This window comes from Notamacropus eugenii, chromosome 4 (genome assembly GCF_028372415.1).
Source record: "Notamacropus eugenii isolate mMacEug1 chromosome 4, mMacEug1.pri_v2, whole genome shotgun sequence".
NCBI lineage: Eukaryota > Metazoa > Chordata > Mammalia > Diprotodontia > Macropodidae > Notamacropus > Notamacropus eugenii.
In genome coordinates, this window is record NC_092875.1 from 246,985,794 (window position 1) to 247,057,882 (window position 72,089).

The following is a 72,089-nucleotide window of genomic DNA, read 5'->3' on the forward strand; positions in this document are numbered from 1 at the left end:
AGACAGTAAACTCTGGGATTTTCTTTCAGCTTCCAAGACTGAACAAGGTGAAAATGACCTACAACCTGAAATGGAGGTTGGAACTGGAAGATGATTTGGTTACTGCTTATTATGATACATGTATCTGATACTTCTTGATTTTACCATGCTTTTGCCAAATCTAATTAAACTATTTAAGTATGAGTTTGGGGCTGAAATGATTTGTCAGCAACATAAAGGATCTTTCAGAAGTAAGGATTTTTTCAGTGAGATGGATCATATGAGCCTATAGAGCCTGGAGTAATAGGGTCTGTACCTCCCTGCCCTGGACCCCATTGCATTTGTAGAGGGCACTTATTACCTAAAGTACAAACAACTAAGTTAATGTGTATAGATCGTTTTAAAATGATTTTAATTTTTATCACCATATGTCCCCTTTTCTACTATACCGCCTTTGTCATTCCAGAAGGGGGCTACAAATGGCTGAGAACTGTTCCATATTTTCCTTTGTTTCATGCATTGCTGCAGCCAAGGAATTCATAACCAAGTGGCTAGCTTATGGGTAATGAGCTTCTCCATTCTTAATTAGGTTGGTCCTTGGGAGGAAAAAAGGAGTCTGTTGCTAGGACAAAATCTTTCCAACATGGCAGATCCTGCCAGAGTTTATCCTTGGCTGACATAACCTTCGAGAACCCGGGGTTACATCTAAAGCATCATAGCATGTGAATAAAACTGTGGAGGAAAAAACAAACGAATAATTAAATTTAAACAATGAGCACTGCCAAGTATAACCATGTCAGAATTGAGACAAATCTGATAGACACTCTCTCAGAAATAGTCTTGAAACAAAAACCCAGAGCTGTCATTGAACCTTATTCCATGCTTCCTTCCCAAATATAGTAGCTCAAAGAAAATGCCAGTGCAGTTATGGAAAATGCTAACATTTCATTTCGTGTTTGTTAGTAAATATTTTACTATACAGTTGTCATCAGCACAATCATTTCAAGCTTTGAGACCATTTCTTAAACTCATCCTGCCACATCTAAACTGATGTTCCTAAAACACACAAAATGTTCTCATGCTGCAATTTATAACTGAGTTCTTTAGTACACTTCCATCTGCTGAGGTCATTCATTCCTGATGTGTTGATCAAATAAAAAGGCCTGATTTTTCTGGAAGATATACATCATGCCACCAGAGGTCAGGAAAGAGCTACTTTTGGAGACCCTCAGGTCTGTATGACCAATAAGATTTGGGTGAGAATAAAAATTCATTGAGAAAATGAGTTTTCGATGTAACCACTGTTGGACATAAAGGCCTGGGGAGATACAAGTATTTTGTGTCATCTGTGTGTATAACTAGTATCAAGCCCACTACCTCTTTGCCTATCTCTTCATTAATGCATATTTTCTGGTCCCTCATCCATTCAAATTCACAGCTCTGAGCCCTCACTTCCATTGACTGTACTAGATGCATCCAGCAAACACAAATTTAAGATAGCATTTAATGAAACAGTACAAGGTGAAGAGGAAGAAAGCGGATCAAGTTCTGGGGTAGGTTCTGAGGGCTATAGGAGTCTAAAGGAGAGTAATTGCTTACCCAGACTTACCATCAGAAGAGGGTTACTTCGAGGAGGAGGTCCAGCTTTAAAGGAAAAATAGTACACATGCAAAATGAGAAGAGGGATCTTATGGGCATCTCAGGCTCAACATAGGATCATATGAGCAAAAACTGAGCGCTAAAATGGACCTCGGAGATCTTTCTGGTCCAACCCCCTCATTTTATCTTCCTGAGGTCCAGCAAGGTAAGTGACTTGCCCAAGGTCACTAAAGCAATAAGTGGAAGAACCAGGACTCATGCTCTGGCTTACTTTTCTTCTGCCCTTTATAAAGCTAAAAACCTTGAAAAGGCCAACTACTATAGGTGCCTTCACTTTTTCTCCTCTCACTCTCTTTTTAACACCTTACAATTTATCATCTGATCTCATTCTCTCCTGATTCTCCTCCAACCTATCTGACTGCTCCTTTTCAAGCTCCTTTCCTGGATCTTCTTCTAGATCACTCCCTCAGGGTCCTGTCCTCTTCTCTTCCCCCTCTATACTATTTCATTTGGTGATCTCATCAGATGCTTCTATGAATTTAATCACCATCACTACCATTCTCAAATCTACTGATACTACCCCTATCTCTCATCTTCAATTGCTTTTCAGATTTCTCAAACTGAATGTCCAGTAGACATCTTAAACTAAATATGTTTGCAACAGAACTCTTTCACCCTAAATCCTTTCCCCCAACCATGACTTTCCCCATTACTGTAGAGGACAATACCATCCTCTGATTCCCTCAGACTGACAACCTTGATTCCCCACTGTCTTCCACCCCCAAAGATCTTTTTATTTCACCTCTGCAACATCTCTTATATACACCCTGTTCACTTCTCTGACACTGCCACTACTCTAGTGCAAAACGTCATCACTTCATACCTTGATTATTGCAATAGCCTGTTGGTGGATCCAACGGTCTCAAGTCTCTCCCCACTCCAATCCATCCTCTATTCAGCCACCAAAATGATTTTACTAAAGTACCCGTATGCCCATGTCACCTCCCCCTACCCAATAAACTCCAGTGACTCCCTATAGCCTCCAGGATCAAATACAAAATGATCTATTTGGCATTCAAAGCCCTTCATAACCTAACCTCTGCCTACCTTGCCAATCTTCTTATGCCTTACTCCCCAACGCATAGTCTTTAATACAGTGACACCAGCCTCCTGCCTGTCCCATGAACAAGACACTCCATCTCTCAGCTCCAGGCATTTTCTCTAGCTATCCCCCATGACTGGAATGTTTTCCCTCCTCGACTCTTTCTGGCGTCCTTAAAGGTTCAACTAAAATGTTATCTTTCACAGTGAGCCTTTCCCAATCCCTCTTCATTCTAGTTTCTTCTCCTGCAGGTAGCTTGCTTTATACATATGTTTGTTTGCATATTATCTCCTTGAGGTCACAGTCTATTTTTGGCCACTGTCTTTATCCCCACTACTTAGTACAGTGCTTGCTTAATAAATGTTTATTGATTGATTGGGACTAACTCTAACTTATTCAAGATGCCAGCATTATATGATAGTCAATAAACTGGAATTCAGCATGTGAATATTTTAACCATTCATATAAGCTAGTACAGGAGAATAGAAGTAGGTACTAGCAAAAAAAAAAATGTCTCCAGCTCCCTGAATTCTCTAATTCCAAGACTGATCCAGAGAAATTTGATTTTGGAGACTCCCTAGTACTCAAGGAATCGAAGGACTGGTTGAGGGAGTAGCTAAATAAGATGAGAAATGTGTTATCTCTGCAAAATTCACCACATGGCCACCAGAACTTTTTGAAGAAGTTGCAGAAGATTTTTGTGTCTGTAAGAAAAGATCTCAGAAACCCTCTAAAAAAATTATTCATCAATGGTAGCATCTGAGCATAGTGGTCTATACACATCACCTATAGTCGTAACACAAAAAATTAGAAAGATCCAGATATATATGGACTACTGGACTTTGAACACAAAGACAAAAAAGGGAGCAGGACACCATACTTGGGGCTGGTCTTTGTTTTTTCTCCTTCCCGCTTAGCTGTTGAGTTCAAAATGAGAGAGAAAAGGATATAATGGGAAGGACCTTAGGCCCTCCAATATATAACCCATGAATATGGGCCTTTATTCTTTTCCTCTTCCCATTTATTCTTTCTTTTTTAGGTAAAGGTGATTGGGAGGGGCTGTGACCTTGTGAGCTGTAAAAGGCCAGGGAAGCAAACCCTTAGGGTCTGGGAGCTAGAGTCCGTGCTGGGATTTCCTGGCCATATCCCAAATGACTTGCTTGACCCAGCCCAGCAGCAGCAGAGACATGGACTCATCCATTCATTGGCCATTGTACATTTTAGAAGTAAATTTGGTAGAAAGAATGCTATATTGAAATTTCAAGTGTGAACTCTCTCTCCCCCAGAACCAAGGTGCTATAAGGAAGAGTGTGTCTATGGACTTGAACCCTAAATTGGAAAGAATAGATTTGCATATCATGACACCACAGAAGGCACAACCATTCTTTCAGTCACCCTATTAGCCTCAACTCCTCTCTTTCACTCACTCCTATCCAATCAGTTGCCAAATCATGTCATTTTTATCACTATGATATATCCTGTATATATCCCCTTTCTCTACTCACACAATTACCTGAGCCATCTCCAGTCATCCTAATCAATATCTGGCCATGGGACCCACATGGCTCTGGAGGTAGAAGTGAAGCTGATGACCTTGCACAGCCCTCCCTCACTCAAATTAAAGTCAACTGCAAGTCATATCATCATTTCCCAGATGTCATGATCCTCTTCAAAAACAAAGGACAAACACAACTTATGAGTAGACAGAACTGCCTGAATGGAGAATCAGCTAGTTTGGTAACTCAAATTGTCCTCTCCCTCTCCTCTCTCTTCAAAGGAAGGTAAATTTTGATGGCCAGAAGCTACCCAGTTAACTTGGTATTTACTGGCTAGATCCTTCCTTCTTTCCTTCCTTCCTTCTTTCCTTCCTTCCTTCCTTCCTCTGTCTGTCTGTCTGTCTGTCTGTCTGTCTGTCTCTCTCTCTCTCTCTCTCTCTCTCTCTCTCTCTCTCTCTCTCTCTCTCTCTCTCTCTCTCTCTCTCTCAGCAAGCTTTAAACCCATTTCACTCTGGAGCTCACAGATTGGACTACAATAGGTCCCTGCCCAAACTCCACTTAATGGTTGTATTTTGAGCCCTCCTGGCTCAGAGTGAATGGCAATAGTAACTGTTTCTCTTTTGACCAGCAACCCTGAGGGTCTTTTCCTCAAACACAACATGCAATTACCACCCTAGTTCAGGTTCTAATCCCTTCTTTCTTGGATTATTGAAATAGTCTTACTTGGTCTCCTAATCTCAAGTCTCTGCCCACTTCAGCCCATTCTCCACAAAGCTATCAAAGTGATTTTTTTTAAAGCATAGGTCTGACCATGTCACTCCCATACTCAATAAACTCTAATGGCTTCCTACTACCTCTAGGATAAATGCAAACTCCTTTGTTTGTCTTTCAAAAGTCCATAGGTTGCTAGACTCTTCTTACACATGACTGCATTCATGTTCTCAATGGTCTAGCTTTATCATTCTATTTGCCTGATTCATTGCATGGTTCATTTTCTGTTTCCTGTGCCTCTGTATTCACTGTCCTTCATGCTTGGAATGTATTCCATCTTCATTTCCACTTCTTGTAATTTCTAGGGTATTTTTTACAATTTAGGATACAAATCAATAATAAGTTTTATTCTGCCAATAGTTACCTACCAAGGCATGTTTAAGAATCAGTTGATTCATAAAGAAGGGGAGTCCCAAAGTGGGAAGTAGGCTTCTGAATATGAGCCATTTTCCTCATGTATTTATAATATAGAGAAAACACATTCATACTAGATTCACAACCAGTGAGCCACTGACCTTGGTTGTAGTTTATTATGTTCCAGTGGAAAAGACACAAACATTCTAATCTGCTACTTTGTCATTGGCCTGAGGAGACTGAGACATGGAAGATTCTGTTTGGTTTTGTGACCGACCTTGCCAAGATCTTGATGGAAAACTAGGAATTAGATATGATTTTCTGTGTGAGATGAAGGATTATTCTAAAATGACATGGCTCATGCTAAGAAATGAAAAATACAAAATCCTGTCCCCACCCCCATCTCCATAGTAACAGTAACAGGGAAGATTGGGGAAGGGTTTGGGTAGGAATGATAATGAATTCTGTTTTGGACATGTTGATTTTGAGGTCCTTATAGGACACCCAGGTTGAAATGCTCAATTGGTAATATAACTGAAGCTCAGGGAAAATACTAGGGATGAATATATCTGGGATATACATAAATGTATGGATAGATCTGAGAACCACTTGAATAGACATGATAACTGAGTACATGAAAACTAAAGATGTCATGGAGTGAGAGAGTATAGAGAGAAGAGATGATAGGGTTCAAGACAGATAGTGGGTATAATATGGATGATGATATAGCAAAGAACACAAAAGAAACTATCATAGGGTGGGAGGAGACTCAGGAGACAGCTATATCACAAAAACCCAGAGGAGTCATGAATAGCCAGGAGTAGTGGGTAATCAATAATGCCAAATGTTACAGAGGGATCAAGGAAGAAAAGGACCAAGAATAAGCCATTAGATCTGTCCATTAAAAGTGCATTGATAACTTTGGAGAGAATTGCAGTTCACTACAAAATTCCCCTGGTTTTCCATGCTTGCTAGAAATGAGATCCTCAGTCCTTTGTCATTCTTGGTACTAGCTGTCCTGGAAAACTTCTGTAGCAAATTGCTACATCATCAATCCTGAATTGCCCTTCTCATCTTCTTAGCACCTTTTCACTTTGCCCACCTTACCCAACATCCTTTCCCATGTACTAATAAATTCTGTGCCTTCTATTTCTCAGTTGTTTTGGAGTCCTTCAACTCCTCCTTCTTTTTCTGATCTTTCTTCAGTGCCTCATTTTTATTTGTGAACGTCTTTGTTTTTTACATGTGTAAGCAACAGATTGTGGGGTTTTGTTTGCTTATGCAATCTGTCATTGTTTTTCTTTTCGTTGGGTTATTTAATCAATTCACATTTAAAGTTATGAGAATTAGGTTTATATTTTTCTCCATTTTTCTCTAATGTTTTTCCCCCAGATTAGGTTTTTTTCCTCTTTTACTCTATTAACAGAGTAGATTTATTTTTCTCCTGTTTAGAGTCTTTTTCCTACTTCAGCCTGAGGGTTTATTTTTTCCCTTCAGCTCTCGTCATCCTTTCTCTTTAGAAACTAAAGTCCTCCCAAATCCTCCTCCACAAATTAAATCTCTGGTCTTCATTATCACAATTCTGAAACCCTCCAAAATTCCTTCACACTTCCTTCTTCTTCAGCTTAATTCTTCCTATGCCTCTCCTGTTCATTTCTCCATGCAACCTTCTTCTACAGAAGCCAGAAGAAGAAGATGGCAAGATCAAAATGAATTGAGAAATTTATTGAGTTCCTACCATATACAAGGGGGTAGCTAAGAGGATAAAGTGCAAACTCTGAAGTCAGGAAGACTCATCTCCCTCAAATCTGGCCCCAGACTCTTCCTAGCTGTGTGACCCTGGGCAAGTCCCTTAACTCTGTTTGTCTCAGTTCCTCATCTGTAAAATAAGCTGGAGAAGGAAATGGCAAATCATTCTGGTTTCTCTGTCAAGACTTCATGCCCTCTATCCATGGCATCATTTAGCTGCATTTTTCCTTTTATTAGTTATTTCCCATTTATTCTATATATTATCTCCCCCATTAGATTATAAGTTCCTTGAGGTCAGGGAATGTCTTTTGTCCCCTTTTGTATCTCCAGTATTTAGCACAGTGCCAGTATATACTAGGTGCTAAATGTTTACTGATTGATTAATTATCAGAATAGTACATGAATAAGAATAGGGGGTGGGCCAGGATGTCATTAATACATAGAACTCCTCAGTGAGGAAACTGTACCAGTACAGGTTCAACACCTTCTCGACAACTTAAAGTCTTAGAGAGTTTCCTATATCATTTATGTGTTTGTCCTTCATTGCTGAAGAAGACCATGCCATCAGAGAAATGATGACATGACTTGCACTTGACTTTGTTTTGAATGAGGGAGGGCTGTGCAGGTCAATAGCCTCAATTCTCCTCCAGAGCCATCTGGATCCAGTGACCAGATATTCATCAGGATGACTAGAGATGACCCAGGATGAGGCAATTGGGGTTAAGTGACTTGCCCAAGGTCACACAGCTACTGAGTGTCAAGGGTCTGAGGTGAGATTTGAACTCAGGTCCTCCTGACTCCTGCACTGGTGCTCTGTCCACTGCACCACCTCATTGCCCCACTGAAGGACCTAGATATGTTTAACCTGGGAAAGAGAAAACTCAAGAAAAGTTGATAGTGGTCTTCAAGAAATTAAAGGGTTATCATGTTTGGTTTGGCCCCAGAAGCAGAATAAACAGCAGTGGGGGAAAGTTGTAGAATCAGATTTCAACTCACTTTCTAACCTCTAAAAATAGCCTAGAATGGAGATAATTGGGTTCCTCTCCCCACCCCCAGCCCCATGTCTTCAGACACTAAAGGACAGCTTGGCAGGGATATTATAGAGCATGCTCCTGCTGCAGAATAGGTCAGACTAAAACATCTCTTTTCCAACGTTGAGATTCTTTAGAGTGCTACAGGAGTATGGAAGAGTGAGAAGAGGATGGTTGGCCAAAGTATGCTGGAAGAGATGGGATTTGGGAGGCGCCTTAAAGGATGAGTAAAATTCAGAAAAGTAGAGAGGGGACGCCATTCCAAGTAGAGGGAGACGGCTTGAGCAAAAGACCATCTGGAGTCAAGATCAGTTATTCCACGTAACAAGACTGTGGCTGCGTGTTTGGTGTGGTTTTTGTTTTCTTCTTTGTGGTCATTAACTACATTGTTCTCTGGTTCTACTTCACTCTGTATCGGTTTATGCATATCTTCCCATGTTTCTCTGAATTTCTCAGATTTATTATTTCTTATGACATAATAATAATAGCTGGCATTTATATATAGTGTTTTAATATTTGCAGAGCACATTACCAATATTACCTTATTTTGTCCTCACAACTACCCTGGGCGATAAGTGCTATTATTACCCTCATTTTGAAGATAAGGGAACTGAGGCAGACAGAGGTTAAGTGATTTGCCCAGGGTCATTGTTGTTCAGCCATTTCAGTTGGTTTGAGATTAAGATTAAGAGGGTTTGCCATTTCCTTCTCCAACTCATTTTACAGGTGAGGAAATGGAGGCAAATGGGATTAAGTGACTTGTTCAGGGTCACACAGCAAGTACTTATCTGAGGTGAGATTTGAATTCATGAAGATGAGTCTTCCTGATTCTAAGTTCAGTGCTCTATCCACTGTGACACCCAGTTGCTCTGGATCCCTACTACCTCTAGGATAAAATATAATCTCCATAGGTCAAAGGCTAATTTTTTAGCCTTACCTCACTCAGTTCCTCTCCATCTGCCCTACATTCTAGCCAAACAAGGTAACTCGCAGACCTCATCCATCATGCCTTCTTTCACTTCCAGGCAACCATTGCCTGTGCCTAGAATACTTTCTCATGACATATTTGCCTGTTGAAATCCTTCTTTTCCTTTCAAGGTCCACCCAGTGCCATCTCTTTAAGGCAAGTTCTCTGAGTGCCCAGGTGAAAGGGATAGCCTTCTATATTTTTTTTGTCTAGTCCCCACCCCATCCCCTTTTGCCTTTATCCCACTATCTTGAGGATACTCATTTATGTACATATCTTCCCTCTCCCTGGCCCCATCTTCTAGGGAGCAGAGACATTTTTCACCTTTAGATTTTCAGATCTAAACGAGAGAGAGAGAGAGAGAGACAGAGAGAGAGAGAGGGAGAGAGAGAGAAGGAAAGAGAGAGAGAGGAGAAGAAAGAAGGAGAGAGAGAGGAGAGAGAAGGAGTGAGAGAGAGCACATGCATGTATTAAGTTCTTACTATGTGCTAGGCATTGTCCTAAGTGCTGAGAATACAAATATAAACAAAAAGCTCTTGCCCTCAAGGAGTTTACATTCTTTATTTTAAAGCACACTACTTTTTCATTTTATTCTTTTTTTAAGTTTTTAAATTTATTTTAAATTTAAATACAAAATAAGAAGAGGAAAAAAAACATTGCCATATTCATAGTAGGACATAAGAGAGAATTCAATATAAATCAATGAATTTCCATTTCAAGAAAAACTATATAATAAATACCACATATTGTTTTCAAAGCTGTCCAGCTTTTCTTTGCTTCCTTGTAGGTTTTCTTTTGTTCTCTGCTATGCACTTTTTACTTTATTTTTTTCCACTTCTCCCAAAGAAGGCTACAATTAAGTGGGTTTATATGTGTGTGTACATATATACATATATAATACACATACATAGATATCTATAAACACATACATATACATTCATATACATATATGTAAGACCATGCTATGCTTATTTCTACTTGTCATTTGTTCCTCTGACAGAAGATAGCATCTTTTTCCTAAGCCCATCCCTCCATGTTTTTCTAAATCAATCAGCTCATCATTTCCTACACCACACAATATTCCAAACAAATCCCATTCTATCTGAGAGATTGTCTAGGAAAGTTTTTTCCCCAATTTTCTGCGTTTCTTCTATTCTTAGCTGCATAGGTTTTATTTATACAAGAAAATCTTAATTTAAAATAATCAGGAGCTTACATTCTAATGGGGAAAGACAACACATACAAGGGAACTGAGAAAGAGAAGGAGGTACCTACATGGGAAAAGTCCAGAAGGAATCCCAGGAGACATGGGATAAATTAAGCTGGGAGTAAACCTAGCTGGTCCAGGTCCTTCCTCAAATGAAAGTCCAAGGGTGAACTCACCTCTCAGGGGAGCAGATTGTAGAGGTGGAGGCATTGCTCATATGAAGATGCCCATACGAAGATGGTCAATGGGTTTCCAGGAAGTTGGGCTGAATCAGGTTTAGAGGACATAGTCTTTGTGTGTGTGTTTGTGTGTGTGTGTGTGTGTGTTTGTGTGTGTGTGTGTGTTTTGATTAAGCCTGTGAGTTTATTGGTCTAAGGAATTCCAGCTGTGAAAATTCTCTACCAATGCATCTATATCAGACAACTTCTTGGCAACTTGTTGTCCTAGAGAATTGCCTGGGGGCACTGACAGATTGTGATTTGCCTAAGGTTACACAGCCAGGATATGTGAGAGGCAAGTCTTGAACCCAGACCTTCCTGAGACTGTCATTGTCAGTACCCAATAAATACTTATAGAATTAAATTTATTTGTTGAATGACTGCCCCCATTTTACAGTTAAATAAACTGAGCCTCAGGGAGGTTGTGAAGGATGCTGAGGCTAGAAAATGCTTGACTTTAAGCGATTTTTCTAAATATCATATTGCCTTTCCTATGGAAAAAATGCCAAACAGGGCAAGCTCAGGTGAGATGTCACAGTGACAACCATCAAGCACCTGAGTAAGGCACCATGGATGAGAGGAAAGAATGGAAAGGAGAGGTGAGAGGGCACTAAAGTGTACCTTTCATATTGAAAAGGCTTGGCAGTTTTAGTTCTTTTGAAGGTTTCAGTCACCAAGGGATGGGCAAAAGGTGGCATTTCCCTGGAATGAACATTCTGCACACCAGAATTGGACCTTGGCAGTACCCACCTTGATAGTGAAGTTTCAATCTAGACAGATTTGGGACTAATGCTGAAAAATGAAGCTCCTGTCACTATCCCAGGATGAGTTAAACCTTTCCTGATATTCTATCAGATAGAAGAATTACATACAAATGGATTAAGGGTGCTAAAAAAACAACCTTTTAAAACCATGAGAGTTAATGCAATCCTTTCTTTAAGGCATTTTCAGGTCCTCTGAGAAAAGATTTCTGTTAATGAAAGGCACTGGTTAAAAAAAAAAAAATAACCTGACATTTTTATTCAGCTCTAAGATTTACAAAGCACTTTACACCCATTATGTCAAATGTTCCTCAATAATCTTGTGAGGTAGGTAACACAAATCCTATTATTCTCATCACATTGATAAGAAAACTGAGACCATCAAGTCCAGCCCATTTATTTTATAGATTAAGAAACTGAGGCTGAGAAAGATAAGTTGTTACCTGAGATCACAATGTGGCTGATGGATGGCATTCAGAAGTTTTGTATTTCACAGTTTATCTAGGCTAGAACCCTACAGTTATGGTGGAAGAGGTTAAAAGACCTCCTTGGATGCTATCCAGTCACATTTTCCCAAACAGAACCTTAAAGTTTGAACTTGGGGCTTACTTAGATTTGCCTGGAAGAATGACTTATTTGGAGCCATGGTACCACTGAAGGTGGATGCTCCAGAAGCAGAGGCTCCTTTTAACCTGCAAGGATCAGGAAAGGATGAGGAGACTAAAAGATTTCTAGATGACCCAGAAGGTACAGCCTATGACTTTACACAGTCCTTGTTGAGAGGGGAAAATGAACTTTCCCTCCTCTTTCTGCCCTCCCTACCCTCCCTGAAATGCTCTATGGTGACTTCTAGCGTTTCATTTACATTGCACATTTTTGTTAGACTCATCCTCCTGAATTCAAATCCAGCCTCAAACATTTACTAGCTTTGTGACCTTGGGCAAGTCACTTTAACCCAGTTCTTCATCTGTAAAATGAGCTGGAGAAGTAAATGGCAAACTACTCCAGTATCTTTGCCAACAAAACTCCAAATGGAGCCATGAAGAGTTGGACATGCCTGAAACAACTGAACAACATCCTATATGTATCTAAGAATGGTTATTAATATAAGTTCCTAAAACTTGGATAGGCAGAAAGAGCTAGGGATATAAAATTCAAGTTAGTGTAGTGGAAAGAGGATTGAACCCTGAGGATGGAGGCCTGAATTTGAATCCCAAATCTGACAATTCCTCTCTATGAGTCATGGTTTCTTCACCCATAAAATAAGAATACTACATATTTCAAAGGGTTGTTGAGAGAAAAGTGCTTCTTAAACTTTAAAGCAGAAGTTGTTATTACTGGATATAAATTTCTATCTGGGTGAATAGACCCTCAAGGAAAAAATAAATATAAAGACCTTTACAAACCTTAAAAGGCTATATAAATATTAACTATTATTATTATAATTTCATGCAGACACCCAAGAACACAGTAAGAGTCAACAAAGATGGTGTTGTGACATTGGCCAACTAAAACAAAAAAATTTTTCTGGAAGTTTCCAAGACTCATATTTGCTTAAGGAAATGTTGGTTTTATGGTTTTAAAAAAAATTATTGACAGTTTTTGTGTTTAGATCAGCTACATTTGCCACTTCATAGTTTCTCCATCTCTTCCCAAAGAACTATCCCTTACAGTGAAAAAGAAAAAAATTTAAGAGGAAAAAATTTTAGCAACATTAGCCAACATGAACAAGATGGCAGGACCAGTGGCCAAGAAAGACATGCTGGTAAAATTAAAGGATGAGCATTTAAACAATTCCTTGAGATCTCTTGTCCAAGCAGGTGTGTACTTTTCAGGACTGAAAGTATCATTTTGTAGGCATATTAAAGGTGGAATGAGGCCAGGCAAGAAGACCCCAGCGATGCGGATTGTAAACCTGAACCCTAAGAGTTTGGGGATCAGTTTGACATCTGGGAACCTCCTCTAAATGTAGCCATTGAACTAAAATCTATATTTACAGATAATAAACTGATCAGAGATTCTTGTATGTCTGGAGAAAGAGGTGAAAAAGAATTAGCAATTCCTTATTTTTTTCATCCCAGACTAGCGATTTAGGGTGGAAATTCTTTGTGAATTCTCATCATTTAGAATATTTGTGGATGGACACCAGCATTTTGATGTTTACCATTGAATTGAAACAGTGTCTGTAATTGACATGATAAAAATCAAGGGAGACCTCCAGTTTGCTAAACTTGGCTGACCTTGGTGCCCAGCGAATCATTTCTATTCCAAATAAGAACAGATGCCACCCTCTCTTGTCTGGAAAAGCAATCCTAGTAGAATATGGAGACTTAAAACAAACAAAAAAAAGACAAACTTCCCAGTCTCTTCTCTGTGTGTAGTTTAAACCCCAAAATGAAGACTTGAACCATAGTTTAACCCTCTTGAAGAAAGCTTTTGAGTAACAGATGCTGAGCTGTTGCCCTGGAGCAAAGTAATACACTTATGCTGGGTGCTGTTGCTATCAAACTGGAATGGATTTGGAGTCATTTGTAGTTTGGGACTTGTCAGCAGTGCATTCATCTTTTTTTGCAGGAGGAGGTCTGTAAAGAAAAGTGTTAATAATAATAATGATAAACAGAAAAGTTTTCTTTTATGCAACTATTTTTCTGCACTGAAGCAGATTCATGTAGCACAACCAATAACATTTTAGTAAAGGTATTTATATAGAATGTAGGGTTTTTCTGTATCATAATATTAACACAATTTTAAAAGCTTTCTTGTGGTTTATTTACTTATACTCAATGTATGCCTTAGAAAAATAAGCGATGTTATTGAGAACAGTGAGTTGTGAAGTTTTGAATGTACAAATGACTTAGGTCTAGGGGATAAAGTAAATATTATCATTCGTGAAGCACATTAAAAAAATTAACCAACATATTAGGCAAATCTGATGTTATATGCAGTATTCTTCACACCTAGTCATCTACCTCTACAAAGAAGCAGGAGGATTTGATGTTTTATATGTCTTCTTTGGGACTAAGCTTGGTCATTGTAATTTTATAGCATTCAATTTCAATTGTTTTGTAATTGTTCTTTCCATTTATATTGCTATAATCATGGTATATTTACTTTGCTTTGCATCAGTTCATATTAGACTCTTTGTGCTTTTATTTATTCATCATTTCTTAACACCATAGTAACATTCTATTCCATTCAGAGGTGACATTTTGCTTAGGCATTCCTCAATAAAGGGGCATCTACTTTGTTTCCTGTTCTTTGATGCCACAAAAAAACAGTATAAGTTGCATAAGTAAGTGATATAAAAGCTATGAGGACTTCCTTTCACTTTTTCTTTGACCTTCTTGAGACATAAGATTATCTCTAGGTCAAAAGACATTTTCATCATTCTGTGTAATTTCAAAATGCTTTCTGGAACGTTTGGATCAATTCACAGCTCCACCAACAATACATTAATAGCTCCCTCCTTCCACAAACACTTTAACAATGACTAAACTGATTCTTCTGAAATGACATTTTCCTCATTTTTGAATACATCAAGCCAGCACCATATTCTGAACCAAAAGCTTGCAAAACTATTTTTAAATAGAAGCATGTTTTCTCCCAATGCAAAAATTTCAGATGAGTTGGATTGTTTTACAGATGCTTAAGTGACACTTGCAGCCACAGAGGAGAGGTCAGAGAAGACAGACAGTCAATCAGGGCATAAATTGAGCTTGTGGGGGGAGGGCCTAGGGGATTTTCTCCCCAATTCTCCACATTTGGAGCCTGCTAGTAGAGCAGGTCACCCAGTGATGTAGAAGCTTTGCTGCAGGGAGAATTAACAGGAATGTCAGCACTTTACTGTCTGAGCATCCAATCATTATTATCAAATTAGAGAGAGTTGTGAAGGGTTTATTACTCACTTCTGGGGAGTCAACATGGCATGGCATGGCATGGTGGAGAAACTAAAATTCCAGATTTAAGGGGTTAATAATGTCAACATCTCTCATCTGATGTCATCAGCACAGAAGGGGCCATGAAATAAGCAATAAAACTGCAAATACCATTGAATTGGGAACCCAATAGGTCACACAGCTGATAATTGCTTTAAAAAAAAAGACTATTTAAATTGGTCACTAGAGATAACGATATGTAAATCCTACATTCCCACTTTCTCCAGGTGCTTAAAATAGCAGTATAGTCCATGGTAACAGGATTTTTTAATATACTAGATGCATCCCTCAGCAGGGAAACTAACTCTGTCTGCACATCTTTTTTTTCACCAAAAGACTGACCTTGTATCTTTGGCCATTATTTGATGAACTGGTCAACAGAATTTGACTATTATAATTTCTTCCTTGAAGGGAAAGAATTATTTGTCCCTCTTTAGTACATGTATTTTATTTTCTGCTTTTGTTCTTGTTATTTACTCTTTGGCAAAGAGAAGCTGCCACTGAATTACCAAGTGGCAATATTATTTTAAATGAAAATGATCATTCATTCCATGGGGAATTGACTGAACTTGACTAATCAGAATGGATTATTTCTAGCATTTAAAAAAAATTGATTCATTTAGATCCCCGTCACATATTGTTCCACTCTGATTCTGGGTAAGAACCCCTAGTAATGGACAATGGCCAGAGAGTCCTGCTGGTCCTCCCTGCCTCTGAGAATTCCCCTCTTCACCAGTTACTGCCAATGATTCTTTACCCCTCCATCATCAATAGGACTTTGTAATCCATCCACTGAGGGTCATGCAGTAACTCATCAGCTGGGACTCTGCCAGCTGTTTGGTAAACAGACCGGATAGTGTCAACGTGAGTGAATGGTTCAGATACTGGAATGCAAGCTCTGTTTCTGTGGGTACTGCCCACATTGTACAATACCTCTTTTACTCAAAAAGGGCCAATGTGAATTACAATTGAGCACTGGAAGAAATGGATGCTTAAGATAACATTGGCTGCCCTGTTTTTGGCATTCCTAACTCTTGCCTGTTATCCAGCAACTCTCAGATCAAAGACAGGGGCATTCACAAGAAGCATAAGAAATATATGTGATATTGTAAAGATTCTGCCCTTTCCAGTGCTCTAAAGTACAGAAGAAAGGATTCTGTAAATTGTATTGCTGATTAAGCCAGTAATTAGTGCCCAATCTATTTGACTCCTCTCTCTCTCTCTTTTTCAGAAGCAGTTTAAACAAACCAGGCATTCATTATTGTAAAGACAGCCATGGGGAACATAAAGAGAGCAGGGAGATTCTGTCACATTGGATGGCCTCCTGCCATCTTTTTAGACACCCCTCCTTTCTCTCCCTTTTTTTCTCCATCAGTGAACTCAGTTACATTCTAATGTGGTGTACTTCTTATAACATTTCTTTATACACCATAATAATAATAGCTCACGTCGATGTTGCACTTTAATATTTGCAAAATGCTTTGCATACATTAACTTCATGTGATCCTCACAACAAACCTGTAAGCTATTATTATCCCCATTTTAAGGAGGAAGAAACTGAGATTGGGAGATACTAAATGACTTTCCCACGACTGTGTAATAAGTATCTGATGTGAAATTACAATCTCAGTCTTTCTGCCTTCAGATCTGTGATTCGATTCATTAAGCCTCACAGGGAAAGAATGAAAGAAAAAAAGAGAGGACAAAGGAGAGAAAGAGAAATGGGAAGGAAAAGAAAGGCACAGAATGACCCTCAGTCCTGGATAGCCTCTTTCTGCTTTCCTAATAATGGTAGCAGAAGAGCAAAAAAAATGAGACAGGAGGTATCAAGAGTCACGCAATTTTCAGATTGTGTACAAACATTCATTTAATTGCTGGTGCTCTAAATAAGTGAGATTTATCCAACAAACAAGAAGTGGCTGCAATCCATTGTACTAGGGGCATTAAATGAAATCACAAGATAAAGAAGATTCAGCTGAATGAATTTCTACCTAGAGAGGTCAATCAGTGAGGCACGCAGATGGGTCAATCCTGTACTAAAAGGCATCAAGAAACATTTGATTATCTCACCTTGGCAAAAATCGTTGCAATTATAAGAGCATCACAAAAAGACCATCATCAAGGTAATTACTGTTTATGCTATCTGTTACAGAGTAAGAAGTGGAGAACTTCCATGAAGAATTCAATATCATTCCCCACACAATGTCAACATATATTTTGTGACTTGGTGACTTCAGTGTGAATGAAATATATTAAGAGTTTAAGAAGAGGCCAGAGACATCTAAGATACCCAGGAAGCCTTTGTGACCAGTGTTACTAATGCCTGGCTTGAGTACAATGGATCACTCTTGAGGAACGAAGACAATGGATGCAGGCATCCATTTCCCCAACATCCTTCAGTATCTCTTTCCTTTGCCCTTAAAAAGACTTCCTACTGGAAATTTTAAGGTATAGGTGGTAGAAGGAAAAAGAGAGGGGATCATGCAGCACACAAAGAAAGAGAGATCCATGGCATTGCTCAGACCAACATTTTTATGCACAACTGCTGCTATAGCCATGCCCTGGGTGCTGTGATTGGGACAATATGAGTGCTGGCAACAAAAGCCAGGGACTATGTGAAATTGACAAAATTGCTCAAATGTGAAGCAGAGGAAGATTATGGGGTGACTGGACTAACAGCTTCTGGGAGCCATGTTCATTGTTAAGATGAAGAGAAGTCTCTCTCTCTCTCTCTCTCTCTCTCTCTCTGTCTCTCTCTCTCTCTCTGTCTCTCTCTCTCTGTCTCTCTCACTCTCTCTCTCTCTCTCACTCTCTCTCTCTCACTCTCTGTCTGTTTCTTTTTTCTGCCCACCCCTCTCTTCCTCAAAATGTTTCTTTGCTGAAGTTGATTGAGGTCCCAGACCTCTGAAAACAGGCCCAGACTCTGCAAAGTGTGTCATAAAAATATTTTCCAATCTCTTACCCCCTAATCAGCTTCTGAGAAGCATTAGAAAGACTTGTTATGTCTTTGGCATATTCTCTCAGCTTATGGAACTTAACACTGGTATTGGGTCCCTACAGGACAACTATTACTTTGAAAAGTACCCTGTATGTGTTTGCTCCTAAAATTCTAGGTCACAACCCCAACTGATGTATTTCCCATTAACAATCACCTAAAAGATACAATTAGCTCTTAGAAGGCATAGTAAAAACAGTAGCTATAAAATTTCCCTCTCATAAACTTGGAGGAAGGGAGATGGAACTTTTTGACAGAGACACAAGGCATCCTTGAGATGAGTGGATATAAATTTGGCATACAACAGTAGTAAGGCACATGCATAAGGGAGACGTGGCCAGGTAACTCATAATACTCAAGTATTATTGGAACTTTTCTCAGGGAATCCTCATGTAGCTCACTATTAGGAAATACATCCTTGTCAGGTAGAATGCTAAGCTGGACTCCCAGAATCTTCTCTTTACAAGTGGCTTTCAATTGCTAAGGAAAGAATAAGGAAGAAGCATTCATATAGCACCTACTGTGCACCAACCCCTATGCTCAGCGCTTTACAAATAGTACCTCATTTAATCCTCTTTGCAACCTTGTGAGGTAGGTGTTATTGAGGTAGGTCATTATCCCCATTTTACACTGGAGGAAACTGAGCCAGATAGAGGTTAAGTGATTTGCCCAGGGTTGCTTAGCTGGATTTGAGCTCAGGTCTTGTTGACTCCAGGCCTAGCTCTCTGACCCCTGGACCACCTAGCTGCCTTAAGGTTAACCTCTTTTCTTTGCAATGGTCACATCTTTCAAGTTGCTCCCAGTCCTAAGTTTCTATATCTTTATCTGCCTGGAATACAAATCTCTACTCCCTCAACTGTGCCTCAAATGGTCTTTAACTGATTGATTAGGTGTCTGTCTTCTCTAAGCAATGGGTGTTGCCTCAGACAAACTGAGATCTGGGAAAGACCTTAGGCCAGGATCGCCCACTGCATCAGGGGCCATCTCCAGTTGTCCTGACTGATATCTGGCCCCTGGACCCAGATGGCTCTGGAGAGGCTGGTGACTTTGCACAGTCCTCCTTCACTTAAATCCAATTCACTTGCAAGTCAAGACACCACCTTCTGGATACTATTGGTCGTCTGAGAAGAAAGGACAGACAAGAAGCTCTACTTCTAGAACCATAATCAGTGGAGGTATGGGAAGAAAGAAAATCACCTTCTTCCCTCTCCAGAGGTGAAGAGAAGGGTTCTTCTCTGTCTGATGGCTCCTGCCAGATGGCCTTCAACTGCTAATGGATAAATTTTGTCTCAACAAAACAGATTCAAAAGATTTTTTTAAATCCCATTAAAGTTAAGCAAAAAAACTCCACAAAATTTTGACGATGACTTTACACACATCTGAGCACTTTTTGTTATTTGCTATTTGTTAAAAATAGATTGTGCACTTTAGCAAGTTAGTAATACAGTTATCCATTGGATTGAGCTTGAATTCTGTTGCCATGTAACAGTCTTCATCTAGGTAGTTTTAGTTTGCATACTGTTCTTGTGTTCTTCCTTTGCTCTGCGTTATTTCAAATGAGTCTTTTCCTATTCCTTTGAATTCTTCATTTGTCATTCCTTAAGGATAGGAAGGAGTCTGGACCTGTGATTTTGTTGAACAAGGGAACTCCAGTATGAGGAACGTCCCTTCTCTACTGCAAATGTATAGCCGTGGAGAATTATTTAGAGACCTAAGAGGGTAAATGTCTAGCCCAGGATCCCATAACCAGGATTTGTTGGACGTGGCACTTGAGCCTAGTTCTTGCTGCATCTGAGGCACCTCCCTCTAACCCCTTCACAAATGCTGCTTCTCTTGTCAGTCTTTACTACATGTAAATTACATTGCATGACCTTCATAGGCCACCATTTGATCAAACATTCTCCTGTCATTGGGCACATACTTTGTTTCCAATTTTTACAGATACACCTAAAGCTGCTGCAGATATTTTTGTGTCCACAGGTCTTTTCTGTATGTCAAAAGCCTTTTGTTGTTGATATGCAGTCATGTCCAACCCTTCATAACCCCGTGTGGGGTTTTCTTGGCAGAGATACTGGAATGCTTTGCTATTTCCTTCTCCAGCTCATTTTACAGATGAGGAAACTGAGGCAAACAGGGTTAAGGGACTTACCCAGGGTACACAGCTAGTAAGTATCCGATGCCAGATTTGAACTTAGGAAGATGAGTCTTCCTGACTTCAGGCCCAGCTTTCTATCCAAAGTACCACGTTAGCTGCCCTAAATAATGATAATGATCATAATGAGAGCTAGCATCAACATTTCACTTTAAGGTTTGCAAAGTACTCTGCAGATTTTATTTCCTCCGATCCTCGTAACAAACCCAGGAGGTAGGCGTTGTTATTGTCTCCTTTTTTAACATGTTTTTTACAGTTAAGTGTTTTCCCCAGGGTCATACAGGCCAGATCTGAACTCAGGTCTTCCTAACTCTGACTCCAGCACTGTATTCACTGAGCTACCTAGTCTCATAACTGACATGTCATCCTTGATTCCTCACTCTCACCTCCATGTCCGATATATTGCCAGGTCTTATGAATTCTGCCTTCCCAACATCTCTTCCCAACAATCACCCTCCTTTTCCACTGTGATGCTGTCACCATCCTGATTGAGGACTGCATCACCTAATGTCTAGATGATTATAATCGCCTCCTAATTGGTATCCCTGACTAAGTCTCTCTCCACTCCAGTCCATCCACCATTCATCTGTCAAGGTGATCTTCCTTAAGTGTAGGTTTGACCATGTCACCCCTTCCCCATTCAGTAAACTCCAGTGGCTCCTTATTGCCTCCAAGATCAACCCTAAAATCTTCTGTTTAATCCCTTCGTCACCTGACCCCTTCCTATCTTCCTTCTCTTTTTACGCCTTCCTTCCTCCCCTCCACTTACTCTATGATCCAGTCATGCTGTCTTTCTAGCTCTTCCAAACACAAGACACTCTACGTTTCATGGCCAGAATTTTCACTGACTCCCTGTCCTCTGTGCTTGCTTCCCTTCCTCATCTCCATTTCCTACCTTCCCTGGCTTTCTTTAAGTCTCAGCTAAAGTCTCATTTCCTACAAGAAGCTTTTCCTAGCACTTCTAAATGCTACTACCTTCCCACCAATTTACCTGCACATACCTTAGATGGACGTAGCTGTTTGGATGCTGGTTTTCCTCTTAACACTGTGAGCTCCTTGATTGCAATGACTGTCTTTGTCTTTCTTTGCATCCCTTAGCACCATTATTGAGAGGAGTTACTTCAAAAATGCTAGTTGACTAACAGTGTACTGATCAAATCAAGTGTGTAATAAATGTTGAATTATAACTTAGTTGCCTTTTACCTTGTTCCATTATCAAGTTAGAATCATGGAATTATAGAATGGTCAGTTGGTCAGTCAGCCAGCCTTTATTTATCTAGCCTACCTGAGAGAAAACGGATGTCCAGAGAGGCTAAGTCCCTTATTCATCAAGAGCATGTGCGCGTCAGAATTCAAACTAGAACCCAGGTCTCCCAAATCAACATCCAGACCTCCTTTCCCCTAAATTACAATAGACATTGCCACTTGGGGAAACACTCATCTGACCTCAAGGAATTTAATAGCAGAGAGCGGTTGACTGGATCAAATGATTTCTCACCTTTCCTTCATTCCAAGGTGAAGCTTTAATCACTCAGAGGGGCCAAGGGCTAGAAGACAATTCTTCTTCCTTAAGACCAGAAAATTTTATTTTAGGGATGATTTTTGTTTCTCCAATAATCTCACTGAAATTGGTATTCCTTTCATGTCCCTTGTAATGGAAACTTCGGAATCACAACCCATCCTTCACATCACTGAGAGAGAGAGAAGGCAAACTGTGGGCCCCTGCTGAGTAGGGAAGAGACAGAACTTTCCATAGCTCAACTGAGGCTAACACAATTATGTACACAGTTTGTTAACCCCTATTAGAGTGACAGGAGTAGATGAAGAGTTAACATTAAGAAGGCAGAGTTTTAGCTAGAAGCCAATTCCAAATGAATTCATCTTCTAGGATCATACAGAATAGTGTGGAGAGTGGGGAGGGACCTCAGCATCTATCTAGTCCTGCCCCAAGCTCCTCAAGAGGTCTCCTACTACAACATGCGCTACAACTGGCCATCCACCATTGTTTGGAGAACCCCATTGAGGGGGAATCTATTCTCCCCTGAGACAGTTCATTCTACTTTGGGATAAAACTCCAATTATTAGGAAGTTTTTCTAGACATCTAGTCTAATTCTTTTTGTAACCTCCCTCATTCTGTCCTCTACAGTAAAATAGAACAAGTTGAATCCTTCCTTTGTATGACGACACCTCAGACACTTGAACAAAGCAGTCATGTTCCACTTCCTCATGAGGCTTGTCTTCCCCAGGCTAAAAAAAACCCAGTTTCCTCAATAAATCCTCCTGTTGCAGAGTCTCAAAGCGCTTCACTATTCTGATTTCTGGACACTTTCCAGTTTATGGTTATATGTCCTAAACTTCAGTGCCAAGAACTGAACCTAATGTTTTATTTTTTTCAGCATTCATTTTTTTTATTTTGAGTTCCAAATTCTCTTCATTCCTCAAGCCTTCTCCCACCCACCGAGAAGGCAAGAAATAATATAATATCCATTATACATGAGAAATTCTGCAAAACATATTTCCATGTTGCAGATATTTTTGTCATATTGCAAACAAAAAAGCAAGAAAATTAAAAAATATATATACTTTAATCTACACTCAGCATTCATCATGAACATAATACTTTAGATGTGGTCTGACCAGAGAAGAGTGCAAGGTGCCTATCACCTATCTATTTCTGGAAACTATGCCTCTCTAAATAAAGCTCATAATTCTTTTGGTTAGTTTTTGACTACCATATCACACAGTTGACATCATAACTAACATTAATAGAGCATTTTAAGGTTTCCAAAACGTTTCATATCTATTATGTCTATTTGATCTTTACCACAACCCTGTGAGATAAATGCTATTAATTTTATAAAAGAGAAAACAAATTAAGTGACTTGTCCAGAGTCAGACAGTTAGTCACACAGATACTTATCTGAGTAGGATTCAACCTCAGGTTTTTCTGATTCCAAGTTTAGCATTCTATCCATTACACCATGTAGCTACCCTTTTGGTCCATTAAAACCAGCAGATTTTTTTTCCATACAAATTGACTAGCCAGTCATATATATGAAGCCAATTTTGTGCATCTGAAGATAACACTTAAAATTTTTCCATTTCAAATTTTATCTTAAGAGATTCAGCTCAAGATTGTCATGATTTTTTTTATCCCAACTCTCATCCACTGTGTGTTAACTATCCTTCCCAATTCTATCCCATCTGCAGACTCAATAGAAATGCCTTGCATGACATTATGTAAGTCACAGATAAAACTGTTAAAAGTGCAGGACCAAACAGAGATCCCCTGGAGGCCTCCTTCCTCTTAGAACATTCAAGTATTTTTAAATGTATTGCATTATCATCTAGGACAGCTAGGTGGTTCAGTGGATAGTGTGCCAAGTTTGGGGTCAGAAAGACCTTCCTAAGTTAAAATCTGACCTCAATGCTTACTAGCTGTGTGACATAACCTCATTTGCCTCACTTTCTTCATCTATAAAATGAGCTGGAGAAGAAAATGGCAAACCACTCCAGTATCTTTGCCAAGAAAACCCCAAATGGCATCATGGAGAATTGGATGCAACTGAACAACAAAAATTATCATCTAGCCGACATCTCTCCATGGTTTCCATAATATTTATATGAGATGATTTATCAAAAGTTTTGTTAAAATCCAGGTGGTATTGATCTGCAAACTAGTCAAATAACCCTGTCAGAAAAGAAAATAAGGTTAGTCTGGCATGACCTGTTCTTGATGAAGCCATGGTGGTTTTTTGGGACCATCACTTCCTTTTCTGGAAGTTCACTAAACTTCTTTAATTAAGTTTTCCAGAATTTCCCCAGGAATCAAAGACAAGTTCACTGGCCTATAGTTTATAGATTCCACTGTCTCTCTCTCTCTTCTCTGTCTCTCTCTGTCTTGGAGTCTCTCTCTCTCTCTCTCTCTCTCTCTCTCTCTCTCAAAATCAGAATATATTCCCTTTTCTTTATCTGAGATGCCTCTTGAGTTCCCCACCATCTTTGAACTGACTCTGCAACAGTTCAAAATCACATCTGCCAGTTTTTTCAGTACTCAAAGATGTAGTTTCTCTGGGCCAGGTGACTTGAGTTTATCCAGGTCAGCTGGTTTCTTACTTTCTCCTTGCTTAAAGTATCAGTTTCTTAACAGCCATTGCTTGTTCTGTTTTGTTGATTAAATACCATTCTTCTTGGAAGAGAAAACAGCAAAATAAACATTAGTTTTACTTTTTCTATATTGCCATTCACTATCATTCCTTCCACTTTGAAAGATGACTGTTTTTAATTTGAGTTTTCTTTCTCCCAATATAACTGAAAAGAAAGGAAGAACCCTTCAGTCTTCATTCATTGTCCTTTGCTTTATTGACCAACCTCAGTTCTTTCCAAGTGTTTGCACTTCTGATGGTATTCTGACAATGCTTTTATATTAATCCTCTTTTACTTGCCTTGGCTTCCATCTTCTGTACATATCCATTTTAAAATAAACTGATTGGTGAGTTCCCCATGCTTCTACGTCAGTCCCTGAAAACAACTGCTATTTTTTCTCTTTCTCAAAATGGTTTCCTTTTGTATCTTTATCTTTAGCATTTCACTTTTTGACAGTTTCCTATTCCTTCTAGGCTATATAAAGAATCCCCTGTAAAATTTTAGTCTGCAGAATCCTAAATAGCCTCTTTTTGAGTCCTTTGAAATTTGCTCTCCTAAAATCTAGGATGCATATCGGATTATGTCTGAATTTCTTCTACCACATACTCTAAGAGGTGGTTGTCAATTTCTCCCAGGTTTACTATCATTTAAAAAAAAATCTTTATTAAAAATTATTGTATTTTTAAATTCCAAACAGAAACATCTAAAAGCATTTCCACATACAGTGAAACACAAAAAGATTATGTACAAAAAAGTGAATCTCCATTTCATACTGCTTGCTTTTTTAAAAAGTATTTAATTATTCCACACATAACCTTCAAATCTGTCCTATTTCTCTGTGTCTTTCTAAATTTCCTTCTGTTCCCCTCTGTAAATTAAAAAAATGTTCAGTAGTTCTTTTTTGGCCTCACTATTGCTAACTCCTCCTCCATCTTCCCAATCCCTTTGATCCAATTAAAAACCAAGAGAGAATCAGGACAACTTTGTACACAGCAACAACCACAGTGTGCGAGGATTTTTTCTGGTAGACTTAGAACCTCATTGCAATGCAAGGACTTAAAAAATTCCCAATGGTCTTTTAAGGCAAAAATGCCTTCCACATCCAGAGAAAGAACTATGGAATTCAATCACAAATTGTAGAAGATCATTTTCCTGTGTATTATGTTTTGGTTTGTTATATGATTTCTCCCATTCATTTTAATTCTTCTATACAACATGACTATGGTGAAAATGTATTTAATAGGAATGTATGTATAGAACCTACATAAAATTGTATGCCATCTTGTGGGGGGAGGGAGGAGGAGGGAAGGAAAGAAAAAATCTAGGTTGTATGGTAGTGATTGTGGAACACTGGAAATAAATGAAAAAATAAATTTTTTAAAAAATGAAAATAAAAACAAGAGAAAGGAGAAAAAATATAACATATAAGGGCAGTCTAACAAAATGAATCCATATAGCAACTGCAGACAAAAATACATGCCTATATACTGAATCCATCACCTCTCTGTCAGAAAGTGGGTAGCTTGCATCCTCATAGGTCCTCCAGAGATGTGGTTGGTCATTTGTTGCATTAATAAGAGTTTAGATAATTCATTGAAAGAGCAGTCAAATAGTAGTAGGAGAACCAAGGGAGAACAACATCATGGGACTCAAGGGAAGACAGAGTATGTAGAAGGGGGTAGCCATGCCAATTACTGCAGAATTTTCAGGGAAGATGGAAATGGAGGAAAGGTCAGTGGATTGATTAATCAAGAAAACATTGGTGACCCCTGAGAGAATAGTTCCAGTAGAGTGGGGGGGGGGGGGGGGGGTAGACCAGCTTGTAAGGGAAAGAGTGGATGGTAAAGAAGTAAAAGCAACAAGTGTAGATGAGTCTATCTAGGAGTTTAGCAATGAAGGAGAGGAGAAAAATTGGATGACATCTTAGCGGGGTAGCTAGGAGATACAATGGATAGAGAGCTGGGCCTGGAATCAGTAAGGCCTGAGTTCAAATCTGGCCTTAGACACGTTAGCTGTGTGACCCTGGGCAAGTCACTGAACTCAGTTTCCTTATCTGTAAAATGAGCCAGAGAAGGAAATGTATGTTTGCCAAGAAAACCCCAAATGGAGTCACAAAGAGTTGAACGTGACTGAAAAAAGACACAACAACCAAGCTTGTGGAATGCTGGGCCAAGGAGAATTTTTTTTTTTTTTTAGCACAGGAGCTACCTGATGGATATAAATCTTAATTGAATGAATAAAATTGAAATGAAATGCTGGGTGTAGTCTTACTAGAGATCATGAGTTTGTGATGCAAATAGACAAATCCAGCAGAGATATGTCACGTTGAAAACAAGCAAGAAGATTCTGAAATGACTTTGATTTGCCTGTTTTCTATGACTGTGTATTTCCTTCCCATTTCCTATAATCAGTCTGTTGTTATCTTCCCCACTGTTTGTTCTGAAGATAAAAGATTACCTTGCATTTGTCTACCACTGCCTTTTTTCTTTTATGAGGAGCTTAAAGTACTTTGGGGACATTTTTCTCATCAATCTTCCCAACATTTTCCATGTATATTTTACAGTAGAAGGGTTGAATCTCAGCTCACAGAGCCAGTAGACAGGGTTAGTCACCTTTTGAAGCACGTTATTGTCTAGGGGCAGAGCTGAGTGATCAGATGCTTCTTATAGAAAATACAGACTATATCAGGAAGGACTGATGCCAAGCAACAATTAACTAATTAAAGAGATGGGAACCCAAAGCACTACCTCAAGGAAGATGGGAGCAGCAGAATCTAGATTATAGGGGACAACAGTCACGCAAGACTGGGAGCTAACATGCGGACCAAAATTTAAAAACAAAATCAGAATAAATAATCTCTTCAGCAAAGTAAATTGGTCTCTTTTGGGTTTTTCTTGATGCCTTTCTCTCACCATCTTGACAAAGGGAGTGTCCAGAAGTATGTACCATGATGGCAGTCCCCCCCTTTAAGTGTCCAATGACTCTCTATGCTTATGAAAAGCTATTTTAAGAAAAGTTCTATTGGGCATTTATATTATTATGAATGACTTTCCACCAACCTACTATTTTTTCTAGATACCCCTGGTGAAGGAACTTCAGGCAGTAAACAGATGGAGTAGGTATTTTAGGGGCAGAAGGACTTTACTAGTATCCTCAAATCAAACTAGGTGTGTGTCTGATTGAGTTGGAGTTTAATTACTCCAAAAACTATGGATTGGATCCAGCAAATTTGCTTTGCCTCTTTAGCTACTGTCAAGAATTCCTGTATTTGTTGTCATTTGTCATTGACATCAGGGTGACATAGATATTGTCAGCAGACTCCCCTTCTGGGTGTGATCTTCCCCTACATTTTCTCCCACCTCCAGTTGCATCTGTCTCTGAAGCAACAGAACTACATGAGGAGAGTGATGCCAATATGTTCTCCCATGGGAATAAATACAGGTAGTCTCCATATTTCTGAAGAGGTCTGACAGGGAAGAGGAGTTATTAGTATACAAGGAAAGAAAGGAAATAGACACACTCATGTAGTTTCTTACAATTTGGCATATAAGATATTTATTATTATTTGTGTAAATAGCTCTCACCTTCTAAGAAGGGTAGGTATAGGATTTTTGTAATTTCACTGATATCCCAAGAAAAGGAAGATTGTATTTCAGGGGATTAAGACAGGTTTGGTGCCCAGAGCCCCCTTCTCAGTATGTAAAGCATAGGCAGGTAGGTCCTCTGAGATGAATTAGGGATGATTTCTTTTAAGAGGGTCCAAACAGAAAGTCATTGGACTGGAGAACTGTAGAGTGACAACTTCAGGGTTTCACAAAGAGTTTCTTCTTCTAATCAAGAAGAGGAGACTAGGCCTTGAGCCAGGTAGAAATACATAATATAATAAATATATATCATAAATAGTTATGTGGAACATAATATACTTATAACAATATATAATAATAAATAGCTTCATATGCAATATAATAAATAGTGACATATAGTCTGATAACTGGTTCTGACCTCAGGTGTTGATCTTTCCCCAGCCCGCTTTTTTAGCCAGGAGTTACCTTGCAGCATGAACAAGCTCAGGCCTTGAGGTCCCTGTCCTGAGGCGCACACCCTTCTGTCTTCCTGCCAGTGGAACATCTCACTTCCTTACTACTTGCCTCAGGGAGAGGGTGGTGGAGATACTTTTTATTTTCTCTCAGCTCAGTGCTGAAAAGTCATGATTTGGAAGAGGAACTTCTGGCTCAATTTCTGGAGTGGACACTAAATCTATAGATATGCTGGGCCCTTCTGCCCCCTGCAAAGTCAGAGAAACTGTCCACTTTGTTCCCTGGCCTGGAAGTCCCATTTTCCCATGTTGCTCTAGGTTTGGCTTGAATGATTTCATTTTTCTCCTGATTTGTGACTCTGTAAACTTTTCCAACTACAGTGTTAGAAAGGGATTTTATTTTGTGCCTCTTTGATTAGTCAGTGCCCTGAAAGCTATTGCGACTGAGGAAAAGGGTGTGGGTATGCTGTGGGTATGTATGTGTTATAAACACCTGTGTGTTTTTGCTGGCCACTCAGTATTTTCGTTCCTCTCTCCACTGTCCACCATGAAAGCTTACCCTTACTCCTGCAGTGGGTAGAATGGAAGGTCTTTCCTTGAGATGTCATTTCTTAAAACATGAGATCAGAACATTGCTGTGGTTCAGTCCTTCCTGCATCATGTTGGTAAAGTTAGGAGGATCTTGCCCTGGGAATTGGGAGATGGGTGCTTTGGTAACCACCCCAGTGGGACTCCACTGAGACATACTATCGACCTCAGTGAGGAATGGACATCATATGTTTGCAGTAGCAATTAATAAATCCTGGACTTGGGTTTGGGGCATGGACATGGGGAAGTATCCCTCCCCTAACTTACAGAAATGGCATCATAGTCACTCTTTGATGGAATGGTCTATTTAGATATATTTCTTTTTATACCAATAAGTGCACATCATTAGTGCCTGTCCAGGGTGTGAAAACATCAAGTATAGAACCAAAGGAAAAAGACTGAAAGTGTCAATGAGTTATAGCCAATTCCTGAGTTGCTATGGAATTAGAAGGAGCCACCATAGTGTTTTTGCTGAGGAGGGGAGCTGGTGGTAGTTGGAACCTACAGTGACAACTGAGGTCTGAGGTTTAGGGTGGGTGGGTAAACTGTCCTATCCTTACCTCTACTAATGTAATTCTTTGAAATTTTCTGTGAAAAGAACAGGAGAGCTATGAGATAAGTTAGAGATTATAAACCATAAGGAACCCATAAATCTCAGAGAAGTCCTAGTATCACTGAGTCTTAAGAGTTTGGCACCTCCAAAATTAGTCACACCCATACTGGATTGAGAATCCTCACTACAATATCCATGACAAGCCTCTGAGGACCTGTAGTTAGAAAGAGTCCGTTACCTTCTGAGGTACCCCCTTCTACTTTTAGACATCCCCAGTGTTAGGATGTAAATGGGTCTGCACAATCTGCCTCTTGCTTTTGGTTCCACCTCTGGGGCCAAACTGATTAAATCTAATCCTTCTTCTAATATGAGTCCTCAGATACTTGAAGTCAATTATCATGTCACTTCCACAGACTCTCATGGGGATTTTCTCCAGTCTTCTGTCCTGGGTGCCCTCTTCTGAATATGCCACATCTTTATGTCCTTAAAAAACTATTATGTCTCTTTGCCTCTGTAGAGACAGTGAGCTTAGATTGGCAAGATTTCATTCTTCCAAACCAGTTCAAACCAGTATGAGCCAGTTCAACACAGTATAAATTGGTTCAAACCAGTTGAAAACAGTATAACCTGTATAAACCAGTACAAATCATTATATACACACTGTTTCAAACCAGTAAAAACTAGTTCAAACCAGTTTAAACTGGTTCTCACCTGTTTAAGCCAGTATAAACTGGTTCAAACCAGTTCAAACCTGTTAAAAAATAGTTCAAACCAGTATAAATCCCTTAAAGCCAGTATGAACCAGTTCAAACCAGTATAATCAGTTCAAAACAGTTGAAACCAGTATAAACCATTTAAAATTATGGGAAGATAGATAAGATAGATAGATAGATAGATAGATAGATAGATAGATAGATAGATAGATAGATAGATAGACAGACAGACAGATAGATAGATGGATAGATGGATGCACATATGTCCTCCCAATAGCATCTTAGGCTGTACTCAGCAAAGCTGGGCAGACTGATACTCAAATGCTGCTGAAAACTGCAGAATGTCAGAAAAATCATGTCTCCCCTTTTAAGTAATTTTCTTTTGTGGTAAGATTAAAGTGTCAGTTACCCAAATCTCAGATCTTCATCCAAGAAACACCCTTTTCCCTGAGGGGACTAATTTTCTAGACAGACAGAAGACATGGCAATCACCTTTGGTTGTTTATGTTTTTGTTTTTCTAAATGTGACTCTGAACTTCCAGAATTTTTTCATCTCTTTAGTAAAGAATTGTGCATGTTGTTTCCTTTAAAGAATCTTTGATAGTGATAGAGCTGGGATGGGTGCCACTCAGTAAGGACCGTATGCAAATAGCAGACTTTCCAGGGTCCACTTTGTATTTAGGTTGAGACATTCCTTTTCTTTTTTGCTGGATTCTTGCATCTTACAATTCATTTGTGAGTATGCTTCCCTGCCTACATCATCAGGGATCAACTCTTCCCCACAGTAATTAAGATGTATCACGTTAGGCACCATAGACTCACTGTGCTCTGATGGGGTCACCATCAAAGGCTCAGCTTCTCTGGTTCTAACAGTTCTCCCCAGTGGTAACTGGGCTTTAAGGAGTTAATATTAACCAAACTCACAAGAGATTCTTTTAGAATTCCAAAATCCAATCTGTTTAATTGGAAATATAAATACATAACATATTAACTAGGAGTTCTCATCTGGAACTTTTAATATATTGGTGGAAATAACGATTATCAGGGGATCCAATTATCAATTCCTAGGTCATTTGGTGAGTTTAAAATCACAACAACAGAGTTGAATGTTCTTCTGTAAGGTAGTAATCTTTTAAATGGCCTTTTTCCATTCTAATGATATTCCTTCTAAATAACTGGGACTGGTTTTTAGATCAGGGTGATATCTCCTTTGGATATGCTTGAGAAACACTGACAATTTGTTACTTCCAACATCTATCTTTCTTTCTTTCTTTCCTTCCTTCCTTCCTGTCTTTCTTTTCTTTCCTTTCTTTCCTTTCTTTCCTCCTTTCCTCCTTCCTTCCTTCCTCCCTTCCTTCCTTCCTGTTAACATCTTTTTGTAAACTCTATTCAGCCTACCATCCTCTGCTTGCATTTGTCATTAATGTGTTGTAATTTCTAAGAATACAGATTACCAAAGAATCATAAATCTCTATGTTTGAAGGGGTCTTGGATTCTCCTCCCCTACCTTGCCTTCTCATCTTGTCAAATCAGCAAGCATTTACAGACACATCTCTTTTTATGGTGCTCATTTTATTCTTCTTCTTAGATATTGTGCATTTTTTACACGTTGAAGGTTTATGGTAGCCCTCTGTCAAGCAAGTCTCTTGGTGCCATTTTTCCACCAGCACGTGCTCACATCATGTGTCTGTGTCACGTTTTGGTAATTCTCTTGATATTTCAACTTTTTCATCATTATATCTGTTATAATGATCTGTGATCAGAGATCTTGGGTGTTACTGTTATGATTGTTTTGGGGCACCATGAACTGCACCTATATAATACAGCAAACTTAGTCAATAAATGCTGTATGTCTTCTGACTGGCCATTTACTTATCTCTTTCCTCAGGCCATATTTCCTGAGACACAACAGTATTGAATTAGGCTAATAATAACCTTACAATGGCTTCTAAGTGTTCAATTGAAAGGAAGAGTGAATGCATGAGGCAAACTTCATTGTTGCTTTATTTTAAGAAGTTGCCACAGCCATCCCAACCATTAGCAACCACCACCCTGATCAGCAGCCATCAATTTCAAGGCCAGCCCCTCCACCAGCAAAGATTGAGATTCTCTGAAGGTTCAGATGATGCTTAGGATTTTTTTTTTTACTAATAAAGTATTTTTTAGTTCAGACATGTACTTTGGTGGGTTTTTTCTTTAGATATACTATTGCACACTTAATAGACTATACTATAGTGTAAACATGACTTTTATATGCACTACTAAACTAAAAAATTCATGCAGCTCATTTTATTACAATATTCACTTTGTTGTGATGGTCTGGAACCTAACCCTCAATATCTCTGAGGTAGCCTGTACTAAGCATTTATGTGCCAAGCATTGTGCTATAGTACTGGAAGTGCAAATACAAGTAAAAAGAAAGACAGTCCTTGCCCTGAAGGAGTTTACATTTTAATGGGTTGAAAGGGGGAGGGGGAGATGGTTATTAATTGTAGAAAAAGTCTAGGGAATCAAGAGTAAAGCCTGGAGAAGAAGGAAGATATGACTGACCCAGGAGAGTCCTCCTTAAAATGGAAGTCCTGAGAAGAACTAGCCAGTCAGAGAGAGCCCATGGGAGTGGGGGCTGGGGGAGGGGGGGCTTTCCCAGAATGAAGAAGTTTCTGGAATATTGTAGAGTAAGTCTAGGGAGTCAGGAATGAAGCCTAGAAAGGGATGAATATGTGATTTTTATCCACATCTTTACATAAATCGTGCAGAAGGAATCCACTTAACACACTGTATACCTTCTTTTAATGTCTTGGAAGTATCAGGGCAGAAGCCAGGTTGTCAATCATTCAATCAACAAGCGTGCATTAAGAGGTTAGCAGACTTGAGCTCTGGGAATGCAAGTACAGACAAAACAGAATAATTCCTGCTCATCCACCTGTTTTCTCTTATTCTCAGTTCCTTTCCCAGTTATACCTCTTCCTAGGGGCACCCTGGCATGCTGAGAACAGCATTGCCTTGAGGACCGAAGGCCCTGCGTTCAAATCCTACGTCTGACACTTACTACCTGTGCAGTCCTATTCAATTCACTGAACTTCTGTCAATTTTCTGTGTAAAAAGGGAGTAATAATTCAATTCAGTAAACATTTGTTAAGCACCTACTATGTTCCAGGCACTGCTCTAAGTGGCAGGGATACAAAAAGAGGCAGAAGACAGTCCCTGCGCTCAGGGAGCTCACTATCTGATAAAATTCCTACAGCACAGGATTGTTATGAGGATCAAATGAGATAACACACACTAGGCACTTTCAAGTCATTGATTATTATCGTTGCACATAATGGTAAAGTATGTGGAACTTTGGACTGAGAGGAAGAAGAACTGGATTCCTGCCTCAGTCACTTACTAACTCCTCGGTCACTGGCAAATTATTGAACCTCCCAGAGCCTCATTTTCCTCTTCTATAAAATTGGTAAGGATCCCAACTGCGTCTACCACCTCACAGGCTCCGTGTGAGAACTGAACAAAATAAGGTAGTTTAGGCACTTTGCCTCCTTTATAGTACCATAGAGTGAAAATTATGATCATTGCAATTATTCTTCCTCTAGGTCTTGGTACATTAAATCCCTACTTGTACAGGAAATGAGGGTCAAGTGAAGGAACTGGTTATGTTTAGCCAGGAGAAGAGAACATTGGGAGTGAGAGTTGGGGAAAGGGCCAGAATATTTGTCTTTGGGTACACAGCTGAAGAGATGCCACAAGAAAGAAATATTAGACTTGTTCTGTTCGACTTCTGGGAGCAGAGCTAGGGGATGGAGGGCAGCAGGGGTCAAAGACACAAAGGCAGGCTTGATGTCTGGAAAGATTTTCTAACAGTTAGACCTGCTGGGGCAGCTAGATGGTGCAGTAGAGTATCAGCCCTCAAGTTAGGAGGACTTGAATTCAAATTCAGCCTCAGACACTTGACACTTACTAGCTGGGTAACCTTGGGCAACTCACTTAACCCCAACTGCTTTGCAAAAAATATATATAGAGAGAGAGAGGTGGCCCCAAATGGAATGGGCTGCCACAGAACTGGTCAGCTTTCCCTATTCCAAGGTCTTCAAGCACAGCTTGAATGACCCATTGTCAGGTGAGAGAAAGGATTATTTCTCTCTCTTATTAATAACCAATTATAAACTGAGATTAAGATTCTCTCTTTTCTATTTCCTCATTCAGAAATCAGCCTCTGAAGGACATTGCTGATAGGTGAGATTACGCAATCCTTGGGGTACATGCTTTTCGATCTTGGGTGGGACTCCATCCAACTAGGAGACCTTACAAACAGAATCCAGTCTAAGTAAGATCTTGCCCTTAGGAAATAAGTCCCTGTATGTCCTTGGAGTCCTCCATTGGAAGTTAGGGTGACCTAGTTTATGAAGGGGAAAACCAACCAGTGAGGTCTGGATTGAGATGGATTCTTTTGCCCAGAATGCTGCAGGTATCTCAGTCTCATCATTAGGTCACCCTCTCTCTGCAGGAGGAACTGAAGACTTTTTGCCCACTTCCTCATTAATATGTCTAAATCTCATTGATTGTTAACCAATCAAAACTGATTTCCACCTGTCACAAACACCCATTCTTCCAAGGGCAAATAAGTATGGAGAGGCCTCCATGGTTGATTGGTCTTTAGTTTATGAGAGAAAGCCAAATAACTATCTTTTTATTAATTATTTGCTAGTCATAATTAATAAAATTATTAATTACTCAGAAACTAATTGTCATGAACTTTTCATATGTACATATATGTTACAGTTTAGGGGTCTTTGGGGGGGATCGGTTGGACTAGATGGTCATTGAGGTCCTTTCCAACTCTAACATTTTTTGATGTCCATGTGCATGTGTGTGTATACATATTGTATGAATATGTATGTGTATATAATTTTAGTTCCTGCTGATAGGTAATGATCAGGTTCCAGGACTGAGGAAGAAGAGTAAACTTAGCATGTGGGATTTCATATGTGGAAAACTGCCCAGTGGTTTCAATGATCTCCAACTGCTCTCCTTCACAAAAAGCTGATTTCTTGAACACTAAGGTTTTGGTGAAGCTAAGTGGTGTCTATAGAGTGTCAGACCTGGAGTCAGGAAAACCTGAGTTCAAATACAACCACAGATACTTATTAGCTGTGTGACCATGGGCAAGTCACTTAACCCTCTTTGCCTCAGCTTCCTCTTTTGTAAAATGAGCTAGAGAAGGAAATGGGACTTAACTGCCCTGGTACAGTACTAGTTTCTGTGAAATCACACAGACATGAGATAATCTCAAGTACCTGAGATTTGTTTAAAAAAAAAAAAGGAGCTCCCAGATTCTGTCCCATGAGACTTGTAGTAATGGCAAGATATAAAAGCAGTTCAGTGAAGAGGAAGAAAGAAAATCAGTGATACTGGAGGTGATACTGATAATGTCCCTAATGGGTACATTAGGAAGCATGCTAGGTACATTAGCATGAAGCTAAGGCCTCCACCTTAATACAAACATTGGGAAATCCTTGGTCAGAGGAGCCTGTCCTATCCTGGGAGCAGGGTGATAACAAGTGGAGTGTTTACCATCTAAAAGGAATCCAGATAGAATTACAGAACAAATGAGATCATGGGGCACATCTGGCAATACAGTATGTTCTAGCTGGCAGTACCTTTATTTATGTTGCAAAACAGAGTAAATAATAACCATTTCAAGTGTAGATTCAGATGATATACATAAAAAATAGCACCCCAAACTTATGGGAGCATGACTGCTGCTGAAGAGAAAGGCCAGGACCCTCCCTGTAAGCTGTATGCTTAGGAAGCTGTGAAAATAATCAATCAACAAGCATTTATTAAGGTCCTGAAGACCTTGCCTCTTTATTCGGAAAATTGAGGCCATTCTCTGTGAGCTCCTTCTTCCTCCCTTCTCAAAACCCCTTGCCATCATCTTGCACTCTCTTGTCCTTTTCTCTAAGCTCTCACAATGAGATTATGACCCTTCTCATTGCCAAGGATAATTCACGCACACATATCCATAACATCTCCTTTTGTCTTCCCAAACCCAACCAAACTCTCAAGCAATAGTCCTACATCTCTCCTCCCTTTTTCAGTCAAACTCCTAAACGAAAACTTTTCTACACCAGTTGCCTCTATTTTCTTTCTTGTCAACTCATTCCTAATCTCTTTGCAATTAGGTGTCCATATCATACAAGTGAAATAGCTCTGTCCGAAGTTACCAATAATCTCTTAATTGTCAAATATGATGGTCGTTTCTGTTTTCATCCCTCTTGAGCTTTTTGCTCAATGCTGACCAATGTCTCTTCTGGGGTATTCTCTCCTTTCTGGATTTTTGTAACACTTGTTTTTTTTTCCCTCATTCTTCTCTAACCTCACAAGTTTCTTTTCTTGGTTCGTCATCCACATCACACCTCCTAAATGTAAGTATTTCTCAATACTCTGTCCTGGACCCTCTTCTCTTCTTTCTCTAGGCTCTCTATGAGTGACCTCATCTGCTCTCATGCATTCAATTATCATCTCTATTTTCAGGACGCCCAGGTCAACACATACAGCCTCAGTCTCTTCCCTGAGCTTCAGTCCCAAATCACCAATTACGTATTAGACATTCAAATTGAATTTCCTATAAGCATTTTGAACTCAACACGTACAGAATATAGTTCATATTCCTACCTTACTCCCAACCTAACCCTCCTCTAAATTCACCTATTTCTCCGTAAGGTACCACCACTTGTTCGGTTCTCCAGGTAGACTTAGCAACCAATGAGATACATGGGGTGAGCATGAGTGAAGAGTCAAGAATAACACTAAAATTGTAAACCTACTCAAAAAGGCCATCTGGCCATCTACTCTGTCACAGTGTATGTTCCTCTGACCCCCCATCTCTTCTGCTTTCTACCTCTTACTCTGCGGATAGGAATCAAATCAGTACTACCAATGCTATTACAAAAAGTCTTACATTCAACTGCTCAAAGGCTCTACTAACAATTTCTATGATTTCCAGACCAAGCCTCCTTGCCATAGCTCCAGAAACCCTATATATATTGACGTATATCCACGTTATTAAGCATGATTTTTTCTTGAGATGATTTTGCTCCCTACTTGCACAGAAAATTTCTGACTATATGAAGGGGAGATGACTGGAAAACCCCCCAAAAAAACATGTTTTATAATTACATCAATAAGTTCCTTCAGTATCTTGGAATGTACAGTTATACCTTCCACATCATGGGGTTTAGAGGCACATCACTCCCATTAACTGGAAAATCTGCATAAAACTTGTTGGCCCTCCCTTCATACTAGAGAAGAAGTCTGAATTGTTATGGTATTAGAAGATAAAACATGTTGATATTATACAATATTATACACATATTTTATACATTTCTGAGTTTCTAAATGTTCTCTCTGTCATTTGCTGGCCTTTGCATGTTGTCTCCAGCTTCCACAAAGCTTCCGAAAAATTCCCATTTAATTTCTTATACTGACCCATAATATATCAAAATTGCAATGAGGAAAGCTGTGATGTGGAAGGGATAACTGTAATTCATTTGTGGCTAAAGATGTAATTTGGAATTCCACAAATATTTATCAAGCAATCACCTATAGTGCACCAAACACTGGGTTAAGGACTAGGAGAAATGAAAAAATTTGAGAAGATATCATCCCTGCCCTTATGGAAAGCATAAACCAGCGGAGGACAATATACAAACACAAATAATTATAACCATTAATTTATATGAAGTAGCCAAACATCCTTTTACCATCACCTTACCTATTCTGGACTTCAGTCTCAACATCTGTTAGTAAATTCATCATAGCAGAAAACTAGGAAATGTCTCAAGGGTGTTGGAAACAAACCAGACATAAACAAATGTACATACCCTGAGAAAAGACATGTGTCAGAGAGGGAGACAAGTGAGTAGGTGATGCAGCTGAACAGGTTCTTACCATCTACCATCCCTCTTGTAAAGTTGTCAGCCTAGCTTTAAAAGTCAGCACAAGAGATGCTCCTAACACTCGTGACCTGATTCTGGTGATTATTGTTAGCCCAGCTGAGGAAGGTTATTGAAAGCTGGAACTCTCTAAGTAACTTCATAAATGTGTGCTGAATTGAATCCAATGTTCATTGCTAGGATATTTGTATAAGGACTGTGTGAAGCAAGGAATTCCTTTCCTTTGGCGTCTGGAATCCCTCTCCAGATCTGGTCTGTTACTTTGCATGTCTCTCTTTGCATCATCCAATTAGAGACTAGCACAAGGGAAACAAGCCCTAAATGTTTCCAGGAGAGCAGGGACTTCTAAATAGGGCATCCATGTGTCTGTATTTCAGTAAGTAATAGAAAAGAAATGAGAAGCTGTCTTGAGGTGGTGAGATTGCTGCAGGTGATGGTTATAAACAACAATTGGCCAAATACTAGGCAAATTAGGAGCTCATCTAAGAAAGCAAAGCAGACCAAGTGTGAGACTCCTTTACCCTCTAATTTTTTCATGCCAAAGCCTCATCCAGCCGGATCCTACCAGGATCTCCTCTTCTTAACTAAGGACCCCTAGGCCTTGCCATCAACCCAGCTGATGCTCTACCAAGCCTTTCTACCCGCCCTGCAACTAAACTCCCCTATATATATACATATATTGCTTTCCTCAATTAGAATAGGAGTTTTTCTGTTCATATTATTAGCATTTAGCACAGTACTTGTCACATTTTCTCAGTCATTGTTCTGTCATGTCCAACTCCTCGTAACCCCATTTGGGGTTTTCTTGGCAAAGATACTGGATTGGTAGCTGTTCCTTCTTTAGTTCATTTTATAGATGAGGAAACTGAGGCAAACAGGGTTAAGTGACTTGCTCAGGGTCACACAGCTAGTAAATGTCTGAGGCCGGATTTGAACTCATGAAGATAAGTCTTCCTGACTCCAGGCCTCTACCCTTTATCCCATCTGGGTCCCATTTGTACGTAATTGTTCACGTGTTGTGTCCCCCATTAGACTGTGAGCTTTTTGCGGAAAAGAACCATCCTCTGCCTTTCTTTGCAACTCCAACACTTTAATGGCGCATAGCAGGCACTTAACAAATGTTTATTTCTGACTTTCTGTTCTTTCTCTCAAACTACCCTAGATTTCTTTTACATACTTTATGTGTAGACTTATACAAATATGTCTTGTTTCCCTGGATTGAAAGCAAACTCCCTGAGAACAGGGACCAGTTCTTTTTGACTTTTTATCTCTAGCACAGTGTCTGGAACTGTCCAAATGCTTCTTTATTTTATTGATTACTTGCTATGGTGCTGCCTGAAACCCACCCCCATACACATACTCCAAGGTGCTTATGGGAGGTAAATAACATGGTGCCATGGCCATGGTGACTCCCATCTCTCGGTCTCCAGCACTCTTTTTTATTCTCTTATGCTCAGATGCATACTCAATTTCTGACTAAATAGCCAAGTAGGCTCCTCTGTTACATACATCTATGGTCTGCCTATTTCCCTCAGAATTGTAATCAATCTCTTTCCTCCCTTTAGATTCCCAGATGTCCCTACAATGGTGAGAGCTGGGGAAAGAATCTTTCCTTCCAAGAGGAAGCACCTGCATCTTTTTCCCTCTCTATGTAACATCTCAACCTCCCTCCACCTTGAGCTCTCCTATTTGCTCCATTTCTACCTTTTCCCTCAGTGCTAAGTAGCTAATTGCCTGTTCACAGCTCAACTTTGTCTCTAGATTATGATGATGGCTTGAGTTCTGCACTGATGCATTCTCTGAATAGATTGGGATGTTATATTTATCCTTTCTAGTTAAGAGCTGAGAAGTTCTGTTTTAAATCTCTGTTAACATGACACCATTTTACATGAGTTGCATTGAGATTAGTGTTTTCTTGATGAGATTTGGTTGATACTCTAGTCTTATCATCAAGACATTTGTAAATCAGATCTTAAGGTGATTTACAGAAGCAGCTGCCTAAACCTACTGATTTTATGTTGATTCTTGTTAGAACCAACTTCAGAGATTTATATTTTCTGACTTGGTACTCAGACTCTGGAGATGTTTGGAATTTGCAGTGATTAAAATATCTACTTTCCAAAAGCTTGCAAAAGCTCTATGGTTCAGTATAAAATGAATATTTTGTCTATGACAATGCCGTAAAAAATTTCCCACACGAAAAGTCTTTCAGTTGATTGAATTTTCTCATTAACATAGTTACCCTTTATGCATGAGTCTTTACTGCTGTGATCTGTCTTTTCTGTCATAGGCTTCTGATGATCCCTCAGCTCTCCCCCTACACAATAGTTTGCTATAAAACATGACTAACCCTTCCTGCTTACTCTTTCTAGCTGAGAATCCACACCCTTTTTGTAAAATAGAGATGTGAAGTGTTGGGATAATTGATAAGAAAAATGTCCCAGAATACTTTACGTTCCCCCACTCCATGAAAAAGCAGTAGTAGACAAATGCAAGGCAACCTATTAATTTCAGAACAAACAGTGGAAAATATAATAAAAGATGGAAATTAAGTAGGCAATGTGAAAGAGAAACACAGCCCCAGCAAGCCAAAGTCACTTCCCTGTCTTCCAAATTGTGTATGACGTGGCCCTGATGGTGGGTGCTAGCTTTAAAGGTCAGAAATTCAGGTTCTCTGATGAGACTCCCACAGCAATTCATTCCAAATCCATTGACTCTTTGAATATTTATATCCATCAGGTGTTTCCTAGCCTAAAACAAAATTGTTCCCTATATTCCCTTTAAGTTATCACCCAGTTGCTCTCCTCTTGATCAAAACAAAACTCCTAGACAGACTCATCTACACTCACTTTTTCCACTTCCTCACCATCCACTCTCTCCTCAGCCCCTTACAATTTGGCTTACACATATCCACCACTCTATGGCAACTTATGTCAAAACTCATTAATGATTTCTTCTTTGGTAAATCAATCCACTGGCCTTTTCTCCTTTTGCATCTTCCCTGAATTTTCTGCACCATTTGGCACAACCACCTCTTTCTCCTAGATACTCCTTTCTCCCTTGAGTTGCATGACATTGGTCTTGCTTGGTTCTCCTACAGGCCTAATTATTCCTTCTTAATCTGTTTGATGAATCATCATCCATGTCTCATCCCTTACTAACAGGCATATACAAGGGCTCTGTCCTTGACCCTGTGTTCTTCTCTCTCTATGTTCTTTTCCCAGGTGATCTTTTCTAGTCAATGATTATTTCTATGTCTGATTCCATAATCTATATATCCACCCTTAGTCTCTCACAGATCTCCAACTGACTATTGGACATTTCTATCTGGGTGTTCCATTAGCACCTCAAACTCAACTCCTACAAAAAATCATAACATCAGACAGCTGCCTGAAGAGGAAGCAGACTGCCCAGCTCTCTCATGCCTACTTCAGCAAAATTCTAGAGCTTCCAGTTACTACAATGGGGGACTCTTCTACACCCAAACAGCACAAAAAAGTCAGCCAGAAGGTCTCAGGCAATAGAAAAGGGAGTTTTCCTGTCATTAGTCAATGACCGTTAATTAAGTGTGTACTATGTGTCAGGCACTGTATTAAGCTTCAGGAATACAAATACATGTAGGAAGAAATAGTGCCAAGGAACTTACTTAATGGAGGAAGACAAAGATGAGAATTGCAGACTCCCTAGAGCCAGATCCTAGATCAATTATCTATCTCTGCCACACGTGGGCCAGCAGAATGGATATATTAGACAGTTTACACCCATATTTATTTCTACAGGTGTATATATATGTATGTATATATATATATACATATATACATATATATTTATATTTGAGATGTATGAGGTGCTCAGGGACACCAAGGTCATCCATTGCATCCCCTGCCACTACCAGGCATCCTTACTTCTGTCTTGCCACTGAACTTTGATGACTCTGTAAGATAGAGTGAGGCTGATGACTTTGTCCAACTCTGTTTCATTTAAATTCGATTCACTGAGAGTCAAAAAGCATCCTCAGATGTCATTGGTCGTCTTAGAAAAAAAAGTCAAACACTTATGTGTATGCATGTTATCTCCCAGTGTAGTATAAGCTACTTATATTTAGAAATTGTTTCATTCTTGCTTTCATATCCCCAGGACCTCACAGTGCTTAGTTCTTAACAAACACTTAGTAATTGATTATTGATTGGGTAATCCCCTCAAATATTCCCTCCCACCTTTAGTCTGCTTGTATTACCTGGAAGGGTGGCATCATTGCCTCCTTTACTACTCTCCCCTGAATTATACTTCCATGCACAATGTCATATTCCACTTTATTAGATTATAAGCTCTTTGAAGGCAGGGAGATGCATTTTTTCTCATCTTTGTACCAGCAGTGCCTCCTGGCACAGTATATTGCACAGAGTAAGAACTTGATTCATGATTGTTGAATTGAAATTTAATTAAATTGAAATATCTGATACTTTTTGGACTTTTTCCAAATAGGTAAAGATGCAGCTATGTTCTGACTACTGCTCTTAGAAATTCCATTTAGTGTCATAACATCACAAAACAAACAAACATACATAAATAATGGCATGAGGAGGAGGAGGATAACTCCTACTTACCTGGTACTTTTCTTGTGACAACTTTCTGAGATAAATAGTGCAAGTATCATAGGATAATAATATTTAATAATAATCTCTCTTAGATGCAAATCAAAACAACTCTGAGGTACCACATCACACCTATAAGATTGGCAAACATGACAGAACAAGAAAATGATAAATGCTGGAGAGGATGTGGGAGAGTTGGAACACTAATTCATTGTTGGTGGAGCTGCGAGCGCATCCAACCATTCTGGAGAGCAATTTGGAACTATGCCCAAAGGGCTACAAAAATGTGCATACCCTTTAACCCAGCAATATCACTACTAGGACTATATCCCCAAGAGATCATAAAAATGGGAAAGGGTCCCACATGTACAAAAATATTTATAGCAGCACTCTATGTAGTTGCCAAAAACTGGAAGTCAAGGGGATGTCCATCAATTGGGGAATGGCTGAATAAATTATGGTATATGAATGTAATGGAGTACTATTGTGCCATAAGAAATGATGAACAAGAAGACTTCAGAGAGGCCTGGAAGGACTTATATGACCTGATGCTGAGTGAAAGGAGCAGAACCAGGAGAACTTTGTGCACAGCAACGACCACAGTGTGTGAGAGTTTTTTCTGGTAGACTTAGATTTTTGTAATAACACAAGAACTTCTTACAAAAAAAAAAAAATCCCAATGGTGGATCTCAAGGCAAAATGCCTTCCACACTCAGAGAGAGAAATATGGAAGTCACTCACATAATGTAGCAGATCATGTTTGTGTATGTGTATGTGTTTGTGTATCATGTTCTGATTTGTTATACGATTTTTTTCATTTATCTTAGTCTGACTACATAGCATGACTATAGTGAAAATATACTCAATAGGAAAGTATATGTAGAATCTATACAGAATTGTATGCAGTCGTGGGGAGGGAGGGGGGTAGTGGGGGGTAGGTGGGGGGGATAAAATCGCAATTGTATGGCAGTGATTGTTAAACATTAAAAAATAAAAATAAAAAAAAAATAATAATCTCTCTTACAAGAGGATTTGGTTGAGCCCCATGCTTCGTTTCTCAGATGCAGAAACTGAGATTCAGGGAATTCAAGTTACTTACATGTAGTGACATAGCCATTAAATGAGAAGGCCAAGATATGAGCTTGGTCATCCCCGATTCAATAAATTCCAGCAGTTCTTTATTACTTTCAAGATCAAATATAAAATCCTCTGTTTGTCTTTTAAAGTCCTTCATGATCTGGATCCTTCCTACCTCTCTGGTCTCTCTACTTCTCAGTCTCCTTCCCTCCCCTCCAAGAACTTTATGGTCCAGTGACATTGGCTTCTTTGCTGTTCCTTACACAATCGCCTTCTCACCTTCCATCCATTTTACTGGCCACCATCCCACATCCCCCTCCCCCATGCCTGGGATGTTCTCCCTCCCCATTTCTCTGACTTCGTCAGGTCTCAGCTAAAATCCTACTTTTTGTAAGAAGCCTTTCCAAGTCCCTTTTAATGCTTTGGTGCCTTCCCTCCACTTCAGCCTACACATATTCCGTTTGTACATAATTGTTTGCGTATTGTTTCCCCTATTAGACTGTGACCTCCTTGAGGGCAGAAACTAATTTTTTTGGTGTCCTTAGTGCTTAGCCCAGTGCCTGGCATGTAGTAAGTGCTTAATAAATGCTAGTTGAAAACTTTCCATTAAACCACATCATCTCTCACCCAGTTTCCTTCATGTAGGTCATCTAAAGCTATTGCCAAAAAACTGCAAAATTCACAATTTCCTCCTACTGAGGAATGTAAGAATTCCTCTCCAAAGGTTTGGTATAGACATGATCTCAGATGGTACGTTCTTGCTAGATGATATGGTTGTATCAGAAACCACTCTATTCTCTGTGAAATGAAGTTTCATGGTCCCTCATATACCTGCTCTATTTATAGAAGCTTTACATAATGCTTGGTCCAGTAGTTAAAATAGAATTAGAGGTTAGTGGTTTGAGGTGGGGAGGAATCTCTTTTACTTCACCTACAGACCTTAAGGTGCTTAATGAACGTTCTCAGAAGGAGTATTGTTAGCCTTGCTTTCTCAGAGTCCCCTGATTTCTGACATTACCTAAAGAAGAAGAAATGACGTCATTTACATCAGCTCAGGAACAGTGGGGCTGAGCCTGCAGCAAGCACTTAGCTTTTATCTGGCCAGTTATCTAACGATGTTGTACGTTCTGTGCCAGGATGGCCAGCAAACTGCAGCAGCTGCTAAAGGCACACCAGGGAATGAATACACAACCTGGTGCACACCCTGTTTGGTTTACCATTCCACAGGAAAGGATTTCCAGCAGAACACAGAAACACCCATAGGAGAGCTTACCCAGCCATCCCAGATGATTGCAGCTGACAGTCCCACCCGGATCCCCTCACTCTCTCTCTGATGCTCTGTGACTGCAGCGTCTTAATGTGATGTTTAAAAAGTTTGAGAGATGTAGTTTCTGGGTAATTAATCATTTTATTAATAATTCTAGCATATTGTTAATAAAAGGGTCAGTGACACTCTCAAATGCCAAAAAACCCCTCATGGAACCCACTCAACATTTATATGCCTTTGGAAGGGTGGGTACTCCCAAGGGTGGTAATTGATTAACAAGTAGTGAGAGAAATGAATATTATAATGAGAGGTGGTCCTATTCTAATGAGGGGCTAGGGGACATGACTTAGATCATATCATTTACTTCCAGAACACCCCCAGTCTTGGGCAATTAAATCAAAGAATTTACCTCCAACCAGACCTAAGCACAACATACTTCCCTCATTGGGTGGGATTGGAACAAGATTGTTAAGAAAGTTAATCCAATCAGCAATGTCCTTCAGAGAGTGAATGACCTACAGACTTCTGAAAAGATACTGGTCCTAGTTCAATAACTGATTATTAATATGAGAGAGAAATAATCATTTTTCTCATTAAGGATGAGTTGAAACATTAACATCAGCACCATTCTCTGCCGCCCCTCTTCTTGAATAGGCTTGCTGCAAATGGCCTCTGAGAAGACAGAGATGTCATTTCTCCCTCTAAGCCAAAACAGCCACATGTTGGGAGCTGAGCTGTTTTCCTTTTCTGTGGAACTAACATATCTCAAGAAAAAAACATTTTATTTTTAATTTTCTCCATTTAAAAAAATTTTTTAACCTAAAAAACATCAGCTAAGATGTGCACTTTCATACTTACAGAAAACAAAGTGAGTTGTGCATGAAAGTATATTTAAGAAATATTAAAATAAGTATTCCATGCTATTTTTTTTAAACATTGCTGTCACTTTCCAATAATAATAGCTGGTATTTAGAAGTGGTTTAAGATTTACAACATACTTTAAAGTTTGTAAAGCCTTTTACGAATATGACTTGACTGATTCTCACAACAGCCCTGTAAGGGAAATACCTCCATTTTACAAATGAGAAAACTGAGGCGGAAAGAGGTGAAGGCTTGCCAAGGCCACAAGAGCTAGTGTCTACAGTAGAATATGATGAATCAGGTCTTTCTGATTTCACGTCCATCGCTCTAACCACTAAACTATCTAGATGTCAGGAATACCACCACCTCACACACACACATACACACACACACACACACACACACACACACACACACACACACTCTCACCTCCTTCCTAATGAAAAAATAAGCAAAACAAACTATCCATCCTCCACTACACAGTCCTTGAGTCCAAGAACACTGTGTGGAGAGGAGGGAGGGATGGATGTCTCATTCTAGTCCTCAGGAGTCAAGCATGGTCAATGCTTAGTTCAGAGTTCTGGTGTCCTTGCTCACTGTTTTCCTTTACGTTATAGTAGTCATTGTGTAAATTATTGTCTTGGTTCTGCTTACTCCAATTTTTGTCATTTCTTCTAAATCTTCCTAAGTTTCTCTGGATTTTTCCTGTTTGAAAGAAAAAGAAATTCAAGTAAGTGAGCCTGTGATTAATTCAAAACTGGAAGTTTTCCTTTAATTTTTTTCTCCTCTTGCAGAACGGTTGGCTCAGATTATGACAATGTTTCGAAATGTGCCAAAAGGCAAAAGAGCTTCTATCCGGGAAGCTTTGACCCAGGGATTAGTGGGAAAGCTCATTTTCAAAAGTCACACTACTGGAGAAGATACGCATCCTCTCAGTAAGAGAGAATCTACCTCTACAATCGAGTTAAAACTTAAAATGAAATTTTGAAGTCTAAATTTAGTCAAAAAATTTAAAGTCATATTTCAAGTTGCTAGAATATTTTTAAAAATTATGATTGTGTTTACATGACATTCCAGCAGTTTGGCATAGTCCCTAGGAAAACTCTAGGTTCTAATTTCACCTCTGCCACTGACTGACTATTTGACTATGGGCAAATCTCTTAACCTGTCTGGCCCTCAGGCAGTTCTCTAAGACCATAAGATATAAGTGGAAGAGTTCCTGAACAATGAAACCACAAGTTTTTAGTGTGTTGACATTATATAATACCAGGACAAAGGAAAGAGAAGAAAATGATAAAGAAGTGACATTTGTGATTTTAACCTCATGGACTTGGAAGACACCCCAAATAAATGATTGAAAAAACGAGTAAATTAAATCACAAAACTGGGTTTTGTCTATGCAAAGCCAAGTAACTTAATTAGACTGATTTTTTTTTTTCATTGAACTGACTCATTTTGGAGTTGTGCAGACATGGCACGTATCTGAGAAAACATCTTAGATTGTTCAAGATTTATCTTGGCAGATCTAGGATGCCACTGACTTTGGTACAGACTGAACTGTACTGTGACTCAACAAGTTAGGGTAACAGGTGACAGAGGAAGATCAGATATTCTCTTCCCAATGGGTCATACAGAGCATATGCAAATATTCTTTTCCTACTATCAGTGGACAGTGAGAACTTTGGGGGATTCTGTTTCCATCCATGTATCTCTATCCATCACAAGGGGCATGCATGCCTGATGATGAAGAATTCCATCTGCTGAGTCAAAATTCAGTGGATGTACAAAAGGGGTGACCTGCTCCTCTGCTCCTCTCTTTCTACCTTTGAAATAGGAAAATACTCTGTGCTGTATCTGCAGAGTTGGATGGGGAAAGGGTGACTGCCTTATCTCCCACTTGGCTCTATGTGGCCAATGACCACATGTCCTATCTTGGCAAGCCTATGCCTGTGATGAGACCATCTCTCTTTTGTGTTTACCTACAGAACTTTTAAGTTTCAAAAGGTTGGAAATCTGTACTTGCGATGGCAGCATTGCTGTCCACTGGAGCAGCAGTGGGTAAACGTCTGCATTAAAGAGTATGGAAAGGAAGGATTGACCCAACTTGGCTACTTTGTCAGAAGGATTTCACCTAAATCCTGCAAGGAAGAGGTGAAACGTAAAAATTATCTAATAAACAGCCTTGCAAACTGCATTATGTCTCAACAAAGCTTAAATATTAGCTTCCCAGTCAATTATACTACTAATATATTAAATTACTGAACCTTGTTTAATCATTCTATTGATGTGAACTATAGTTCTTTTTATGGTTATCATTGCTTTCTGAGAAGGAGTAAATTACTTGTCCTACATTTTATTCACTTTGCAAATTGAGTATCTCTTCCTATTTTCATTTTTTAGGGGAAGTCTTAGCCTTGAGTCAAAATGGAACACTGTCTTTGGAATGTCAAGGTAGGATTTAATGAACTATCAACTATGATCATTAGAGGAAAGCTACTCTTGCGATGAACTGGATGCATAACCATAAGTTAGATACAAGAAGGAAAAGATAGTTACCCCATTCCCCTATTATTGTATCCAAACAATCTCTTTGTTAGATTAGTATATTCAAGAAAATTACTCATCTATCTTAAAGATAGAATTACAGTGGAAAAGGCATTGGATTTGGAGTTAGAAGGCTGCGTTCAAATCTTAGCCACAAGCCCTGGAAAGTTTGCCATCTGTCTGAGCTTTTATTTGAAAGTTATGTGACCTTGGGATAGTTGCCATACGTCTCTGAGTTCCAGTTGTCAATATAAAGTGAGGAGGTTGGACTAAATTATCTCAAAATCATTCAAATCCTATGATATGTCTATAAATGCACATTCAAGATCAGATTGGATGACGCTAATGAATCTAAGGGAAAGGTGGCAGCCACAGACCAAAATGCCCAACCCTACTTATCAATGTGAGGGAGTAACTCAGTCACACCTGAAATAACTGCTTGCAGACTTTATGAAAATATGAATTGTTTGTTATTTGCAAAACCCAACCCTCTATTTGCAGGCTAAGATACAACCTCAGGTTGTCTCTTCAGCATTTAAGAAATCTGTCTGCTGCCCAGAGGAGACCAAAGGAATGCAACATGATAAGCAAAGAGAAAACTGGATTTTTCGGGTCTGAACTGAGGTGGGGCATAGAAGAAGGCCAAGGTTCACTTCAGGCACGGAATATGATTGGAGCCCTCAGCAGCAGCATGGCCCAGAGAATCAGAATCTTTTCCCTATTACAATGGTTATTCTTTCTCAAATCACAGGAAGTCTCTTATCTGGAACTTTTTGAGCTATCCCTTAATCTTATTAGTCTGTTAAATTCAATTAAACAAATATTTTTTAAAGGCCTGCTACGTACAAAGCACTGTTCTAGACCCCAAGGATACAGAGATACTAAAACAAAAAAGTCCCTGACCTCAAGAAGTTTGCATGTTAGTGGAGAGAGACAGCATATGCACACAGAGAAGTAAACATAAGATGACTTGAGACTTAAGAGAAAGTTAACAACCAAGAGGGCTGAGGAATCTGTGCTGAGACCAGAAGGAAGATAAGGATTCTGTGAGAAAGAGATGGGCCCCAATTCCCAAGGAATCCTCTCTCCAGAGCCAAGTTGAAGGCCAGAGAAACAAGACCCCCCACCTGCTGGCTTCAATTTGGGCCCCTCAAGAGATCCATTGCCCACTTCAGTTGGTCCCCAAAGCAGGACTATCTCCATTAAAGCAAAAGCACCCTGGCCTCCCAACCAGACTCTCAGCCTAATCCTGTCTGGGGCCTCACAGAATAAAACATTGCTACCTGAAACCATGTGGGAACCTCTGCCATCTTGTCTCATTGCTCCTTCAATGGAGCACTCTCCCATTGATACTCTGCCTAGACTTAGCCCCCAGTGGCATACTCCCATCCCCACATACATATCCCTTCCCAGCGATGTGTTATTCCTAGTTACCAATGTCCACATCCTCTTACCTGTCCTTAGCTCATTGTTCCCTCACACCTATCTGCCTCAATCTTATCCCCTCTCCCAAAGTCTCACTGAAAATCTGTCTTCTTCCACTGTCTTATGGAAATACACCCTCCATAATGAATAAATTTCCTTTCATCTTAGACTTCTTCCTTTCTTACTCTTTTTGTCTTCTGACCCTTACTGGGAAGTGACTTCCTCCTCATGACACTGCTTCCTTTGACATCTTTCCCAGCACTGGCTATTCTAATATCCCTTGACTTGTTGATTGGAGGATAGAGATGGAGATGGTTATTCTTTGCCCTGTACTGCCACTTTGAGTCTTTCTCTACCACTTTCACAAAGTAACTTCTCCTGCTTCAAGGTTCATGGCATATTTGCCACCCAACCCAGATCCTGGAGGCCATTATCTATAACCAACCATACCCTGCCCCTCCCTCCCATACACACAAACACACTTCCTGCACAGGACATTCTCCTTTCTTCACTGAGTTCAGTTCTTGCTTCTAAATTTTTGTATCCTTCCAATTTCCTGCTCTCATAGTAGGGGACTTCAACATATGTATTGATGCTTCCTCAACTACCCTAGCTTTCTAATTCCTCACTCTGCTCTCTCTAATCCAATCAACTACACACAGATGACGATATCCTGATCTTACCATAACCCATAAGTGTTCTACTTTCTTTTGTCACAAACTCTAAAATTCCTTTATCTGATCATATTATTTTGTCATTCCATTTTGCCCTATATCTTATGACTCCTCACCCTGTTATATATCCTCATCATACCCTCCATTCTCTCCATCCCTTAGTTCTTTCAAAAATCATCATCCCCACTCTTTCTCTCTTCCTAACCTCAAACCTTTGGTAAACTAACTCAATTCTATACACAAATCCCTTGCCCTTTTGTCCTGTCTCTGGTCACAGATTACTAACCTATTGCCCCAACACTGGATTACTCTCACCATTCACCTCCTTCATTCCTGTTCACATGTTATGGAGCAGAATGGGAAAATATCACAAAACCACCCTGACTTAGTCCACTATAAATTTGTTATCTAATCTCAACTGGACCGTCAGTGAAACAAGACAATTTATTCCTTCCAAATCCTTTCTTAAAACCTACTTCCCAAAGCCTCTATTCCAAACCTCATCATCCCTCAAACCTCTCACAACCTTCTTCTCCTTTCCTCAGAGCTTAAGAATTTCCCTGATTCTTCACCAAAAAATTGAAGTCATTTTCCTAGAGCTCCCTTTTCCCACTCCTCTTCCCCATCTCACATCCTTTAGAAATCTTTCTTCATTATATCTTCCCTCTTATTGGTCTTAGATGAAGAGTCTTGTTCTTGACAAAGTCAACTCTTCTACATATACCCTTGATCATATACCTTGCTAACTTTTCTAACAGATTGCCCCCATTACATTTTTAATAAATTATATAGTTAGTAATATTGATGTTAACTTAGGCTTATGTAATAAGTAAGAGGCTTGAGAAAGAGAGCAGAGGAAAGGCTAATAGGAAAACAGATTTCTCCAGTTTATTTCATAAACTAGAATGGGGGACTCAAAACTAATTAAATAATGTAAAAGTTTGTGCATCTCAATTAATATATGAACAAATATCAGAATTCTTTAATTACTTTTGAACACTGAATGAAAATTAAAAATGGAATGATCAAATAGTAAGCTAATAGATGGGGGCTTGTTACAATTTTTGACTAATATAATATAGCCCACAGCTAAGCCTAGCCCACCTTTATGACATATGGGGTCATCATATTTAAAACCTGCTACATAGGTATAATACAAACTAGAGTTCAATGTCATATTCTCTTCTACTACTAATATCATACCTGTTGGTTTATCTGCTTATTCTCATGGTCTTTAAGTGAATTTTCTTGCTTCTTAGATAGATCTTTGGTAATTCTATCTTTTTTCCTATTGTTTACTTTCTGACTCCCTCCCCTTTTATGTCAGCTTCCTGAGGGCTAAATCTCAAAACTTCTCAGCCTCTTCCCATGCTAGTCAATTCACAGTTCACTAGCCTTGGTCTCTACCCCACATGACTTCTAGGGGATTAGAAATGGCCCTAAATAAACACTAGATGTTTCCCTCAGGTTTGGTGGAGCCACATATATGTTCTACTCCTTTTCCCTCTGTTCCTCTATCCTCTGGTCAAGCTCTTGTGGCTCAGAGCACATGATACTGCTCTCTCAGTCTTTGCAAATTTCTGCCATTTGGATCTTCTCTAGGATTGTTTGTGGCATTGGGAGGAGGGTAGGGTTGGGATAGGGGTGTGGGACAGCCAACTCATACTGACTTTCCAGAGCCAATTGTTAGATTTTCAATGTGATCATTTATACCTTGGACACTACTAACAGAACATTACTAATCAGAACTTAGTTTATCACATTCTTGATTGCCTAGATTTACAAAAGTAATGGGTAAAATGCTAATAGTACAGTTTAAATTTTAAAGTCTGCTGTGTATCCTTTTTTTTTTTTTGAGAGCCAGTTGTTAAACACTTACAAGCACAGTCCTGTGTCAGAGTACAGAGTTGAATAGTTGAATACTGTTGCAAGCACTATTTACAAGAGTCCATTTGTGCAGCCCTTCTCTTTAAAACATAGTGGGCCATGGTGGAAAGGGTGCTGAGTGAGCATGTTAGGAGTTAGAGCTTCTCTGTTGTTAGTTCCTAGGGCTTTTGCGTTGTTTGGATTCTTGGTATCCTAAATTGTGGAGACAACTGAAATTGTCTTATCTGTCACACGTAATTCCTATTTTGGAGAGGGTTGAGTGGTCATAAGGAAGGAACAAAATAATTTGTCCTCCAATTTGTTGATTATGTGACCTAGAAGTCTAGGGAGTGAAGATGCACTAAGGGTAGAAAGTGGTTTGAGAGTTCAGAACATGAGAGAAGGATCTCTTCTGACTTGAGGTGAGAGATCAGAGAAGGCTGCATGCAGGTAGTAGCATTTGGGAAGCATAATGTGAATTAAAGTTAACTGAAGACAGCTAGCATTCATCCCAATTTAATTATTCAGGCCAAGTTATCTGGATTCACTCAAGAGATTCTCATTATTTGATAAACACTCATCTTTCTCACATCTTTTTTCCATGCTAGAATCTGATACAGCCAAAGCCAGCTGTGCTTTGGGGTTCATTGAACTTTTTGGAACTGTGTTACACTAGTTTGGTGTTCATTGAACCCCTAGAGTAGTATGGGAATATTCATTGCTATTACTTTAAAAGTCATTTGTTCTTTAAGTGAAATTATCCCTTCCTTTTTAGGTCTCTCACTTTGTTTCTTCAGAAACTTTTTGTGTCTAAGAAGTTTCTATGAAATTTTGCATAAGATTTTTCTAGCCTGTCCTCTAGCAGCAGGAGGCTGAGCCTTGCTGTCACTGAGGTCAAAAGAGTAGAACATTTGTATTAGTTTTAAAAGTCAGAAACTTAGGAGTTCTAAAGGGGTTCTAAAGGTAACAAAGCCCATAAAATGTCGAGGATTTTAAAAAATCACATTTGTTTACATTGAGTCTTTGAGACTTGAATGTCCCAGATTTCCTTTGGCTAGCTTTTTTTTTTTTCTGAGCACTTTCATACTCATTCATATTGATGAGCTATGATAATATCACACCTACAAAATTATTCTTGTTATCATTTCTGTACCTTGAAAAGATTATGTTTCAGCAAATCAAAATGAAGTTGATAACAAAAGATGTCTCTGGAAACAAACTATTGAAACAAAAAAAATGAAACCAGTTTCATTCTCCTTGAGTTATTCTCTTCTCTTCTGACAGATTAAGTCTTTGCTATTCATTTGTCTCTCAATTTCATACCTACCCAAATAATACTGGGCAGTTTTGAACATGACAGCTGTTCTCTATGGGTCTCCATTTCTAGGCCAAGTCGTATTGATTTGGTGAATGGAAGTCTATGCCTTCTCTAGGATGAATCTAAGTACGAAAAGAAATAAAACATTGCTTAGTACAGTTGTTGAGTAGCATATTTCATTATCTCTTGAATACATAGCTATTTTCAACTTAAAAGTAACATTTTCTTTCTTCTCCCTTCCTCCTGCCCCCTACTCAAAAAGAGGCAAAACATTCTTTAAAAATAATGCTCTGAAGCAATACTAAGTTAAAAATGCACACAGTGGGTTTTTTTGTTTTTGTTTTTGTTTTTACAACTATAGGGGTATTGTGTATAAGGATGCAGCATTTCTAGCTGTTGTGATTGACTTCATTGGGGAAGTTTCTGGTGAGGCTCTGATGCCAGTATGGCTTGAATAATTGGCAGGACAGAAGGATAGAGGATGCAGGCCTGTGGTGCCAAAGCTGAGTTGAAGAACAGAAAAAGAAAGAAGATATTAATGGCCAAGTCAGAATTCTGATATTCTGTTGCTTGTCTTCATCAGTTTTAGCTTTGGAACATTAAGCATACTAGTTCCTCTCTCTTCTGGGTCCTGACACCCCTCTCTAACATTCACTTCTCTCTGTGGGAAGCTTTCAGCTATGAGACTCTGACCTTTTATACCAGAAAGGATCAATCCAGACTCAAGGATTGTATAGCCCAGGCAATATTCACAGCACTGAGGGCAATTATGAATATGCTGGCATAGTTCTGAATCACAAAGTATAATAGACTCTCCATATAGAAGGCAGAATAAAAACATTTATGCAGACACCAGAAAGCCATATCCCAACACCAGAAAGCCAAATCCATCATAGTAACTTAAAAGTCAATACACATTAATACTACAGGGGACAAAGCCATTCCCAAGCCTTCCCCCATCTGCCAGGGCCTCCCACAAGCAAACACTCACAAGACTAGCTGTGCCTATCTGTGTCCTCTCTCTCCTCTGCCCTAATTGCTCTCACCAACTTCTTCCCAGCTCTGCTCCACTCTTCCTGTTCCACCCATTCAGCAAGATCCTCCCACCACATATGTCTTAGACTTCTGTATGATTTAAGCAGGCCACATGGGCTTATTAATAGGTGAGAAAGATCTTCAAATTAAGTAAAAATACATTAACAATGCAAAGGGGAGGTCAGAAGTCATCTTGTCCATAAAGGAGGAAAAGCAGCCCTGAATTTGTGTTCTCCCAATCACCAACATGGTAGGGAACACTTATTCTGTGCATCTCTTCTTTGCTCTTTGGATAATATGCAGTTTTGATTCTTTAGACTATGGTATTCTGTGATGTGAAGGAGTATAATTTCACAGAAAACATATTGCTATTAAAATGATGAGGTTTTTATTTTCAGGGAGAAGTTTAGGGTTATTGAAAGAGTTGTACAATTTCCTAAAGGCAATTCAAACCATTCTCTTCTTAGTATTCAACTCTAAACACAGCTCATTGGCTAGTCACAGTATCTGTCCAAGGTGCTAATCCTGGAATGACTACACCAATTTTATACATTATAATCCAATGGAATATTATAGTTTAGGCCAATAGTATCAGACTCAAATAGAAATGGATCCCACTCTTGGCATATTGATTTAGGAAAGCACAAATTGACAATATCTATGTTGCATTGTATTTTTATTTATCTTGTTAAATATTTTGCAGTTACATTTTCATCTGATTCTGGGCATCCTTGGGTAAGTTTGACATCTCTTATTTGTTGTTACTGCTGTTTAGTTGTTTCAGTCATGTCCATCCAACTCTTTGTGATCCCATTTGGTTTTTGGTTTTTTTTTACGAAATTATATAGACTGGAGTGGTTTGCCATTTCCTTGTCCAACTCACTTTTTACACATAAGAGACTGAGGCAAACAAAGTTAAGTGACTTACCTGGAATCACATAGCTAGTTAATGTCAGACCGGATTTGAACTCAGGAACATGAGTCTTCATAACTCCAGGCTCCACACTCTATGCACTTTTGTGCCACCTAGTTGTCTACCTCTGGTTTAGGCAAGGGGTAATTCTTTATTCATTTGTTTGTTCCTATATGAATAGTTAGAGTGAATTATTTGAGTGATTATAGATCTCTTCTAGAGAATTGTTCTGGGACTTGATGCAAACAGTGGAATTACAATCAAATAAAGAATGTCACCAACTATAAAGACTTTCTTTCATTTGGATTCTTCACAGGTTATTTTCCATAACAATAGCAAACACCTTTGCCCAAGGTATCTCCCTTTTTAATTGCTTCATTTCATGTTAATAATCAAATATCATTGAACAAAGTCTTCTGCTGTTGCTTCTATTAAGAAATTTTGTATGATTTAAACATATACATGGGATACACTTTGCTGGAGAAGAGCCTAACAGGTAGCATTTGCTCTAGTAACTTAGATTTTAATAGTTAATTAACACAGTGAAATCTTGTATTCTCCATACCTGCCAATTATATGACTGTGAAGATGTGCTATGCTTGATATGGTATCACACACACACACACACATATATACATATACATATATATATACATATATACATATATCCCTGTCTACTCCCCTAACAAGTCTTCTCTAATGATGAAGACTGTAAAAGAAAAAGAAAAAGAAAAAAGTTCAGCAAATCTAATTAACACACCAACTGTATCTGACAAACTATCAAATAGCAAGTATTTATTTGGTGCATACTGGAATTTAAGATTCAAGGACAGGACTAAAACAGTCCCTATCCTCAGGGAACCTACATTCAATTGTATACACAAAATGTACACAACATGAATAATTGTAATGTTATATAAATAGATACAAAATGGATATTAGCATAATTACAAAGTAATTTTGAGGAGAAAGAGACATTAGCAACTAAAGGAGAAAGGGGGCAGCTAGGAGCTTAGTGGATAGAGTACAGGGTCTGGAATCAGGTAAACTAGTCTTCATGAGTTCCAACCTGGCCTCAGACACTTACTAGCTGTGTAACCCTACACTTAACCCCGTTTGCCTCAGTTTCCTTTTCTGTAAAATGAGCTGGAGAAGGAAAAGGCAAACCACTCCAGTATCTTTGCCAAGAAAACCTCAGATGAGGTCATGAAGAGTTGGGCATGACTGAGAAAACAACTGAACAACAAAAAAGGCTCTATGTAAAAGATGGCAGTTGGGCTGAGCTTTGAAAGAAACTAGGAATTCTAAGAGTCAGAGATGAAGAACAGTAGTCCATCCTGTTCTTGATGGGGGGGGGAGAGGGAGGGAGCGAACTTCTCATTTTTCTCTGAATCACTTATATTCATTGTATCTTGTAGTACAAGATTATTACATTACATTCATATGCTACAATTTTTTTAGTCATTCCCAAACAATGGGTACCTAAGTCTTTATTAGTCCCACAAAAAATGCTGCAATGACTCTTTTTTTATTTGTTAGACCTATTTCTGTCTTTGATCTCCTTAAGGGTATACATACCTAGCAGTGTGGCTTATCTAGGTCAAAACCCATGGACATTTTAGTCACTTTTCAAGTCTAATCCCAAATTACTTTCCAGGATGGTTAGACCAATTCACAGTTCCATCAATAATGTATTAGTGTGCCTGTCTTCTCACAATTCCTACCACATTGACTATCTTTGATAGTTTATTAAATGTGAATTACTTAGAATTGTTTTCATTTGCATTTCTTTCGTTATTAGTTATTTGGGACAATCATTCATATGGTTGTTAAGTTTGACATTCTTTTTCTGAGTACTATTTAATGTTCATATCCTTTGACCACTTATCTATTGGGACTTTCTCACATTTTCATTAGGGATACATTTACACATCACTAAGATTTAGTAGAAGTATGAAATTACATGGGTCATTAGTGACTAAGGTACTTTCAATTGAGTTCCGTCAGTAGTAATACAGGTATTATTTTTGCCTATCTATCTGGTACATTCTCCTCCAGATATTTTGAAAACCAGTCCCTCAAAGACTTCAAAATTGTGTCACCTCCAGAACAGACTTCCTTTGTACCCTCCTGGAGGCCATACCATAGCCCTTGAGGGGGTCCTGGACCTTACTTTTGAGATCTTTGGAGTAGATAATGTCTAAGATTATTTTTAGAATTAAACCTATGGTTATATGAAGTGAGGAAACTGAGGTCTGGTCTGGACAAGATTACAATTTTTTCCGATTAGCTAATTAGTGACAGAAACAGGACAAGGACTCCCATCTTCCAGTCCTGCACTGTCAAGCTGAGATCTCCATTTTGGGAATTGTCATTCTTTTCCCTGTGCTATGTTGTACTCACATCAATAAAAAGAACAGAAGTGAAATTTAACTCATATTTCGATTCAGTCATTTATATCACACTTATCTTAATGAGCAGTCAAGGATTTCTTTTGCCATGACTGAGAAAGGACAGAAATATTATTGATTCCTTCAACTTAGATTAATTTAGTTTTGATCTGAATGGCTTTCTTTGTTCACCAATTTCTCCTGAATTTTTGTCTCCATAAAGTAGTTGTATTGGCTTCTATGAGCATTTAATGTTTTCATTGGTGACATTTGTTGTAAGGTGGGGTTGGGAAGGAAATAAAAGTCATTTAATACCTTGGTGAAAATCATCTGAAAAAAAAAACTTGAATCAAGAAACCAGAGTAGCCATAGTTCCCAGATTACATTGCTACACAGTCAAAACAGTCCCAGACAAAAAGCCAAGTGAACTTGGATATGCTGAATATAAGCATAAGCATGACTCTGAAGGAGATACATGAAAGTCACATCTCAGGGGGTAAAAATTCTTCCAGAACCATGTCTTTGAAAAAAGGGGCAAAAGACCATCTGTATCCGTGATACAACCACAATGAAAATAATCCTGGAAAATGTGGAATTTCTAAATAAAAATACATCTATTTTCTCAACAATCAAATTAAAAATTAATGACCCAGAGGACATTAGACAAGCAATAGATTTGAAGACCACTTTAACAGCTTACAGAGTACTTTCAGATTTTCATATCTCTCTAGATCTTAACATAAACTTGTTAGAAGTATCCTGTATGGCAGGGGTTGTTACTTCCATTTAACAGGGTGAAATACCCTCAGTTTCTTCAAGGGACTCTCCCAAGGTTACACCTATAAGATATGATAGACTCAGGGTTCAAGTCCATTTAGTTAGAGTCCAAGTCATAATGAAGACATGAAGAGACCAGGCAAAAGAAAATATAGTTTATGTCTTCAGTACACTAAATCATCATATGTGAATTGAAATGGAGGCTGCTTTTACTATGAATTAATTTGCACATTGTACTTGCAATTTAAATTTTTCTTCAAGACTTGGTTAAAAGCACACTTTGTACAAGAAGCCTTTCCCAATCCCTCTTAATTTTAGGACTCTTCCTCTGTGGATTACTTCCTAATTTTTCTTGTATGTAGCTTGTTTGTACATATTTGTTTCATGTTGTGCCTCTGTTAGATTGTAGGCTTCTGTCTTTTGTCTCTCTTTGTAACCCTAGTACTTAACCCAGTACTTGGAATATAACCAACTTAATAAATGCTTATTGACTGACTGCCTAGTCCTCTCATTACCCCTCCACCCATTAGCAACTCTCTTTGGTTATTACTCCTGAAGTATGTCTCATTAATGCACCCCTCTCACAGGGTCACTAATTAATTTTTAAAATTTGTATTGAAAACTCTTGCTTTTATATCACCTTTATTTCTAAATATATCTTTCTTCTTTCCCTTATTCTGATTCAAAGAGTAAGAAAAGAGGGAGGTGGCAGAGAGAGAAGCAAAACTCATCAAGAAAGCTAACTAATGCATCAACAAAAGGCTGACAATATACACAATATTTCACACCCATATTCCCCTGTCTCTGGAAAGAAGAGGTGAATTTTCACATCTCTCTGGAGCCAAGGTTGATCATCATAATCACACACTGTTCAGCTTCAATTTTTGTTCATCTCATTTACATTGTTGTAGTTACTATATACATTGTTTCCTGATTCTGCTTTGTTCTGCATCAGTTCATATAATTCATCTCAGGCTTCTCTAAATTTTTCATATTGATTTTTTTATTTTAATTTTTGATTCTTTATTATAGCACAACAATATTCTATTATATAGATCTGAACCAAATTTTTTTAGCCTTGTCCAAATGATTAGCATCTACTTTGTTTCCAGTTCTTAGCTAAGGGTTAGCCTATGTTTACAAGGAATTTAATCATATTAGCTAAAAAATAATTTTAAAAAGATGTCACTCACATGTAACACAGGTTTGGACTATACATTCTACTCAATCTCCATACCTTCAAAGCAAGAAACTCTTCTGACCCAAAAGTTCATATAACCAGTTTCAATCACCATCACTTGTACTGAGATCTGGGTGATGGAAAGGAAAGGAAGGAAATAAGGATTTATTAAGTGCCTACTATGTGCTAGACACTATGCTAAGTGTTTTATAAATACTATTTCATTTGATTCACAAAACAACTCAGGTAGGTGTTATTGTCCCCATTTTACAGTTGAGGAAACTGAGGCAGACAGAGGTTAAGTGACTGGTCACACAGCTATTAAGAATCTGAGGTCAGATTTGAACTTATATCTTCCTGACTCCAAGACCATAGCTCTATCCAGTGCACCAACTAGCTGCCTAGACAGGATTCATTACTTGTTTATAAGCATCTCAGATGCCAGTGAAACTAAATCTGTATGTTTCAATGGCTACCTCAGGACTCATTTAGATGATTGTAGAAGTTTGAAGTGCCTGTCCTGATCACATCTCCTCAAACTCAACTCAAACTCTTGCCTCTTTGCATTTATGCAGGTTTTCCATGCATGGGATAAATTCTTTCATCTCTTCTTTTCAAAAGTTTTCTCCAGAAATGGGAGATGAATTTCCATGTATGAAAAACAATAAGTGGTACAGTTTGGTTGGAAAGTAGTGTATGTGAGGGGCAGTAATATGTAATAATATGTAAAAGGTAGGAAAGATGTAGGTTGTAAAGAGCTTAAAATCTCAGAGGCATTTATACTTGATTCTAGAGGTTATAAACAATCACTGAAGGTTACTGAGTAAAGACATGGCATGGTCAGACCTGAGATTGGGAGAAATCATTTTGGCAGATGAATAGAAAATGAACTGAAGTAGAGAAGAGATTTGAGAGAGAAAGATAAAATAAGAAGTTATTATAGTAGCCCTGAACTGGGGGAGTGACTGAGCGAATGGAGAGAACGGGCTAGATGTGAAGGATGCTGTGGCAGTAGAAATGAGATTTGGCAACCAACTGAGTCTGTTGGGGAAGAGAGAACAAAGAGTCAAGAAGAATGGTGAGGTTGCAAACCTGGTACTGGAAGGATGGTGCCCTTGATAGAAATAAGGAAGTTTGTAAGAGGGGTTGGGTTGGGAAGAAAAGATAGTAATTTATGTTCTGAACATGTTGAATTCGAAATGCCTAAGAGACATTTAGTAGAAAATGTCTAACAGGTAGTTTATGATGAGGAAATCTGCACAGAGATAGTCATTGAACACCTGGGAGATAATGGCATCACAAAGAGAAAGTATGTAGAGGAAGAAGAGAAAAGGTTCCCGAACAGAATCTTGGGGAGCACCCAAAATTGAGAGTTATATGGATGATAATCCAACAAAGGAGACTAGCGAATGGCCACACAGATGAATGGCCCAAGACAGAGAACTGTGTCATGAAAGCCCAGGGAGAAGAGAATTCAGAAGGAAAAAGTAGTCAAAATGTCTCATACTGCAGAAAGGTCAGGAAGGATGTGGCTTGAGAAAAGGCCATCAGATTTGGCAATTAGATCTTAATTATTAAGATGCCACTGGAATCATTGGAGAAAGCAAAGTGATATGGTCAGAAGCTAGATTGCAAGTGGCTGAGAAGTAAGTGAAAGGAGAGGAAATAGAAGTAATGAGCTTAGGAGATTCCTAGCATTTGGCTGAGAAAAGAATCGGAAATATAGGATGATAACTTGAGGAGGTGGGGGGGGGGGTGTCCAGTGATGGTCTAGTCATAGGAGGATTAGGAGAGAGAGAGAGAGAGAGAGAGAGAGAGAGAGAGAGAGAGAGAGAGAGAGAGCAAAATACACAGAGATGATGACGATGACAATGACGATGAGGAGGAGGATGATGATGGTATAATCTGCTAAAGAAGGCAGGAGGGGATGGGATCAAGGGGTTAATTAAGTGTAATGTGAAATACTCAGCTATGAATTGGGGGGTGGGAGGGTGCCAGAGGCTTGAGGAGAGAAGAGAAGGTTTGTTTAGAACAGTAGCTGTGGGGAGTGGAATAGAGAATTAATTAGACTATAGTTAATCAATTGCCTTGCTGCCATGACAGCCCAGTTGAAATGAGGTAACCTACATTTGTAATAGACCAAGTCAGTATGGTTCCATGACTTTCTCCCACTCTATTACAGAGCATTAGAAGGAAGAGTGGGATGAAGTAACAGATTGTAGAAGGAACCCAAGGCTGGCATTTGCCAAGGCCTGAGTGACAATAGGACGAGGGAGCGAGAGATTAGAGAACAGAAGACAATGTAGAATTTGGATCAAAATTAGAAAGGGAAGTTGTTTGGGCCTGGGAAAATCCCGAGGAGTAGAGGTATTCAAAACCTCAGTGTGGGTGAAGAAAAAATTTAGGAGAAGTGAGGCATAGGGAGAGATGGAATGATTGGCTGTGACTTGGATACTGGAATTTCAAAATTCTTCATCACTCTACCGGTAATGGGGGGGGAGGGGTAGGGGAGGTCACAGGATCCTAGTTTTAGAGCTGGACATTACCTCAGAGGTCTTCTAGTGAAAATCCTTCATTTTGTGGAGAAGGACCTGAAATACGGAGTGGTTAAGTGACTTGCTCAGAGTACCATAATTAGTTAAAAGTCAGAGGCAAAATTCAAATTCCACTCTATCTGACTCCAAATCTAAATCCAAAGCACTCTATCCTTGTGTGCAGCTGAGGGGAAGCAGAGGAGTATCTCATCAAACCTTAGACCAAGGACCTTGGTGGGTACTTAGGCTGTTTGAGGAAACACCAAAGTGTCTTTTTTCGCATGCAGAACAGAAACAGGAAGTTTTGTCCACAGTGATCAGATGCATCATGAAACTGAGACAAAACTCTGGAAGTGGTTGGTCTCTTGCAAAGCTAGCATACATTTAGGGGCAGAAAATGTTCTCAACATGAGGTTCAAAAGAAAAAACTTTAAGAGGGTCAAGTGGGCAATTGATTTCATTTCGAGGTTTGGACCCAAGGAAGTCAAGATTCCTTATGGTTTGCACAATCTTAACCCAGGCTAATGTTATCTCATCATGAGTTAAGGGAATCAGAGTGTGGTTACAGAGGCCTCGGGCCAGCTGCCAGTTGGAGTTTGGAAGAGTAATGTTTTCCTTTCAGTCAAAAGCTGTTTTGAAGAAAGTACTGGTCTCAACAAGCCCAGTATATCTTCCACAGAAGAAAAGCACTAGGTCTGCAGACTGGGAGAGTGTGGTACAGTGGTAGGGGCATTGGAATCAAAAGATCTAAGTTCATTTAACTTGTATGGGTAATCTGTAAAAATAGAAAACCCTTCTCAGAGGCAGAGATTTCAAACATGCCTACAATATTTCAGAGTGCCCCAACAAGGTTAAAATATAATTTTAATATGATTCCAGGATCAAATGTATTTTTTAATGTGGTTCCAGATGCAGGAAAATATTTAACAAAATAAATTGAAATATAATAAAACATAGGTAATGTTAATATGCTATTTCTAAGTTCTTGGGACTTCTAAGTCCTTGTAATGTCCTTGTGATTGAATTAGTCTCCTCACCCCCCACATCTGTTTCTCTTTGATACCACTTCTGTGAGGTATTTTCACACTCCCAGTCCTAACACCCTGACCCACACACTTAGCCTTTCCCCACCTGTATATTCTAGAAAGTATTTTCAGCAATGAAATCCACTCCTGTTCTCAACAACAGCTTCCTCAACCTTCCACAGGTCTGTTGTTTGTCCTTCATTCTCAGAAAGGTGATGTCTTGACTTGCACATGAACTGAATTTAAGTGAGGGGGTGCTGTGCAAAGTCACCCATCTCACTGTCTGTTCCAGAGTCATCTGGGTCCAGTGGCAAGACATAGATCAGGACAACTGGAGATTGCCCCATTGCAGAAGGAGGCTTTGATCTTTTTAAGCTAAGGTCTTTCCCAGGGCTCAGTTTATCTGAGGCAATGCCCATTCAGTGATTAAGGCTAGGTAAGAAACGAGGCAAAGAATGGCCTCTTTTACTTAGTCAAAAAAGAAAAATTATCTGAGAAGGGGGGACCCACAAGGTTTCTGGCCAAAACAAAAACCATTACGATTTACACTCATTCTGAGTCATAAAGGCCCAAACAATGACAAGTGAGGCTTGGGCTGGGACCTGCTATTGACCAATCAGTGAGAGCTGGAGTGACTTAGGTTTATGGCATGGTCAAGTAGCTCTATTTGCACCCCAATGAGTGAGTATAGTTAGCAAAGACCATACTGTTAGGAAGAAAGGAAATAAACAGTTTTTATTAAGCATTTACCATGTTTCAGGCATTATACTAAGAGCTGGAGATGCAAATTTGTTTTTTGTTTGTATTTGCTTGTAAGACAGTCTCTGCCCTCAAGGGGCTTATATTCTCATTAGGGGAGCCCCCCCTCTCAAAAACAGCTAAAGGTAAGATGGAACTGTAGGAGGGATAGGATGTTTCTAAGTGAGGAGGCCCGAGGTGCTAAGGTACAAAATGGCAGTAGAGACATGATTTTGAAGTCCAGAAAGTCAAGAGTAAAACTGGGAGGGCCTGATAATTTTCCCCCTTGCTTCTCAACTACTAGTGTGTTATAAACAGGACAACTAAAGTCACGTTACAACATGTCATCTTGGGGACCCTGCAAACAATGAAAGCTAGCCCAGACCATTGACTTCAGAGACTTTTTTACCCAGTCTAACCTTTCAGTCTTTGATCGTTTATCAGATTCCAAGTTCCTTCACCTAGAAAATAAAGAGAATTGCCTTAAGACCCTCCAGGTCTCAGATTCTATATAATTTCTGTTCTAGAATGCCTGTGAGTCTAAAAATGGAGAATCTCTTTCACCATTTGAGGTTGGAGGCTATTGAGCCAAACAAAGTCAAAGGCATGAAACAGAAAGGAGAACAGGAATTCTGCAAATGTTTCTCTCCCAATCTCTGCTAGAAAGAAAGTCCTGGATGTTAAGAAATACTTCATGCTTCCTTCCTTCACAGAACAGTATATGGTCTCATCAGTGACAATAATATGGTGCCGGAGCATAAGATTTCAGGTGTATTCTGGAGGACAGGTCAGTGACCCCTTCTGGATCTCATGTTTATCAAATGAGGAAAAGTAAAATACTGTCCTTAGCTTACCCTTTTCCTCCCCCTTCTCTTCTTTCTATGGTATTGTAAGGCTATAGGTTAATATTTGCTAACAGAGCTGGAACTCTTTGAAAAGAAGGAACTGTATTGTTGCCAAATGAAACTTCCTCCTGGATTCTCCTGGATAATAGCCTGGGCAATACTGCCACTTTAAAAAAAATGAACAGATTATAAATAAATAAATGAAATCTCATTCTTCTTCTTGGCAACACCAAATTCAAGCAGATGGGACAAAGCAACTAGAAATCCAGTATCTTTACCAAGAAAACCCCAAATGGGGTCATGAAGAGTTAGACATGACTGAAAGGACTCAACAACATATATGTATATGTGTGTATATTATATAGACATATGTGACTTTATATACATATATAAAATTCTCATGAATGGCAGGAATCAATTGTTGATCTATCTACTTAAAATTGATTCTCATTATTCACTGTAGTTATGGTCTATAAGGTCACCATGAACACTGAATTAACAGATCCATTGCACCTAGGAGAAATGCAAGGTTAGGTTCCTGCAAATCTCTCGTCATAACATTTACTTTAGCACTTTCTGGAGCTTTCTCACACACAGATTGGTGAATTTCTTCATCCTTTTTCTGGATGTACCATACTATTGATTCATCAGCATTTAACTCAAGGCCAACAGCACTATACAAGTTTTTCTAACACATGTGTTTTCTGTGAAAGGCCCATCACAGCCTTCTTAGGCTTAGGAACACTAGACAGCACTTTAGCACCATGCCATTTTTAAATAGCAAAATCACCCACAAAAAGCAAAAAATGCAAAAAAGAATTAAGTGGCATTAAATAGATTGTGTAACAGTACACTTGTTTACAATGTGAGAGCTGAACCAAGAAGCTAGACAGTCAGCATGTTCTACCTCCACTGGTAACATATGTCTGGATGACTCAAATTTTTCATCATTCTGTGCATGCCTGCAACATGCCCATTAATGACCACAAAAGCACCCTAAGTATTGATTTTGAGGTTACAAATAAATTTTAGTGACTAGGACAACTTGCAAATACAAAATTCACAAATATTGAAGATCAACTGTACATAATATAAACACATGTAAATGGATATATACGCATATATAATTTTTAATAAGCCTGAATTTTTAGCCAGCCAGACACAGGCCATCACTAAGGTCTTAGTGTAGTTTTGAACTTTAATAGCTTAAACTGCATTAAGACTTTGGGGACAGTCTGTATTTTCAATGGTACTTTTAAACATGTCTGAAACTTATTTTTGCAAAAAGTGTTCCATCAGATGTACTGGAGTCCATTACTTTCTTGCAATATTGCCAAGTTATTATTTTTATAGTCCAGCTGTCCATTTTCCAAATCACAAACTGGAATAACTTGAATTACAGTTTATGACCGCTCCATTCTTGGTTACCTGTAACGTGAGAGAGTTTGACTTTATTAATACTTACAATTTAAATATCCATTCTAAGCCATTAACTTATTTGGCTCTCAGTTTGTCATTGCAATGAAATAATTTAATGCACCTGTTAGTGCTGGGTTTCTCTCATAAATGGATTCCGTTTGTGCTTTGCTGAGTTTTTTTTTTCTTGTAACTTTTTCCATATTGATCTCCGGGAGATAAACACCCAACATAAACATATCGCACCAAACAGGCAGTAAAAGCACCTAAGGAAAAGCAGGTTTTTCTCATAGAGGCTCTAAATAGAATGTTAACTGTAAAATCTCCTCACCGAAGCTTCTGCTTCAGCTTTGTCTCTGGAGAGGATGAAAACAGAAACAGAAACAACCGTATCTGCTGCACCTTTCAAATAGCCCAGGCCTTAGGACAACGCCAGTTCCTGAGAGACTTAACCTGAAAAACACAGAGTTTGGAATGTACTACTGCATATCTTTTTGGTTGTGAGTCAGTCACTGGACCTCAGTTTCCACATCCATAAAATGAAGGGGTTGAACTAGATGAGTTTAAAGGTCCCTTTCCAATTCAAAAGTCCATGATTTTATGGCTCTCTTTGCCTCTCTCTAACCCCTCCAATTTGGAGGCAGCTAGGTGATGCAGTGGATAGAGAGCTGAGACTGGAGTCAGGGCAAACTGAGTTCAAATTCAGCCCCAGATACTTACTAGCTGTGTGACCTTGAGCAAGTCACTCAACCTCTCTTTGCCTTAAGCCACTAGAGAAAGAAATGGTAAACCACTTCAGTATCTTTGCCAAGAAACCCGCATGGACAGTATAGTCTATGGGGTCATGAAGAGTGAAACACAACTGCATAACAGATTCACAGAAACATTGATGGAGAGTAGAAGGTACCTCTGTAAGTAATAATTCTGAAAACTCCAAGCTCCCTGGCATTCCTGTTTCCCCTGTCCTGTAGCCAGCCTACTGTTGAGTTATATAGGTGTGGTGACAGAATCCTTCAACAAGCATTTTATCAAATCCCTACTATGTGCCAGGGACTGTGCTAAGTGTTGGGCTTATACAGTAAAAAATAAGGCAGTCCTTGTCCTCAAGATGCTTACATTCCATTGAATGGGAGATTCTAAGAGATCACCTCACATTCTCAGAGGGGCGAGTTACCCTAACTTAAAGGTATAACTTTTAAAATAGTGATATTTCATATTCGATATTTTTTTTGTGACAAGGACTCCTTTGGCAGTTTGGAAAAATATAATGGACCCCTTCTCAGAATAACGTTTTCAAAAGGAAAAAAAAGTATATATGTATACACACATATAAATGAATATAGGTATATAATGTAATGCATTAAAAGTACATGTATATAATTACAAAGAAAAAATGTTATTGAAATATCTAAACATTCTTCCCCCATATCAGTTCTCAGACCCCTTGAAATATATTTACAGATCCTTAGTCCACAGACCCCAGATTAAGAACTACTTTAGATTAATGACTTAATTTCCTTTGAGGGTAATGGAAAGAGCCTGAATCCAATTTAAAAGAAGAATTGAAAAAGCAAGTTGGGGAAGACCAGCAATAAACTTTGGTTTTACAGTTTAGCCCAGGCTGGCCTCTGCTGCACAGCCACAGTAGATGCCTCTTATACTCTGTGTAATGCCTGTGACCTCCAGGTATTAAAGTAAAGAAGAGTCGCTGGGTTCCATTTGGATGGATCTATGAGATGCCATCATTGAGTGCAAGTCTGCTAAGAGATGAACTTTCTTTCTCTAAATTCTCCCCATTTAGCTGCTAGACAAATGCCACCCCACCAGAACCGGAGCTCCAGCCCAGGAAGACACCTGCTATGGATATTATAAAATGCACCCTAGCTGTTCAGCACCTCTGATAAAGCAAAACCCAATTCTCCTTTGCCCTGACTACCAAGCTCTCAGCCTTATCAGATCCTGTTGGCACATACATCTCCCCATTTTGTACAAATCAATTTGGAACTGGTTGTGAGACATGGGAGACATTGGCACAGCATGGCATGCCTTCATCAAAGAAGGCACTGTGCTCTATGAGCAAAGCAGATTGAAGTAGTTCAAAAGAAATGTGAGATGTACAAATTTAAAGAATCCACCCCAAATGTTAACATGGACTACTTATGCCTGACCTGTGGTAAAGCCATCTGAGCTCCTATTGGTCTGATCACCCACAGTCAGACACAGTGTAACTTGACTCTAACATAGTGATGTCATTTTGGTCCTCTTCAAGAGCAAAGGGCAACAACCCTACTAAGTGTCTACTGCACTAAGTATCTCCTGCATGACAGGCTCAGTGGTAAGCACTGAAGATACAAAGAAAAGCAAAAAGAGCCAGCCAGTGTTGATTTTTAATAATTTTTTCAATCATTGAGCATTTATTACTTTATCTTTACTTCCTCATCTCCTATAAAAAAAGAAAAGCAAAACCCTTGTAACAAATATTTATAACCAAGCAAAACAAACTCCAATATTAGCCATGTAAAAACCATCTGTTTCCTGCATTTTTACCCATCTCTTCTGTCAGGAGGTGGGTAGCCTTCTTCATCGTCAATCTCTAGAATCATGGTTGATCTTTGCATTGATGAGAGTTCTTGAGTCTTTCTAAATTGTCCATCTTTACAATGTTGATGTTATTGTATTAATTATTTTCTTTTTGGTCTATTTATTTCCGGCTGAATCAGTTTATAAAAGTCTTACCAGTTTTCTCCAATGTAATCTCTTTCTTCCTTTCTTATAATATGTGATGAGCAATAGCTTAACCCCTACCCTCATATACTTTTTTCCCTTAAAAGGTACTGAGATCATCTTTCAGTCTTGGTTGACTTGACACCAAGACCTCAGGTGGTTGACATTACTCCCAGATCACTTGTGCACAAAGCAGTTATCAGGAACTCTCATATGCTGGGTTGGTAGATCACGATGGAAAATTCAGGCAAAGAAGCTTAACTCAGCTGAAAGAACTTAACACGTGCTCAATGCTAATCCTTGTTGAATATTTTTCTTCTGCTATGGCTAAGTACATTTCCTTTTGTTAACTGATGAATGATCTCCTACTGTTCCATTTTGTTCCAATATTGAATAAGACCTACATGGCAATTGGCTTGAGTCAGGCCAAGTCCAGAACACAGCCCAATAATATTCCATTATTCATATACCATAATTTGTTTATCCATTTTCCCATTTATGGGTACCCCTTTAGTTTACCAGTGTTTAAAGGAGCTATTCTCCCTCCATTTTACAGAAGGACACCACTGAACAAATAAACATTACTTCTACCCAAGCAACCCCTACTGCTTGGAATTCACAGTACCAGGTAAGGCAATTTCTGAGCCTCAGTTTTCCCCATCTATAAAATGAAGTTATCACTTGAATTACCTACTTCACAAAGAGGTTGTGAAGAAAGCGCTTTGTAACCTTAAAAATTACATAAATGTGAACTACTATTATTGTTATGACTATTATTGTTTTTTGCAACATAGGCTAGAAAAGGAGGATTTGGACAAATTTTTGCTTGAGAAACTGAAAATTAAATCTATACCACCGATACACTGGAGGCAGCTAGGTGATTCAGTGAATAGAATGCTGAGCCTGGAGTCAGGAAGATCTGAGTTCGAATCTGTCCTCACACATTTATTGACTATGTGACACTGGGCAAGTCACTTAACCCTGTTTGCCTCAGTTTTTGTATCTTTAAATGAGGTTAATAATAGCACCTACCTCCCAGGCTTCTTATGAGGATCAAATCTGATAGTATTTTTAAAGTGCTTAGCATAGTACCTAGCTACAGCTATACCAATGCCAGCTCTTCTTATCTTTTATCATTTTTGACATGGCACACAAAGAATCTTAACATATAACCTTAACCCTCTTTCATCCATAAATTCCATCCAGAATTATATCTAGATATCCAAGTTCTCAAGGCAAGCCGCATGAGGGCACATGGGGTAGAGACCTTGGACTCTCAAAGAACTAAACGTTTACACTCAATGAAAAGACACTTTTTAAAGACTTCGTGTGTGCCAGGTCCTGTGCCAAGTTTCTTTAAACCTGTTTGTCTGACTCTTTTCAAGATAAACACCCAATATAAACATATAAACAATGACCACGTGGAGACGCTCCTGAATAACACAGCTATAGGTGGGGTAGAGGGGGGCCTGGAGAGATAGTGGAGTCAGAAACCCTGGAACACCCGGAGTCTGCCACCTAGGGAGCAAGCATTGCAGAGGGTGAGCTGAAAGCCACAGGAAGAGGACACCTGAATGACAGCCACCAGAACTTGTAGCTTCCTATTTGAATGTATAGTTTTTGTTAAGCACATTTGGAAGGAGTGAAAGCACCACCAGTGCCTTTTAAGTCTGTCACCATAGAGCACAGCCCCCAATGACCAGTGCTAGCTACAACTGTGGTTCCACCCCTCCTCCAATTCTACTTCATCCTAGCTTCAATACTCTTTTTAACGCTTTCCAAGGAAATCCATTTCAAGAACAGTTTCCGTAACCCAAATAAGACCCACAAGTCTTAAAGACCCACAAGTCCTGCATTTGCACTGCTAAACTTGAGAGCCCTAAGTTTTTCCAGAGAGGTGGAACAGGGGAGTAGGGAAATTAATGCTCTTAGTTTACTTCCAACTTTCTACAGCTTGGACATCACTGGATCATAGATTTAGAGTGAAAATGGACTTTAAAGGTCATCAAGCTCAACTCCTTCCTTTTACAGATTAAAAAACTGAAGCTCAGAGAGATTCAGTGATTTACCCAGTCACACACCTAATAATTAGCAGAGCCAAAATTGGAACCTACATTCCCTAGCTAAATCTAGCACTATTTTCATAGTACCAGGTGGCCTTTCTACTTAAGAGAACATACCAAGGATGGTCTTGAAATAGGAGGAGTTTTATAGAAGACACTTAAAAGATGTTAAATCAATAAATGGATTGAAACAATGAAAAACCCAAGAGTGAGAGTTTCTGGGCAATTAATAATCAATTTATTAATTAGGCTAACTAATAACAAATAAATTGATGGTCAGTGGTTTCTCTCATAACCAAAAAGATACTTAATGAAGATACTGAATGTCTTAAATATTTTTTTGAAAGAGAATGCCAGACAGGAAAAAATCAACCCTGACGGATGGACATTTAAAGGTAGACTAAACTTCTTCAGCTCCTCCTTCTAAGAGCATGGCTTGGTCATGAGACTTGGCCACCTTCAGCAATCTGGACAAAGAATCCATCTCTACCCAGACCACTTTGGTTGGTTTTCTCCT

General features: G+C 39.0%; 1 long non-coding RNA gene and 1 pseudogene across 1 annotated transcript; one reads left to right on the plus strand and one right to left on the minus strand.

The window, feature by feature from the left end:
* Positions 1-372: 372 nt before the first annotated feature.
* Positions 373-38,339, minus strand: LOC140498384 (uncharacterized). Its single transcript, XR_011965083.1, has 3 exons — positions 38,234-38,339; positions 1,589-1,623; positions 373-711 (listed from the first exon to the last, which is right to left on the minus strand). It is a non-coding gene; the product is annotated as an uncharacterized lncRNA (long non-coding RNA).
* Positions 12,890-13,473, plus strand: LOC140498383 (galectin-related protein pseudogene; annotated as a pseudogene).
* Positions 38,340-72,089: the final 33,750 nt, after the last annotated feature.